Source organism: Balaenoptera physalus (assembly GCF_965194825.1).
Source record: "Balaenoptera physalus genome assembly, chromosome: 1".
Taxonomy (NCBI): domain Eukaryota; kingdom Metazoa; phylum Chordata; class Mammalia; order Artiodactyla; family Balaenopteridae; genus Balaenoptera; species Balaenoptera physalus.
This window is the reverse complement of record NC_138882.1, coordinates 33,814,285-33,885,638: the sequence shown is the minus strand read 5'-3', so window position 1 is coordinate 33,885,638 and position 71,354 is coordinate 33,814,285. Positions and strand designations below refer to the sequence as shown.

Genomic DNA, 71,354 nt, shown 5'->3' with positions numbered 1-71,354 from the left:
TATTCTGCACTCACTTCCTTCTCTCCAATCAGACCATCTGTTGGATCTCACAGAGTTGTTTTCTATTTCTCTTTTCCCCCCTGTTTTATTGAAGTAATTGACACACGTCACTGTATAAATTTAAAGTGTACAACATGATGGTTTGATTTTCCATTTCTCTTTAATCAACCCATAATATCTACCACTGGGTGTAGATATTTGCCCCCCTCCCAGGGGCTCAGGACCCCTGAACACAACAGGAGCCTCTGACACCTGCCGTGCTGCCAGAGGCCTCATGATACTGCCAGAGGCTGAGGGCAAAGGAATCAGGCACCAAGAACTCCCAGATATACGGGAGCAAGATGGGACTTGCCTCAGACAGGGAAAGGACTGACCGACACCAGCGTAGAACAAGAACCAGAAGGAAAATCAAAAGGAGACATTCTTTTTTTTTTTAATGTAATTTTTAAAAATATATTTATTTATTTATTTATTTTTGGCTGCGTCGGGTCTTAGTTGCGGCACGTGGGATCTTTCGTTGCAGTGCGAGGGGTTTCTCTAGTTGTGGTGTGCGGGCTCCAGAGGGCCTGGGCTCAGTAGTTGCAGCACACGGGCTTAGTTGCCTGTCAGCATGTGGAATCTTAGTTCCCTGACCAGGGATTGAACCCGCGTGCCCTGCATTGGAAGGCGGATTCTTAACCCGCGTTCCCTGCGTTGAAATGCGGATTCTTAACCACTGGACCACCAGGGAAGTCCCAAAAGGAGATGTTCTGACAGCAATATTGAGAAAGACTGACTAGGGTGTGATGGAGGGTAGGACAGGACAGGGGGCGCCTGGGCATTCACGTGAGTCACAGAGTTACCAGGAGAAAAGAGAGCCCTGGTCTTAGCAAGTGTGTCATCAGGACACCCCAAAAGAGCACGTAACTCTAACGAGTCTGGACAATCACCTCCAGGGTGTGTTGTATCAGCAGGTGTGATGGTCTCAGCCCAAGGTGGGGTAGAGAGGGCATGGCCTGCTCTACGACCATTTACTACGGGTCACCCCTTCCCAGCTTAGGCCACCAATGATGAGTCAGCTACCGCCTCCACCCCTTCCCCTCTACTCCCTGCCCCACCCTCTTAAAGAAGATGTTCTCAACAGTGGTTTAGTGATACCCGGGCAGGGTCTCTGCAGATGGTGGGAGCTGTGCCAGGCACAAGAGCGCCACATCTGAGGGAGCACTGTTCCCAGCATGGACATCTCTGCACATACGCTATATCAGTTTCCTGGAAGAAGGAAGCAAAGACTCTTGAGGTAGAGAGACTTTGAAAATTCCCATGTGCGTGGGCTGTGGGGGTCTGCTCACCAAGAGACACTCCAAATGATTTCCAAGGGTGTCGGAAAAATCCTTTATAAGCACATTCTTTGCTTTAAACCTTTTTAATTACAGAAAGTTTCAAACATATACAAAAGTAGACAGTAGTAAAATGAACCTCCACGTACCTGTCACATGCAACTTCTTTTTAATTCTCTTAAATGTAAAAATAGATATGTTAAGTAAAGCATTAGGATAGAAATCTGTTGCAAAATCAAATTATAGGATTTCACAGCTCTTAGGCAATCAGATACTCCCTCCCTCTCTTTCCTCCTGCCATAAGGAGGTATAGGTCTTTGATTTCCTTTTCTTCTATAATTTATTGCCCTTACTAACATTCCTAGAGTTCTCCTACAGTATGTAAAAGGTAGACATTTTGATTTTCAAAAAAAGAGTAATTATGGCCTATCAACATGACTCTGCAGCTATCAATAATAATAATAATTATAATGACTATATAATAGGGAAAAGGTTATCGATTAATGTTAAACACAGTAAACAGTATAAAATTGTATGTACACAGTGATGGCAACCGTGTAAATACATACTGCATATGCACATAAACAAAACCTAGAGAGAAAAAACTTAAATCAGAAAAAATTAAATCAGTTTTTGTGTCAGGTGGCATATTTGTAGCTGATTTATTTTTCATCTTTAAACAAGTCCTTTAATGTTGTTGTAATATGATTTTCACTATAAACACCATTTACAATGGAACTAAAAAATATTGGTGTTCATTAAAGCAGTGGCTTAGTGAGGGTAAATGGCACCCATGGGGAAATGGAATATTTCAGATCCTTTCTCCCCATGCTCAGAGCTAGATTCTGCAAACACAGCTGTTTTTGCAAAGCATTCACAGCAGAGAGCAAGGGAATGTGTGGCCTCCTTTGCTGCTCCACCCTCTTCAGGACATCCCTGGCATTCAAGTCAGAAAAGTAGGGCTTCCTTGGTGGTGCAGTGGTTAAGAATCCGCCTGCCAATGCAGGGGACACGGGTTCGAGCCCTGGTCCGGGAAGATCCCATATGCCGCAGAGAAACTAAGCCCGTGCGCCACAACTACTGAGCCTGCGCTCTAGAGCCCGCGAGCCACAAATACTGAAGCCCGTGTGGCACAACTACTGAAGCCCGTGTGCCACAACTACTGAAGTCAGCGTGCCTAGATCCCGTGCTCCACAACAAGAGAAGCCACCGCAATGAGAAGCCCATGCACCGCAACGGAGAGTAGCCCCCGCTTGCCGCAACTAGAGAAAGCCCGCGCCCAGCAAAGAAGACCCAACACAGCCAAAAATAAATAAATAAAATAAATAAATTTATTAAAAAAAAAAAAAGAAAAGTATACCCATCCACCTATTACTGATCAGCTGTAGTTATAAATGTGATAGTTCTAGGTATACCAGTACAATAAACCATGAGTGTCTCACTACAATACTAGCTAACACTTAAATAGCATTTCCTGGGTGTCAGGCCCCACTCTAAGCATTTTACATAAATAAACTCACTTAATCCTACCTCCCTATGAGGAAGATGCTTTTATAATGCCCATCTTACAGATGAGAAAACTGAGGCATGGAGAGTTTAAGTAGTGTGCCCATGGTCACACAGCTGGTGAGATGGTGGAGCCAGGAGTCAACCCAGGCTGTGCAGCCTCGGAGTCCCTCCCCCTCATACCACGACGTACTGCAGGATGATGGTGTTGCTTTACTAGAAGGGAGTTAGAAATACCATGCCTGAATGTTTAACATCTTGGGCATTGAACATGCCTCAATTCAGTTGATCTTTCTAACAACTCTAAGAGCTAATCATCACCATTTTATAGATGAGGAAAGAGAGACTTAACGGTGCTAAATTATTTGCCCCAGATTACACAATTAGTGAAAGGAATAGCTGCAATTTAAATCCAGATATTCTGGCTTCAACGTCTATGTTTTGAGGGTTTTGTTTTGGAATCTTTCTACTGGGGAAATTTATCATTACAAATATATCAAAACATATTTCTAAAAACTGTTTTTGTTCGTTGATAAATTATCTAATCATCAATTAATTTCTTGTAGAAGTAACACTTGCAGCCACATCTCTTCTTAAATATTTCGGAAATTGGCTTTTTAATAAGATTTTTCCAGGTAGGCTATTCTGTGCTAATTCTGGCCTACTTATGTATATCATATTGAATCTGAAAGTGGATTGTGTATGAACTATTATGTCATACTGTATTATGGTTAACTACAAAACATTGGGCTGATATCCAGAGCCAGAAAGAATAATAATCAGTTTGTATTCTCATTAAATCATTACTCATCCAAAAATATATTTGGTTTTTGAAAAATAATCTACCTTGACTAAAGCCATTCATATTTGCCCATAAAGAAATACAAATTTGTTTGCATATCCACGAGAAGTATATTTTACACTGTAGACCCAAACCTAGCCAGAAATGTCCTAGGCTGATACCTACAATTACAGGCAATCAAAGGGGGTGCTGCAGGGGTTTCCCACCCTTCCTGTCTCTTATTCTTCCAGGACTTCTTACTGTTGGATTCTGGGCAGTCAGGAGCAGTGAAGCTCCGGGGGGGTGGGAATGAAATTCTCTCCTAACTAAAATGTGTTACATTTTCCAATTACTTTATTTCACTACCAGATATTTTTACCGATGACTTGGCAAACTGGCAGTTGCAACCCTGATTACAGGCAGAAAACACCTTTTGATTTAGAACAGTTTAAAATTGAGTTAGCCCAAATCCCTTTATTGACTAAAATGATTAAGTTAATAAAAGATTTTACAATAATTTCAGACCCTTACTTCACTGTTTTTACCTCAACCTCGATTTAATAAAACTCTCATCTAAAACATTGTGTTCTTTTAACCTAAGTAATGATTTTGAATTAATTTAAAGCCTTTTAAAATAATCTGCATCACATTAACAAAAGAAAGGTTAAAAACCTTGTGATCATTTTCACTTCTGATTTTGAAAAAAATCCTCTAGCAAATCAGGAATAGAACGGGAACTTCCTTAACCTGACAAAAGGTGTCTTTAACACCTATACCAAATATCATACTCATATCATGCTCAAAGGGAAAATATTAAAAGCATTTTCTTTAGAATAAGAACCAAAGAAAGAATTCCTACTATTATCCCTCTGATTTAATACTGCAATAAAGAGATCTTAGCCAGCACAGTAAAACAAAAAGAAATTAAAGGTAATCAAACTGGACTAAAAAGAATCTACAGAAAAATTATTGTAATTGCAAAGAGTTCATTTTTAGAAGATCAATATACAAAATCAACTGCATTTCTATTTATTAGCAACAAACCATTTAAAACATAATTTTAAAAAGATACTATTCCCAATAGCAACAAAATTTAAAAGCCTACCTAACAAAGCTACCTAATAAAGCTAACAAAAGATGAACCTGACCTTCACTGAGAAAATAATAAAATCTTACTGACGGACATTAAAGAAAATTTCAATAAACGTAAAGAACATGAACAGGAAGACTCAACAGAATGAAAATCCAGCTCTTTCCAAATTAATTTATAAAGTCAATAAAATGTCAATCAAAATTCCAGTCTGAATTTTTTATGGAACTTGATAAACATTCTAAAATTTATATGGAAGAACAAAGGGACAAGTAAAATAAAGACACCATTTAAAAACAATGACAAGGTGGGGGAAGGGTTGCTATGGGAATTAAGACATTCTGCTCTCAGCACAGGCTAGATGAATTAATCAGAGTAGAGACCCCATTGTATTAATCATAGTTTTTATTTTCTGTATTTTATGATGCTTTGACATCTTGGGGCCTTGCTAATCCTTGAGAGACTGCCTCTCAAAGGGCTAGCTAATTCCTAGAGATAGTAAAGCAAGCCTTTCATATGCAAACCAACCAATCCAAAACGCATACCCCAAACACCTTCCTACCTAACTCTCACACACCAAGCCGTTATTTCTCCTAGTTGGCCAGATATTGGACAACTAGGGACCACACTTATAGCCCAGAGCCCACTAAAATTATTCAAACTAGCTAATCCTAAAATGTTTACCTGGCTTGACCCACTCCTTCCTGCAAACATCACACTAAAGGCATGAGCCCATGCTTTCTTTCACTCCTGCTTCCTGCCTGACCCTGATACTTCCCCATGTGGCCCTGCATGGCATGATCTGCCTGTTCCTCTTGGGAACTGTAGGTAATAAACTCTTCTTTCAAAGGCAGTTGTCTCCATGTCTATCACCTTACCATACCTGATTAAAATAAATCCTATGTACATTTTAAAACACCCATGTATGTATAGAAATTTGATATATGACAAGATTTAACACTGCAGCTAAGAAGAGAAAGGACAGACTGCTCAAAAATGGTTTTGGGAACAAGATGGGATAGATGTGCTTCTCCCAGTTTCTTCTGCTAAGTACAGCCAAAAACCTGGATGTTATATACAAAGCAGACATAAAAAGACTCTGAAAGATGGAGAGAAGCAGATGGGCTAGGGACCTTGGGACCCGAGGAATGACATGTGGTGAGTGCTCTGAGTTTTCTTTTTACCTCACAAACCCTGGACCGGGTGCTGGAGAAGCCGTAACCTGGAAACATCAATGGGTTCAGACAAAAAAGCCCCCCAAAAGCCAAAGGACAAAGAAAGGGAAAAGGAGCAGCCTAGCAAGACAGAAAACTTTTTGACAGTAACTGCTCTACTTCAGCCAAATGGCACACTCCACTCCCAACATAAAGGCACATGGGAAGCTTGGATTTCCACTTCCATGTGTCAGAAGGCCCCTCCCCAGCTGGGTGGTGTCAGTGCAGGCCACGTGGGAGCCCCTGCAGCATCCCAGCAATAATAAGGCACACATACACACACCAGGGCATCAGTGGAGGCCCAGTGGGGGAACTGGACTTCTACCCCCACATGAGAGCAAAGAGTTGGCACCCCTCTTCCCCACCAGTGTGGAGTATGAGGAGGTCAGCTAAAGCAAAAGATTTAGATAAGATCTGGAGTCTCATAACTCAAGTGAGAAAAACCAATAACAGATGCCAACACCAAGATGACAAAAATATTCAAATCATCTGACCAGGATTTTAGAGCAACCATCATAAAATGTTTCAAGGAACGATATGAGACATGTTTGAAACAAATGAAAAATATTAATTCTCTGCAGATAGTACAATATATACAGAAAAACCAAATGTAAATTTTAGAATTGAAAAAAATTCAACAACCAAAATAAAAAATTTATTTAGATGGGCTTGACAGCAGAATGTAGAAAACAGAGGAAAGAATCAATGTACTTGGAGATAGACGTATATAAATAATCCAAACCGAACAAGAGAGAGAAAATAGACTAAAAACAAAACAAAAACAGTCTCAGAGTCTTAAGGGATTAGAAGATCTGACACGTATGTAATCAGAGTCCCTAAAGCAGAGGAAGACGGTCAGGCTAAAAAAGGTATTTGGAGAAATAATGGCTCACAATGTTCCAAATTTGGCAAAAAGCAGTAATCTACAGATTCAAGAAGTTGAATGAATTCCAAACAGGATAAACCTAAAGAAATCTATGCCAAGACTTGTCATAGACAAACTTCTGAAAACTTTTGTGATCTCAAAGGACATCATCAAGAAAGGCAACATACAGAATGGGAAAAAAATATATTGGCAAATCATGTATCTGATAACAGTCTAGTATTCAGAATATATAAAGAACTCTTACAACTCAACAACAAAAAGACAAACTAACTTGTTAAAATATAGGCATATGGCTTGAATAGACGTTTCTCCAAAGAACATATACAAAAGGGGAATAAGCACATGAAAAGATGTTCAACATCATTAATCGTTAAGGAAATGCAAATCAAAACCACAATGAGATACTACTTTACACCCACCAGGCTGGCTTTTAAAAAGAAGTTGGAGTGGAATAAGAAGTGTTGGCAAGGATATGAGAAATTAGAATCCTCATATATAGGTAGTAGGAATGTAAAATGCTGCAGCCACTGTGGAAAACAACTAGCCACTACCAAAAAAGTTAACCATAGAACTACCATAAGACCTAGCAATTCCACTCCTAGGTATACATCCAAAAGAACTGAAAACACGTACTCAAATATTTGTATGTGAATGTTCAAGGTAGCACTATTCCCAATATCCAAGAGGTGGAAAGAATCCACATGTCCATCAATGAATGAATGAATAGCAAATTGTGGTATATCCATACAATGAACTGTTAGTCATAAAAAGATACAGATACATGCTGCAACATGGATGAACCTTGAAAACCTTCAGCTAAGTGAAAGAAGTCAGTCATAAAACATCACATACTGAATGATTCCATTCAAATGAAAAATCCAAAAGTAAACTCATTGAAATAGAAAGTAGATTAGTAGTTGCCAGAAGGGAATTGGGGAATAACTGCTTAATGGGCACTGAGTTTTATTTTGGGGTGATGAAAATGTTTTGAAAGTAGATAGAGGTAGCAGTTTCACAGCATTATGAATGTCCTAAATGCCACTAAAGTGTTCATTTTAAAACAGTAAATTTTATGTTATGTGAATTTAATCTCAATTAAAAATTTTTCTGATTCCTGTCATTGTACTGTGAATGTCCTTATGTCTTTAGTCTAAGGAAATACATACTAAAGTTTTGGGGAGGGAGTAAAAGGTCATGATGTCTACAATTCAGTTTGAGAAAAAAATAATAGATACAATTACAAAACAAATGTGGTAAAAAGTTAAGACTTGGTAAACCTAGGTTAAGGCCACACAGGAACTTTTTGTTGGAATCTTTCTGTAAGTTTGAAATCATTTTTAAAAATTACATTAAAAAAAAAAAAAAAGGGCTTCCCTGGTGGCGCAGTGGTTGAGAATCTGCCTGCCAATGCAGGGGACACGGGTTCGGGCCCTGGTCTGGGAAGATCCCACATGCCGCGGAGCAACTAGGCCTGTGAGCCACAACTACTGAGCCTGCGCGTCTGGAGCTTGTGCTCCGCAACAAGAGAGGCCGCGATAGTGAGAGGCCCGCGCACCGCGATGAAGAGTGGCCCCCACTTGCCGCAATTAGAGGAAGCCCTCGCACAGAAACGAAGACCCAACACAGCCACAAACAAATAAATAAAACTAAATTAAATTAAATTTAAAAATTAAAAAAAAAAAAAAAAAGACACCTAGGGGGAGTTCCCTGGTGGCCTAGTGGTTAGGATTCTGGGCTCTCAATGCAAAAAAAAAAGCCACCAAGAAAAGAGTGAAAAGATAAGCCCACTGGTGGGGGATGTTGTTAGTAATGGGAGAGGCTATGCATGTGTGGGGGGCAGGGGTTATATGGGAAATCTCTGTACCTTCCTCTCCATTTTGCTGTGAACCTAAGACTACTGCAAAAAAATCTTTTTCTCACACACACAAAAAATCCCAAGCTACTAGAAGATATGTTCTACACTTAATGACTAACAAAGGATTAGTATCCAAAATATATAGAGCTCTTATAAATTAACAAGAAAAGGGTAAACAATAGAAAAATGGGCAAGAGAAATGAACAGGCATTTCACGGATGAGAAAACACAAATGACCAACAAACACGTGAAAAGATGCTCAACTTATTAATAATAAGAAAAATACAAATTATAATCATAATGAACTACCATCTTCCATCCACTACATTGACAAAAATGAAATCTGGCAATACTAAATTTTGAAGAAGATTTAGAACAATGGAGGTCTTAATATATTGCTGGTAGGAACATAAAATGTTGCAGCTTCTTTGCAGAGCAATTTAGCATGCTGTCTTAAGTTGAAGAGAGATACATCCTTTGATTCTACTGCTAGTGGAGCAGTTCCACTCCTAGATCATTCATTCAATCAGAAAAAGATTTCTTGTACATTTACACAATGGATCATTTGTCACAATGTTTGTAGCAGCATCGCTTGTATTAGAAAAACTTGGAAATGATCCAGATGTCCAATAAATAAAGAATGGATAGATATATTTTCATAATAAGTATATAGCAGTAAAAATGAATGAACTAGAGCTACAACTATGGGATGAAGCTCACAGCATAATACTGAATGATAAAGGAAAGTTACAGAAGAATACTTACATTATGTTATAATTTAAATAAAATCCAAAATCATGAGAAATTAATGTCTGTGGATACTGTAAAGAAAAGGAAAAGAATGAAAAGTAGAAAACTGAGGTCAGTGGTTACCTTGGGGGAAAGGAAGGAAGGGAATATGATCAGGGAGGGATACATTGGGGTCTTCAACTGAATTAGCAATGATTTTTTTTTAAATCTCTGGAGTGGGACTCTTAACTACTCATTATGTGATTCTTTATAAATTTTTAGATGCGTAAGATATGTTATACTAAAATGTCAAAAAAAGTTTTTCAGGTTTGAGATTTTTTTTTGTCCACTTGGGAAAATTCCAGGTACCCATATGCAGATGTGTCAGCCCATTTTAACTCTCATGATTTCTGTAGCATGGTTTAATGTGTGAATGGAAGGGTCACCAACAAGTGCCTTGCAAGGACTTTCTTTGCAAAGCAATCATCAGAAAGAAAGCCTTTGCTTCCATGGGTGAACAGATGTTCTGGAGTCCTTCTGCGATATACAAAAAAGAGACACTAGGGGGAGCTGTTTCACTACTCAGGTGCCTGGTGTTTTTCTGCCCCTTTGGCAGCTTGATATACTGGAAAGGGCAATAGAATGGAAACTGGGAGACTGGAATTCTATTCCAATTTTTCTTCTAACTCTCTGTGCTTTGGGCAAGTCATATGCTGTCTCTGCTTGTTTCCTCATCTATAAGATGAACCATATAGCCTCCTCCAAGAAGCCTTTCCGATAGTAAATTGCATAATCAATAATTATCTATAGTAAATCATGCCTGGACTCATTAATTGCAAGGAATAGTGCCTGGTGCTCACAAAGCCCTAACAAGTCCCGAGAGATTAAAATAACTCAGGGGTCCTCATGTGAGAGGTACAACAGGAAGTTCCTCTCCCTAAAATGGATACATATATCTATACTCATAATGCAAATTATAAATTAGCTAAAGTCAGTATGGTTATATTCTTAGATGAAAGGGAAAGGAAAGCTGCGTTTCCTAAACAAATTCATATTTTTCCTACAGAAAAAGACCACCACTGCTCATAATTCGGTTTTATGAAAATAAATAAGTTTACCTTTATTATCATCTTAGAATCATTGTAATCACAGTTTGGTTTCACTATCTCTTCCTGCTGCTCTTGTATTTCAAAACTGGGTTCTACTACAGAGAAAGAATCAGCATGTAATCAATAAGATAAAGGTATATTGATCGGACTTCCCTGGTGGCGCAGTGGTTGAGAATCTGCCTGCCAATGCAGGGGACACGGGTTCGAGCCCTGGTGTGGGAAGATCCCACATGCCGCGGAGCAACTAGGCCCATGAGCCACAACTACTGAGCCTGCGCGTCTGGAGCCTGTGCTCCGCAACAAGAGAGGCTGCGATAGTGAGACCCGCGCACCGCGATGAAGAGTGGCCCCCGCTCGCCACAACTAGAGAAAGCCCTCGCGCAGAAACGAAGACCCAACACAGCCAAAAATAAATAAATTAATTAATTTAAAAAAAAAAAAAAAGGTATATTGATCCTTAGGCATATTTAAGCATATCTACCAGGAGGTCAGTATTTTTACAAGAAGAACGTTAAATTACATTCCTTGTAAGGGTGGCATTTAGCTCCCATTAGCACATGTCATAGGTAAGAACAAAGGGCTTATTAAGTAGTTATAGAATATGTAATTTACTCTTCACTTTGATCCAACTGTAATATACAACTACTATTGGGAATAAGAATGTTTTTCAATTAATTAAGAAACTATTGTAGAGATGTTTAACCTGATCAGGTCTCCTAAAATCTTTACATGCAACTCAAACCACACATTTAATGGTATTCTTAATGGTAGTATATTCCCTTGGTACATTGGGCCTTCTGATTGCAGCACGTGAGGTAGGCCCTGCACATGATAATTATAGGCCTACAAGGTATATTATCAGCAACAATAGCAACTGAGACACAGAGAGTAAAAATCCTATTAAAGTCCTGGCACAAAGACAATGAAACAGATCTCAGAACTGGAAATGAAAAAGAGACATGAAGCTTTCTTTCCCTTCCTTTTCCTTCCCTGGAATGTCAGTGTGTCCTGCACTGGAAGTGTGGCAGAGGGGACAGGGACTCAGGGTGTCAGCATGTCTGGAGGACAGTGAAATGGAGTAGGGAGCTATGGATATGGAGGGGACTTTGGGGTGCCTGGTGGTTGAAGAACAAGAGCAGTAGGGAAGGGGACAGCATGGAGGCTTTAGTGTGCCCTGTGTCCAAGGAGGACAGTAAGGGGAGGGCCACATAGAGGTGCTGGCATGTCCAGGGGTCAAGGAAGTGATGATGGGGTCTATGCAGAGAAGGAGCAGGCTATTATGATTGTGAGACTGGTTACACGGAGAAAATTAGAAAATTGAGCGAAAATGTAAACATACTGAGGATAATGGAAGGCAGGTTTCTCACTGTCAGAGAAGTGACTTACAAACACAGAAAGGGGAAAGGTTAGAAGGAACATTGCAATGCTGGATTGTAATTGGAGGGCAATATGGACTCATGGTTTAAAAATATATATAGAGGGCTTCCCTGGTGGCGCAGTGGTTGAGAGTCTGCCTGCTAATGCAGGGGACACGGGTTCGAGCCCTGGTTTGGGAAGATCCCACATGCCGCGGAGCAACTAGGCCCGTGAGCCACAACTACTGAGCCTGCGCGTCTGGAGCCTGTGCTCCGCAACAAGAGAGGCCGCGACAGTGAGAGGCCCGCGCACCGTGATGAAGAGTGGCCCCCACTTGCCTCAACTAGAGAAAGCCCATGCATAGCAACGAAGACCCAACACAGCCAAAAATAAATAAATTAATTAATTAATTAAATTTAAAAAAAAAGAAATTTGCAATAATGTCCTTCAGCTCATTAAAAAAAAATTTATATATATATATATATATAGCGAGAGAGATAAAAATAGTGATAGATGCATATGTGTATGTGTACATATACACAAACATTTATTTTCTAGCTCTGTCCACTGAGAGGACCTAGAAGCAATAACTCCCCAGCAACCAGGAGCTTACTGAAGGCCTAGATCTTGGTTGCTGAACTGATAACGTGCAGTAAAAGGAACCAGTGTTCCTGGGGCAGAAAAAGTACAAGATGAGTCTGAAACATCTTTTTGGGCCAGAAATTAAGGAAATGCTCAAGGAATGATGAAGACACGTCAAAAGGACACAGTATCCATCTTTTTTTTTTTTTTTTTTTTGCCTCATGGCATGTGGCATCTTAGTTCCCTGACCAGGGATTGAACCCACGCCCCCTGCAGTGGAAGCGTGGAGTCTTCACCCCTGGACTGCCAGGGCTCCCACTAGCCAAATCTGGGACAAATTGAGCATTAGGATAAATAATCATATCAACAGGTACAACCACTGAAATGAAGAGTCAATGAACTCATACTAGTATGAATGAATGAATGAATGAACGAACATATGAACAAACCAACCAACCAATCAACCAACAAATAAATAAATAAATGAGGGTGAAGGGAAAGTCTTCCTCACAACAGAATACCAACTAATAAATTTAGAAGAAATAATAGAAATAGAAACTTCCAATGGGCCATCATGATCATAGAAGTTGAATTAGGCAGTCACTTATGGGTACTGGGCTAATGGATAAAGTTTGATGAGGTGTCAATTCAGAATATTTCCCCACAAAATACTGTTCAGTTCCAAAGGGGAAAATGATGGCTTTACGGAGGAATCTGAGAGACACCAACTTTTCCAGGTGATTAAGGCTGGCATTACTAGCAGTGGAACAGAATGAGAAGAGCACAGCTTCATTTCTGAGGAATTCCTGCCTGGATGCATGGCCTCTATGAATAGTCAAAAGAAAAATCAGAAAAATCACCTGCAGAATGAAAGGCCTATGCTCTTTAAAACAGTCAAGGGCATTTGACAGGGAAAGACTGAGGCACTGTTGTTCCAGACTGAAAAGACCTGACAACTAAAGGCAACATATGTTCCTGGATTGGCCTTGGACCAGAAAGCAAAAGACATTATTGGAACAGTTGATGAAATCTGAATGGGGTCTGAATATTGGATGTTAGCATTGAATCAATGTAAATTTCATTATTTGGAGTGTTATACGGTGGTTATGTGGGAAAGTATCCTTTGGGGGTAGCAGAATACATGCTGGAAGGCTGAGGGGCTTCATGTCTACAGTTTGCTCTCAGTGGTTCAGAAAGACATAATGGTAGGGTACCTGCATGCACGCACACACACACAAACACACACACACTAGGACCTAGTGTATAGCACAGGGAACTATACTCAATATTTTGTAATAACCTATAAGGGAAAAGAAGCTGAAAAAGAATATATATATATGCATAACTGAATCACTGTGCTGTACACCTGAAACTAACACATTGTAGATCAACTATAGTTCAATAAAAAAAAAGTGTGGTAAAAGTTAACAGATTATCTGGGATATGGGAATTCTATGTACTATTCTTGCAACTTTCCCTAAGTTTGAACTTATCTCAAAATAAATTATTCAAAAAAATGTTTAAAGGGGCACGGGATGGCTTTAAACCTAAGATTGAGAAGAAGGAATCCTATATACTGGGAAGGCACATATGACTTTTTTTAAAAGCTTGGTCTGCCTCATTCAACACACGGTGCTCACAGAGAACAATCTTTAGTTATATCTGTATATTTAACTATATAAATATATCTGTAGGCACCTGTAAATCACATTCTATAGCACTTGGGAGTTCAATTCTAAAGATTCAGTTTCCATTATATTATTTTTCACTAAGTATATTGCTTTGTATTGCAGATAATTAAAGATCATGCTTTTTATATAATAATAATATTAATGATAGAATAGTACTTATTGCACTTATATAACTCCTATTATATGTCATCACTACTCTATTTTACATATTTCTACTTAATCCTCACAACACTCTATGAAGTTGAGACTATTATTATCTGTATTTATAGATGACGAAACTAAGACACAGAGAGGGCAAGTGTTTTGTCAAAGTTAGTGGCAGAACTGGGATTTGAACCCAGGCAGTCAGACTCTAGAGTCCATATTTTTGATACAAATATTCTTTGTTTCCAGAGCTCTATTTAAATCTCTTCAGGACAGAAACTACGGCTCCTTTTGCTCCTATTTTCTTCCTGAAGAAGGTCTAGCACAACGCCCTGTACACAATAAATAGTTGTTAACTCACAGGCTGAGATCCAGGGGTGGAAGCTCTGTTACAACCATTCCCTGGATGGTCATCAATTTGTGATGACCTAAGCATTGTCTCTCAAGAGAATACATCAAGGTATGTCCAGGAGATGCCACAGACTAGGAAGTGAGAAAGCGAGATCTTCAGGATCAGTGTAGGATAAAGTTTCCTTTCAGTTTGGTCAACAGGGACTGAGTAACTCCCTCTCCCCCCATATTCCTGGCGTTGAACTAAACATAGAGGATTCAGACATAGGTTTTTACCCTCAAAAGTTTACAGCCTAGAGCAAAAGCTCCTGGGCAGAGGGTGGAAGTAGGGGTTGATTGAAAAGGCAGATTCCTAGAACCAGACCCACAGAATCCATTCTGAGAAACTCCTAGTGGAATGTAGTATAGGACAGGTGGCAAGATAAAAAGAAGGCATTCCAGGATGGGAGAACAGAATGAACGGAGATTCTGGCAGGAAACAGCATGCTCTGTCTGGGAGAGAATAAGGAAACACACAGATGGGGCCAGGAGCACACACCTCCCAGGGTCAGCTGCCCTCTGGGTGTTGCTTGCATCAGTCCTCCGCAACCAGCATGCACATCCGAACACTTCACCCTTTGGAACCACTCCCAAACCCAGGGTGACAATATGCCCTGTTTCGCCAGGACAGTCCTGTTTTACTTCTGTTATTCCAGAGTCCCTTCTGGTTAGTCTCCCCTTTCATTCTCAGAAGCATCCTGTTTGGGATGATAAATTATATGGTCACCCTACTTAAACCCCACGTTATGCAACCTCGATGTTGTAGATTATTTTGCCTCCCTACTGCCCCCAAACCCTACATTTTTCCTCTTTGGGGGAAGGGGACTTAGAGCCTGAGTTATACACATTGGCTTAACTCCCTCCTCCATCAGTGGAAACATAAGCTGTGTCTAGAGTCTATCTGATGAAAAAAAAACCCAATTAAAAAAAAAAAATGACTTGGCTTTCTGGTGGTCTTAATCACCAAATCAAATGGGCCATATATGTGACTTGATAAAACACACAGAGTATGAAAATGTGTCCAGAAATCGACATAATCCAAATCTCAAAGTGGTTTGTATTCCACTAGAAACCTACTAAAATGAGAGGAAAATGTGTGTTCATTGGTGTTTCAGAGAAATGCAAATACTACCTTTGCAGGTACTTAGACGACTGTTAGGTACAGACCACTGCTTTTAAGTAATTAAAGTCTATGGTGTTCGACAAGTGTCTCAATAAACACATGTTCTACCACCTTTTAGGTGGAAATTTAAGTGCTTATTTACACTTACTTTCAGATTTAAAGTTGAACAGATGTCTTGGGGCCCTTCCGAGAATCAAAATGGCTTATATAAATCCTTCAGATCAAAACATTTTATGCCATCACAAACTTTCCATTAAATTCTATTGCCAATTCAAAATATTGATGTGGTTTTATTTCGGGTTTATGTAAAGCAAAGACTGAAGGGCGCTGGTCCCACCTGATGCATTTTTAAATACTCAGGCTGCCGTTTCTCCTGTAAATGTCTTCGCAGGAACTATACAAAAGGGTTTTCTGTGGAAACGAGGTTTGATGAATGGAAAGGATCCCTTTAATGAGCTATTTAGAAGATTTAAAAGATCCTTTTAGAAAATTCATAAGATATCAGAATTCCTTCATCTAATTTGAATTACGTTTAAATGGGAAGTTAAAGCTACAGCGTACTGCAGGAGTGTTTACTTGGAGGCTCCTTTTCATTTGGTATTTAAACTCAGCAAGTAGTTTAAATACTAGATCACATTTGTAAACTTAACCTATTTGTCACTAGAGTGTTTGATGAGGTGAGCTTTGCACTCCTACTACGTGCAAGAGCCTGTGACAGCCAATGAAGGGAATAAAAGGCAACTGCAAAGGGATGCACAGGATTGGCCTTTGAGACGTTCCTTAAACGATCACAGTATTTTAACAGGAAGAAAAATGGGGAGGGGGTGGGAAAATGAAAGGAATTCTAGGCATAAAGAACAGCTGAGGCAAAGGCACGTGGGAAGAAAGTGTGAGAGGTGCAGAAACAAGTAATTATGGTTTGGATCTGACGATGAGAGAGATAAAGTTACAGGAGACATTGGTGTCTCCTCATGGTGCATAGTAAGTTTCCCTCTTGCTCTAAAGTCTCCAGGCAAATTAATAATGTGATTCAATCTCTGCTGATAGATTTGAACCTGAATTGGGAAAAGTTGGAGGAAGAGGCCAGTTAGGAGGATTTTGAAATTGTTCAAAAAAAAAATTTTTTTTTTCAAGTAGCTGAATGCAAGCTAAGATAGCAGCAGTGGGAAGAGAAGGAGGGATAATTTTTTAAAAACTCATAATTCTAATCCATGGGACTTGGCGATTGTTTATACCTAAGGAGCTGAGGGGCGTGGCATCCCAAGACAACTCGGAGGCTTTGAGCCTGGACAGTGGGAAAGCAGTAAAGCCATCAGGATAAACAGAGGCCACACATGCAGGTTGGGGTGAGTGAAAATGAGCTTGATCCTGGATAGCCTGAGTGTGAGGTGCTGGAATATAACCACAGGGGGAAGTATAAATACATATATCTAATCTTCGAAATGTTCATGATGACAAACATTTGTTGGGTGAATGCGGGAAGGAGGGAAAGCAGGAGGGGAAGAGAAGGAGAAGGAAGGAGCTCTCCAGGACAGAAAGCAACTGGACATGCAGGCCTAAGCCTAGGAGGGGTGTCCTGTGTGGAGGTTCTATGTGGAGTCACGACATAGAGGCGGGAAGTGAGGAGACAGCAAGGGAAACGATGCAGAGCGGAAGGGAAGAGGGCTGAAGACAGACCTCAGGCGCAAGCTTCTTTAGGGGCCAAAAGACAAAGACTCAGCACAGAACAGGAAGAGGGTAGAACCAAGAACCGAGAGAGCACAGAGCTGCCAAAATCTAAGAAAGCAGGTGTCTCTAAATACGGAGGGACAGTGGTCAGAAGACTGAGAAAGGGTCCCTAGAGTTGATGACCTGGAGTTCATTATGTGAGCTAATGATGTGTCAGGTCCAAGGCTAAGTGCGTTACCAGCCTTTCCCTTCCCAGCCACCCTGTAAGCGGGCGCTGCTATTAAGCGCTGCACTAGGGGAGGCTTAGATCTGTCAAGGTCGCACCACTAGCAAGTGGAAGGGCAGGGTCTCTAAGCCAGCTGGGCTTACCCAAACCTTTTACTCTCACACACCTGGCCTTGCGCTTCAATGACCTCAGTGTCCGAGAGAGAGAGAGAGAGAGAGAGAGAGAGAGAGAGAGAGAGAGAAGGGAACAGGAACTCACAATTATTCCATGCTCACTGTGGATCTATATGAGACCACGGGTGGCAAAAGGAAAGAGAGGGGACACCAGCTGGAGGGGAGAGGGTGGCTATCTCAGAGTGAAGAGATGGCGCAGGAGGACACTGTGACTCTGGGTCCTGTGCTAGAACGTGGAAATAGTTTCACAAAACAGAAACCTGCATTAAAATGAGCTTTTTTAAACTAGGATTTTACCATTATAACAGAATGTAATGACTCTCTATTTCCCTTCTTAATACACATGAAAAGTGCTATTTTCTATATTTAATATATGTGTAAAAGTATTCATGCGTTAGAATTGTACATACTTTTTTGGGTCCCTTGTTTTTTTCTGATGAGAATATGATATTTCCTTTCAAAATGATAGTGACATTAAACTCTGGATCATGGGAAACAAAAGGAAAATAGGCCATGAGAACATATGAGCTAGCAAAGGGAATACACACCAATGGTAAGAGTGAATTCTCTCAATTGTAGGGCAAAAGATTTTTGTGAGGGGAAGAAAATTCACTTTGCCTTTCTGAGGGAAAGGAGCATTTCTGCAGTGGCCTTTGTGGAACACACAGGCCTTCCCCTGGGAGCACAGGGAGGGCTCCTACCAGGGAGGCTGTCACATTTGTACGCCTCTGAGAGAAATACATTGCAGAGCCTGAGCTGGCTGCTCATCTGGGCGCGTTTTTAGTCTAGTCATTGCCCCTTCAAAGCAGCTATAAGCCTCATGCATCCCTGATTGTCAAGATAGGGCAGGAGGATTTCTTCTGTATCCCAAGAAGCATCCAGGGAAGGGAAGGCCAAACCTGTGCAAAAAGGCTTTGAAACCAGGGGAACTGCCAGGAGCAGAAAAGGTTGTTAATCAACCCTCGGCTTCAGTCTGTGAAGAAGCATTTTGATAAACTTGGAGCAGTTGTGTGCTGTTGGACATTCAGCAGAGGTTTTAATGCAGGGGATTTTAAATGAGTTCTCCAAGTCACAAATATTTGGGAAGTTTGAAAAGAGGTGAGATCATTAACGCTATGTCCACCTAGTGACAAAACAAGGAGTGAAAATGAGAAAAATCGAACCCACCCATTGTTTGGATGACCTAATGATCAGCCTCAGGTCTGGAACTGCCCTGCCCCTCCACCACAACCCCACCCCAGGCCTGGATGTCTCTGTGAAATGCCCAAGGCTGAATGTCCACAAGATCCCATGAGTTCCAGGACAACCCCTCCATTCTAATGGCACTAGGGTCTTATTGAGGGTCCTCAACGAGCAAATTCAAACATCCAATTCAGACCTGACCTTGAGAAGCAGGTTTTCTGTTTGTACTAACCACCGGCCATTGACGTTGCAGAATAGCGTTACAAGAGTAGGACTGAACCAGAGCTTCCCCCTCTGACCTGATTGCCCGCAGTTGGCTAGCATCAGGTAGACAGTCTAAAGCAGTGGCAAAGCTTGCAAACTGAAGGACCAGCTTTCTCCTAGCCCTTGCATAAACGCACCTCTGTGGAGGGCTACATGCTGGGAACCAGGATGGCTTGAGACCACAACAGCTTGCTTGTGCAGGTCTGACCTGCAGTCCTGGGCAGTCGTGAGCAGTGAGTGTACAAGCCATCCTCTCTGGAATCTTCTAGTCTGACACTGCTTTTCATCAGAGGGCTGGTCTAGTCCCCTCAGCTCCTATCTTTGGCAGGGAACAGAGGCAGCCGCAGGTCTGGGTCAAGACTTTGAACGCATCCCACATCCAGAAAGGGTCTGGGGTCGCCACTTGCCTTGAGGTACCCCCATGCTAACTGTTCTGCTCAGGGGCCAGTGGGGTCTGTCCCCAAACTCTGCTGCCATTTCCAAATGAGGCCATGCCAGATTCTAGGGGAAAGCTCTCAGTGCCTGAGCCACCACCAACACCAGGCATTACAGGGGATTTTTCAGAGGGCCCCAGGCACTTACATTGTTTGTTGAGCTCTTAATTTGAACTATATGAAACTGCCGTTTTTTGTAGATCAGACATGGACAAAAATGTCATATGTTCATCCTCATAATAGAAATTATGAGAAAAGTGTAGAGTATGTGGTAGAAAGAGCACAATTATGACAGCCAGACCCAGGTTCAAATCTCAGTCCTGTCACTTTTCTGTCACAGTATATTCAACATATGCGAATTCCTGCTATGTGCCTAGTACTGTTCTAGGACCTGGACACGTAGTGGTAATGAAGACAGACGGGCCTTACTCTTCATGGCACATTCTAATGGAAGCTTATCTTTTGGGGCTTCTTCTTAGCTATATGATGTTGGGCCAGTCACCTGGCCTGTCTGAACTTCACCTAAGTATTGTGAAGGTTAAATGAGATAATGCCTGTTAGGCCAGAAATGCACTGATGGCCTTCAATAAGTGATAGTTTCTGTTATTTTACTGTGGCTCACATAGGACTCCTAATAAATATTTATTGGACAAAAGAGCCTCGGAATGCATTGCAGGAATCTTCAAGCCCACCCCTAAGAGCCCAAACTGGACACCCCTGCAGGAGATCGGCACACCTGGGGCAGGGGCCACTGAAAGGGAAACCCACGGATCCCAGAGTTCACTGCTCCCGCCCACCCTGGGACCTGCAAGAGACCAGCTGTGGTCAGCCCCCATTAAATCAGGAAGGCAGTAGGCACAGGAGGAGTTTGGGGAGGTGCAACCTAGTTCATATTTCTTTTCTTTTTTTTTTTAAATTTATTTATATTTTGTTTTTGGCTGCTTTGGGTCTTTGTTGCTGCACGCGGGCTTTCTCTAGTTGCAGCGAGCGGGGGCTGCTCTTCGTTGCAGTGCGCGGGCTACTCAGTGCGGTGGCTTCTCTTGTTGCGGAGCACGGGCTCTAGGCACGCAGGCTTCAGTAGTTATGGTACGTGGGCTCAGTAGTTGTGGCTCGCGGGCTCTAGAGCACAGGCTCAGTAGTTGTGGTGCACAGGCTTAGCTGCTCCGCGGCATGTGGGATCTTCCCAGACCAGGGCTCGAACCCGTGTCCCCTGCATTGGCAGGCGGATTCTTAACCACTGCGTCACCAGGGAAGTCCCTAGTTCATATTTCTTAATGGATGTGCAATCGTTTAATCTGAAGAAAATAATTGTCAAATTTATTGATTGAGGCAAAGCAGAGGTTGAGACCTCAAAAGAGACCTGGAAATTACCTGGAGGAACTTCCAGTTTTAGAAATCAAACACAGAGTTGGCTCTGGTTAGTAAGAGAACGTACAGAATGACCAGTCCTTCCCCTGACAGTCTACCCCACTGAGGCACTGGCATGAATGTAGACATGGAGTTAACAGATTCCTTTTGCAGCCCAAGGGCCTATTTTCCAGGGTCTGTGTGCAAAGAGCCCGTAGGGATATTTCACAGGCCACCCTGCATACCATTTAAAGCTGCATAATCATGCTGGACAAGGTATGAGTAAGCGCACAGCTGCCATCTACAGTACAGCTTCTGACGGTACCCTCACTGCCATCATAGTCCTGAGCTCTGTCCAGTTCTCTGGGTCTGTTCATCTCGGGTGAGGCACAGGGAGTTGAGACCAACAACTGCACTAACTTCTTTTCATACACTTTTCTGGTGGAAGCTGAGGAGGAACGTGGAGAGCAGTTAAGTTGCTCTGTCTGTGTATGTGATCTCACTGGATTCAAAATATTTCACAACTCAGGTCCTTATTGTTGTATCTTACATTATTGGCTAATTATGGCTTTTACAATAAGGTAGACCCCACAACTACTCAACTCACTCCTTTTCTTCCACCATCACTTAAGGTGGGGCCTCTGTGGATTGACCACGGAGTCAGGCATTGGGTACATCGGGGAACAAGACTGACGAAGTTGTACATCTTATCTACGGGAAATATGGACAATAAGTACATAAACAGTTAACACAGTGCACACACTAGAAATGCAAAAAGAGCCCAGGGTGATATAATCAAGAGTTACTGGTGTTTCACTATTGTAAAAAAACAATCCTTTCTCTTTGGCACCAAATTTACTAATCTGTGAGTAAGAGCTGTGTTTTAAATTTTTTTCCTATTTCTATTTTAATGGTTTTTATTGCATAGGTTCCTTCCACTGTAAATAATTTTCAATCTTTGGAGGTAGCTTATAGGTAATCATTGAGTAGTCTCTAATACTTGCTGCATACGTATGTAGTATTGGGCCAGGTGAAAATCCAAGCTTGTCAAGTTTGTTCTGTAATTCATCGTCACTCAGACACTTCACATCCACCATGGTGATAAAAGTTTGGTCTCTTTTCTGACAGTGGAATCCTTGAAACAGCAAAACATTACGTTCCTTAAGACAGACTTACAAATGAGAACTAAAACTTTACCAGTCCACAGAAGTGTTTACGACCCCAGCTCCCCAGTCTTGAAGGCACACAAGCAATAAAGCAAAAATCACCATTTTCTGCCGTTTTTCTGTCATAAATCTCTTCTGGATTTAGTGGCCTCAATGCAAATCTTTGGATGGGTGTCACTTTCCCCAGTGTCTTTGGGGTTCAATTATTTCTAACTTTTCTACTCAACTAATGGAAGAAAAATCTTCTGCACAAAATGAACAAATATTTCCATTACTGCTTAGGAACTCTACGTTAAGACCCAAGCTCTGAGAAGAAGTTAATTAAACATGAAAGAGCTGAGAGAGATTTTTCAGTGAGTTAAATAAAAGTTATTTATCCCTGCCCTCCTTTTGATGAGAGCACAGAGAGTACAGAGCATTCAGTTATAGCAAACAGTAGTCTTTTCACACTTGTAATTTAACTCTGAACATAATGAGATGGTAGTTTTTAATTAACCGCCAGCAGACTTTGTAATTGCTGAATTGGCATTTGAAAAAAGTCAGCTATTCATTCTCTGGCACACAAATTGATTTATATAGATTTAAGCAAGTCTTGATATGGCTTTCCAAATCTGCACAGCCTCAAGTTCAGTCAGTTTTATTCCATTGATCGCTTTATCCCCTAAAAGTGACCCCTCCACCTACTTAACAAGATCCTAAAAGGACAGACGCATTTGTCAAACCTTTTAACAAACCTTTTAATTCAGGAGTTTATTTATTGTACCTCTCTTCTATTATGTTTCCAGTCTTTTTAATATTGCAGTGAAAATGACTGCAAGACAATTACTCAGCATAGGAGGATCTGGACCAATTTTAAGTGATGACTTTGCCTTTATTAGTGGTCAATCAATGTCCGATTAGGAAGAACATTGTATACAAGCTAGAAAAAGCTGCGAATCGTCGTGTATAACAGGGTTGTTCAAGAACACCTAGCTTACCAGTTCTCCACCTTAAAGCTATACTTTGACCAGAGTCACATTCTGGCACACAGTAGGTTCTTAGTAAATGTAAGTTTCCTTCTTTCCTATGTGTTTGGGAAGCTGAATTGACACTTTCAGGCCACTAGTAAACAATCTAATGTTATGAAGGAAAAGGACAATGCACCTCAGACTTTTTTTTAACTGGAAGCTAGCTTAGGCAGATCCTATGACACTTGTTCCCAAGAACAGCTGTCTGTTGTTTCACCACCTTCCCAAAAATAACCTCCAAAAGAGCCCTCATCAGTTTCAAGTGACACTAGACGATTGCTTAAAGGGAACACACATATGGAAGAAAAATAGTTAAATGGAATCCAACTGAATGATTAATCCACTTACCCATTTACATGGTTGTCTAAAGTCTATGCAGTTGGGTTGGTTACTAAAACTGTGTGAGTTTCACCCAAGGGTTTCCACTAGCAACCAATCCCTTTTTGCCTGTTAGGTATTATGGTAATCATAATACTGACAGTGTGACATCAGAAGCCCCATGGCAACAGACTGATGTGAAAGTCAGATGATTAATTTAACCTGAGTTCAAACAGAAGGAGGCACTGGTCGACTTCACAGGCAGACTGCCATGGTAAAATGTCAGGAGACGCAGAGAAGTTATCATTATGCACAGGGAGTAAGAAGGAGCTGCTACCAAACCAAATGGTGCCAAGAAACTGGGAAGATAAAGGAGAAATCAAACAGACTCAAGTGACTAGGCCATTATCAAAAGACTTACAGTAGTAGTTGGGTAATTTGGCCATATTACTCTAGGGGACAAGAGAAAGTGGCAGAAACCCATATTAACTTGTTAAGGAACTGCTCATGTAGGAATAAGAATCAGTATAGACTATAGATAAATAATATGTCACAGAATTTTGATGGCTTTGACCTTTTCAAAGCACTCTCATATCATCTCATTTCATCCTCTGCACACTCCTGTAAGACCTCCAGCACAGATATTATTATCCATATTGCAGAGGCTAGTTTTTGTTATTGTTGCTTTATTTTGTTTAAGGAAAATCCCTCAGACAATTAGCTTGGGTATTTCAAAAAAAACTGCTAAGACTTTAAAAACAATTATGCAAGACACTATAACTTTGTGAAAACACAATGCTTTCATTAAATACCAGAGATAGGAGGAAATCACTGGAAGGGGTTAAGGGGACAGTGGAGCCAGCCTGGCTAGAGTCAAATCCCAGCTCTGTCTCTTACCGGCTGGGTGACATTGGGTGGGGTAAGTTACTAACCTCACTGTGTCTCCTTTACTTCGTCTGTAATGGGGATGAAAACTGTACCTATCTCACAGGGCTGTTATGTGGATTCACTGAGTTATAATACACATAAAGTGCTTGGCACATAGTAAGTACTATATAGATGTTTTCCATTGTTCTAATTTTTCATGAGCCCTACCCTCAGAAAAATTCTACATCCAGTCTCTTTCTTAGGAGGCTCCATCCCATTTACGCTTGCCCATGGGAGTCTATCATTTCAACACTTTCCAGATACTGGGAAAGGACTGACCATCTTCGCATGCATAGTCAGGGAGGCTCATTGGGTGATCCCAGGCTGTGGTTCCAAGGGCTATGGCTCTAGAGTTTCTGAATAGAGCATCAGTTTCCAAACAAACATGCAATGCAAACATTTGCCAACATCTGAACACTGGATTTACCAAACAAAGACTTTGAAAATTGACACATTTGTTTCAATCAAAGCAAACAAATGATAGGCTTGGGTTATTAGGATGCACAAGCGTTTTACCCACATTTCCCAGAATTGCTTTCAACAAAAAAGCAGCCAGCAGGTGGGACCGCTTCCATTTAAACAGACTATTGGGATGAAACTGGCATTTCTAAAATATTTTCTTGGTCAGGCCTGTGGGGTTTAAAACCAAGCTAGGTTGACAAAGGATTCAATCAGATGATCTGATTGGGTTGAGCCCCCTATTATTTGCAAACCATTCTATCTGAAGTTATTCTCTTGAGGATCCCACCAGCATATCCATGATTCTATTCTCAGTGTTATTCTGTTTAAGAATTCCTGTACTCTGCAGTATCCTGAAATATTTGGTTTTGATGTTTATAGCACCCGTTTCCCTTGGTTTTATCTGTGAAGTCCCGGTCATTAGCTTGTTTTTTGTTTTATCCTCTCCACGGCTGCAAAGATGTTTTATTCCATTTCTCCAGGGAAACAAGTTTTAATTGCCAATCGACTAGGTATTCAACATGATAAGGTATCTAAACCCTGAGAGCTTCCTCCTTTCATTAAAATGTAGATCCAATTTCTTTTCCCTTAATGCCACATGCTGTTATTAAACTGAAATAACGGAAATAGTAAAAGCCAGATGTCACTTCAGTCTCAGGTTTGACATGGGGCACAATTTCCTCTCCTCAAGTTTAATCTGCTGTTATTTACTAACCCCATCCTTTGGAAGAATGAACAATTTAAATGTAAATGCAATTTACATAGGGGAGCAGATAGTAGATTTGCAGTTTCAATTGCCACTAACCATTTGCAAAGGGGGAAATCAACTAAAGCAAAGATCAGCAGCTGTCAGGCTGAAGTCTGCATCACTTGCCAGCCTCCTGCAACTTTCCTCCCGAATCCACCTGCCTCTGAACCTCAGCTAGGCAGGTACAAGGAAATGGAGAACTGAGGCATTTCCCCAGGTATTTCAAGCTGTACTTACTATTGACTGGGGAAGAAAGAAGGAAGTTTGAGTTTCAGTGAGCTAATCCAGTTGGCATCATTGTTGAAATCATTAACTGACCAATTTATTTCAACAAATATTTATTGATCATCTCCTATGGGACAGACTTTATGCTTGGCCTAATTTAGGGGAGAAAGAAGAGAATACAAAGATACAAAAGCTACAGTCCTTCTTTTAAGGAGCTCCTTCCCTTAAAGAGAAAAGAAAGCAAATAACTACAAGAAAATAAGATAAGCTGTTAACAGAGTGCTCCAGGAGCCCAGAACTGGAAGGTTCTAAGGGTTGAAAGTTTCATTTGGGCTTAGACTTCTAAAATGAACAGTAGTTTGCCCTGTAACAAGCGGGCTGGGGACAGTCATTCTAAAATGTGGTGAGCGAGAGGGAAATCAACCAGGTGGACAGGTCTGGTCACTTTATGAAGAGTTCTGTGGGCCAGGCTAAGGACTTAATCACCTCTAGGCACATTTGGAAGTTTGTAAGTGGCACATGGCATGACCAAATTTATGTTTGACACGAGGTAGAGGACGATGTTTTTATGCCTGTGATACAATTTCAGTTTGATTCTGAGCGGAGAATGAGTTGGTAGGGCAGAGGCTGGAGGCTACTTGGGGGAGTTATTGCAATAGTCCAGAAAAGAGCTGACTCAGACCTGGACCAGGCCAGTCTGTGGGAGGACGAGAGAGGAAGACACATGATTCGTGAATGATTTAGGAGCTGGAACAGCCCAGACAGGTTGTCTGATTGGAGGTTTCCTCTTTGCCTCACTTGCACAGGCACCACCTCAGTCGAAATCTTTTGTCTCAGCCATGAGCCCGCTTCACAAGGAACTATCTGGAGTTTAGTCTACACAGCACTGACACTTAAAAAATTATTCTGCGCTCATCTAGTCAGCCCTTGATTCTCCACACTACTTTAAGGCAGCAGCAATGCAGATAATCCACAGCTCTCTTCTATTTGGCTTTGGAATTAATTACATTTTTAAGAGCAAATTTGCCTTCCTAATTAATCTTTCTTAGGCTAATATTAAAATTAACTAATATTCTCAGAGCCCGTGACAGTCGGGCATGGGAAGAGGGGAGCAGGGGAGGGGAGGGCAGTGTGGCTCAGCTCAGTCTCAGGCTGAGCGGCAGGAGAAAGCCACGCCACACTAAGATCCCGCGTGGATCACCCACAGAGGCCACAAGCTGGGCCTGGCTCATTGAGAGGCGTCTGCGTAACTAGAGAGTCAGATCCCTTGGGAGTTCAGTTACTGAGCACCTACTACGCACCCGGCACCCTGCTAAGACTGAAGATGAGCAGTTGGATAAAGCAGAGTGTCTGCTTTCAAGGAGCCGCCTGTTTAATGGGGACAACAGAGGAGTGAACGGATTGTTTCATCAAATGCAGTGAGGGCTCTGGCAGAAGCATCTTCTCAAGAGAATAAGGCACGAACAAGGTTAATGGAAAAAAACAAAACCAAATTTGTGTGAAACAAAGAGAAGAAAGTCACTTAATTGGCATTTTATAAACACAACAGCAAATATGCTTTCAATAAGATTGAGTGCATACAGTTTCTTCTTTCAGCACCCAAATTAGTAAATGCTGCTTATGTGAAGTACAATAAGACATGATCTTCCCTAGTGGTTTTCAAGCTATGATACTCCAGCCTCAAGATTTCCTCTAACCTGCCATGGAGGGGTGGGGGGCACAGGACAGCCCCACTCCAGGGCAGCCAGAACTACTCCACCCCTGTCAGCTTTACATATTGGGCTCCTATGAGGATTGCCTTTAAAGGCAGAATTTCACTGCTACTCAAAGTTAGGAAGCTACCCATCTACCCTGTTCTCTGTGCTGCTTCTTAAAACCAAAATGGATCTATCTTCTAGTCCTGTTGTGAAGACAAACCAACCCTTAGATGCTGACAAATTATTATCTTGAGGGCTCCCTTTCTGGTATCCTATAGGTCCTGTATAGGGAGATTTATTGTGCACAACCCAAGTGCAAGAAACTTTGGATAATCTGTGGACAATAGAAAGACATCTAAAATGTGGTTTTTGTTCTCAAAGGGATTACGTTCTAAATGGAGAAACAGACAAAAAACACATTAAGATAAAAGGTAAGAAGTCAAAGTTCATAATCAGATACCAACACAGTACCCATAAACGCTGTAGAAGTTCAGAAGCAGAGAAAAAAAATCACCCCTGGTTAGGGGTGGGAGGTGTTCAGGGAGAGCTTCCTGGAGGAGGTGGAACTCGGAGTGGGACATACCGAACAAGTAAAGTCTGAATACGCAGAAGTAGGAGGATGGGCATTACAGGCAAGGACAGACACATCATGAACAAAGACCTGGAGTAGTGATGCGGATGAGAGCAGTCTAGCTTCAGCAAAGGATTCGCTTTACATAAGTGGATGGACACGCTTGGACCAGATGAGGCCTAGGATTTCCTACAAGGGTGTAGGGCCTCATGTCCCTTATGCCTCCAGGATCCTCCCATTCTGGGGCCCTCTGATGCCGATGATGGGTTGCCCCTAGAGGCCTCTGACAGGGTGCTCAGTGATGACAGCAGGGCCATCAGGAAGACTAATCTGACAGTGCAGGGCAAGATGCACTGCAGGGGAAGAGAGGCCAGTAGGGAGGGAGACGCGGAGGTCCTTCACCCTACTCTCCCCATGGAATGATAATAGACAGTAGCAGAGGGAATTCAGGGAGGCTGTGGACTGCCAGAGTCTCGACCAGGAGCTCAGGACCCTCCAGAGGACCTCAGAGGCAAATGCAGAGTGGTTAGGAGCAGACTCTGGGGTCAGACTGCCTCTGTCTCTATCCTGGACCTGCCACTTACTATAAGCTCTGTTACCCTGGGCCCTGGCTTTCACATCTGTGAAATGGAAATATAATAATAGTATATTTTTCATAGAATGACTGAGGACTGAGTTAATGCACCTCAAGTGCTTAATACACTATTTTCAGTAGTGCCCATAGTAAGGACTCAAAAGTGTGGGCTGTGAGTAAAACCCCATTATTCTGCTGGGGCACCAGTGTCCTATCCCAGGGCTCTTGGTGGGGAGGGGACACAGGTGTGATAGGGCATCTCTCAACCTCATTTAGTATCATAGCCTACCTTTCCCTGTGAACTAGGGGAAGCTGGAAGTATATAGCTTGTCCTCCTATAAAGACCAGTCAGGGATCTGCTTTTCCTCTAAGGGACATTTGAGAGAGAGAGAATGCACTGGAGGGAATGGGCTCACACCACAGGAAGAGAACAACCCACAAAAGAATAGCCAAATTTAATAAAAGACAAGACAAACCAAGATGGAGAGGGCATGGCGGGACATCCATTCCTGCCCTTAAAATCCAGGAGAAGTGAATTCCCATAGCTTAAAGGAGAGTCTGTGCCAGCAAGCGTTTGAAGACAGGCACAGAAAGATAATCAAGGTAGAAGCAAAGAAGGAAGAACAAGCAGGAGCATAAAATGGAGCCAAGAACGAGGCTAAGAGAGATGGAAACCCCAATGGCCTAAATGTACATTTACTGTCCTTGAAGGAGGAGCTCCAAGCTGACCCAGCTTTCCAGCAGCCACATGCACACAAATCTACAATTCTATACTCATAAAATGAAAACAAAACTACTGTTCCGGAGAATTCTAACTGTTCCTGGTCCTAAGAAGTGTGGATGGGGACTTCCTTGGTGGTCCAGTGGTTAAGACTCCGTGCTTCCACCGCAGGGGGCGCGGGTTCGATCCCTGGTCGGGGAACAAGGATCCCACATGCCGTGGGGCACGGCCAAAAAAAAAAAGAAGTGTGGATGTTTCACGGGGATCTTCTCAGTGTGCAAAGCAATGGGGTGACTGGTAAAGGGTGAGGCTGGAAGACTCAGGGGCTGGTGAGTGAAGGGCATGAGAAGGAGCTCCAAGGCTTTACCCTGAGGACAGTGGAAGCCACTGAAGGTTTTATGATGGTTTTTTGCTTCCACAGTTTTCAAATTCAATTTATTTTAAACGGTTTCCAGCAGAAATAAATTACAAGCAAGCAGAGTGAAAGTATAATGAAATCCACACATACCCTTCACTCTGCTTCAACAGTTGCCAACATTTTGCCTGTCACCGAAGGGCTTTGAGCCGGGGAGTGGCACGAAGACATCCGTGTTTGAGGAAGATGCCTCTAGATGTGATGGAGAGAATGATAGGAGTGGCGCAGGGACAGGGTACCATTAGGTTGTGGCAACCCATTCATTCATTTACTCATTCATTCCTTCAACGAATATTTCCTGAGTCCCACCACGTGCCTGGCACAGTTCTTGGTGCTGTGGATTTAAGGGTAAATAAAACAGAAGGGGTTCCTGCCCTGCTAGAGCTTATGCCTCTGAAGGGGAAAGCACACAAACAAGCAAATGAAGTGAACAAGAGAATTTCAGAGTGTGATAATGAGACTGACATGGGACAGAGAAGGACTTGGGAGGGAGGGGTCTAATTTTTAGAACAGGTGGTCAGGGAGGGTCATCTGTACCTGGAACAGCAAGAAAGTCAGGGTGGCTGGAGCAGCATCAGTGAGAGGGTGGTAGAGATGAGACCGGAGGGCAAGGTGAGAAGGGATGACGGCTTGGACTAAGGTGGTAGCCCTGGAGATGGAAGTAAGTAGATGTGAGGGAGATTTAGGAGGGAGAGCCAACAGGATATAGTGATGGATCAAATGTGGGGTGGAGAGTGGGGGGTGTCAAGATGGCTCTCTGGCTTGAATTGAAGGATGATTTCTGACTTGAATATCTAGGTGGTCAAGGGTGCTGTTCACTGAGTCAGGGAAGAGGAGTAATGGGAAGAGCCCAGAACCCCAGGTGGCCCCCTCACAGCCTTTCAAAATGAGGGCCTGGCAAAGTGAAGCCACTTCTACCCCCAGCCCCAGTCAAGAAACCAACTAGCTGTGTAACTTTTGGATGAGACTGTTCCTCAGGCAATTCTGAATGATCATCACCTCCACTCCTAACCCTCCAAAGCAGGACCAACCCACCTTCACCTCCAACACACAGACAAGTACAGAAGGACACTTGTGAGTCCGGCTTAACTTGCTTGGCCAGTAAAGGAGACGAAGGAGATGCCACAGCGATGATACAACACAGCCGCAGGGGAAGGGGGAGCACTGAGCCCACCCAGTGAAATACGGTATCCGTGGTGACGTTTTTATCACGATAGCAGGGGTCCACTGAAGCCATGTCAGTGTCTCATGCCATTTTGAGGCTTGGCTCATTTCAGTGTCCCCTGTCTCAGGAGGATATTAGGGCTGAGGTTTAAAGGGAGCAGGATTTTGCTGGGAGGCAATATACAGGTCTGCCTAGTGGGAAGTCTGGAATTAGAACAGTGTTACACCCTCACCCTGTGACTTTGCATGGTGTATGGATTTACTAGAAGGGACATAAAAAGCGGCCTGTGAAGACAGCTGGGTGGGGGAGGGGAAGACCCTAAAATGCAATATGGACAGGAGACCACAGGGGCTAGGGCAGGTGTTTGTTTCTGGAAATGACTCCTCCACTCTCTTTTGCCTTATTTTTAGCTATTATCTATCCTTGCCGCACCTTGCCCTAGAAGGGCATTTTTCCCAGCTGTCTCTTGCGGGAGGGGGCCGGCAGGGACGGGCATTCGGGGTCATTGTCTGGGAACGAATCCTGGACAGGAGGCCGCTGTTCTCACTCCTCATCCCGTCATCTGTCACCCAGCGAGGGCAGCCGGCCGCCAGGCTGCGGATTGCCTAATGAAGACAGAGAGGTGGCTCCGGCTGTGTGCAGGTGCCGCTTCCCCATTAACAGAGGTGACATTCCGAAACAGTACTCATTACAGAGCAGACATTGGACAGGGCTGGGACACATACTGATGGCAGCAGAGCCAGCCAGCGTCTGTCTCAAATCCCACTGCCCCTGAGAGAGTGAGCGAGAGCCAGAAAGAAGCGTCGCAAGCGTCAAACCCGCAGGCCCTTCACTTTGCAGAGAAAAATGAATTCTTGCCATCCCTGACATTTAAGGCTAAGTCATTCTCTCCACTGCTTGCAGACCCAGGGGGCCTTAGCTTCAGGCCCACCCAAACGCTGACCAGCTCCTGATGAATGCCCCAGCCCCTTCCTTCCTGGGAAGGGCTCTGGTATGGATGGCTGTGTGTGGGTGGGGGAACTGGTCCTCAAAATGAGACCTAGATCCGGAGCTCACGAGGTCTTGCTTTAGAGTTGGAATGGGCCCAAGGTGTAGCTAGGAGAGCTGATGGTAGGCTAGGGAGAGGAACTTCCAGGCTGAGGTTATCAGGGACTGGGGTGGGGGTGGGGGTGGACAACCAAAGCCGTGGAATCTCCTTCCCACTGAACCGTAAGAACGGGACAGATCTCCATCTTGGCTACGATAGGACGCGCGGTTTCCCTTGAGACTGGGGGAGCCTTCCCATCAGCTCCGGAGAAGCAGGAATGGCAGATTTGGGTTTCCGCGCCTACCAAAGCTCGGTGCAAAGTGGCGAAAGGAAAAGGCTGCACCCACGCACGCACCGCCTCATGTGCAAGCATCGCCAGGGAGCCCCAGCACCCCGAGCCGCTCTGCGCGCGCGCGCTAGGCCCGCCGCGCCCGTCGCCCCCCTCCCCAGCAGGGCGCCCCCGCCCCCGCCCTGCTTGATTTTAAACCCGCAGCAGACGGAACTCGACTTAAAATAACTATTTTGACAGTTCAGATGTAAATATGTGAGCGATGCGTGGGGCTGTTTTTCCTTCACACTTCCCCTCACCCCTCGCTCCCTACCGCAGCCCCAACTCTGCTGACGCGGAAATGATGGGAGAGCGCCGCCTGCAGGGTGTTCCCCAAAATGTGGCCAGGGAAGTGACTCGTCCTAGACCGCTCAGCCCTGGGGGGGACAGGGAGAATAAGAAGTTAGAGGAACCCCAGCTGACTTTCACCACACCACACTACTGTGCTAGAGTCAGTACGATATGTGAGATATGCAGAATCTCCTGCCACCTTTAATTCTTTTAACTAACCCCCTCAGTTGACTCATTGAACTCCTGCTTTGTGCCAGGCACTAAGTAAGCATTTTAGCACATGCTGTCTTTTTTTTTTTTTTTTTAAGGAATTCCTTTATTTTTATTTATTTCTTTATTTTTGGCTGTGTTGAGTCTTCGTTTCTGTGCGAGGGCTTTCTCTAGTTGCGGCAAGTGGGGGCCACTCTTCATCGCGGTGCGCGGGCCTCTCACTATCGCGGCCTCTCTTGTTGTGGAGCACAAGCTCCAGACAGGCAGGCTCAGTAGTTGTGGCTCTCGGGCCTAGTTGCTCCGCGGCATGTGGGATCTTCCCAGACCAGGGCTCGAACCCGTGTCCCCTGCATTGGCAGGCAGATTCTCAACCACTGAGCCACCAGGGAAGCCCTAGCACATGCTGTCTTATTTGATCCTCAAAAAAAATGGGGCGAGCATTATTATCTGTATTTTACATATGGAAAACAGAGGTTTGGGGAGATTGAGTTCTCTAGGCTGCCATAGCTAGCGAAGAGAATTGAGATCAGAACCCACGTCTTGTGCTCTTCCCCACCATAGCCAGTTGAGAGGAAGGAAGGTGGAGGCAGAGATCCACCCATTCTATAAGGAGGGAAACCAGAGTTTAGACAGATGAAGTCACACGTCTTTCTGGCCACTAACAAGCATCTTAGCTGGGGCAGATCCAGGACAAAAACACAGCATCTTTAGGACAGCCAGCCCATGCCTCTCTCCCTAGTCTGGACCCAGGCAGTGTGCTGGGACATGATGAGACATCCTTTGGAAGGAGGGTAGGAGAAAAGTTACTTGGAGAAAGAAAAGAGGAGGAAGGGAATAGGAGGGAGGAGGTCTAGAGAGTGGAGGAGCTTAAGTAGGCATAGACTGCATAGCCTGGCCAGGCAGAGCTGTGAAGTAGGGGAAGTTCATTGTCAGAGCTCCCAGCTACCCCTTTCTTTGCCCCCTTTTCCCCACCAGGTGCCCTCTCCCCCCACCAACCCATGCCGCCCTGGGGCCAGATGCCCACTGATACACTCATGCTTTTCTCCCATCCTAATGAAACCTGCTCCGAGAGGGAATCCAATGTATTCTTTGATGCTGTGGGGCAAATGCCTGATAACTGCCCAGTGTTCACCATCCTCCTGGATGACAAGCCCCAGGGAATCAAAGGCTGAAGTAAAAGAAAGGAAGCACTACTGAAATGTCAGACTCCTGGAGAGGAAAGGAATTTGGGAGCAATAGGGCCCACCTGTGACAGGAGAGGCTACGTATAGCACCTGTTTGCAAGGTGACTGCTGGCTTTGCATGTGCATACAGCTATGGGCAAATGTCGTAGACGTTAGCAAAGTGGAGAGAGGGGTCCTGAGGTCTGTGCTTTGAACATGCCTTCTGCTCCATCCTTCAAGTCTCAGCTCAAACTCCACCTCCACTGTGAAACCTTCCCTGATCCCTCCCCACTCTCCAAACACTTTGCTTGTACTCTACATCTTGCATGTCGCATCCTTCAAGCCTTTGCATGTTGCTTTTTATTAAATCGTGAGTTCCTCAAGGGGTAGGGCAATGTCTGATTTCCCTGTGTTTCTCCTACAGCTCTTCCCAGAGGGCTTTGTACAGTCAGGACTCAATATTGATGGGACGGATTGAATTGACAGGAGTGCACAGCACGCATTTCCCCACACAAGGGGTAAGGACTGGGATACTGACAGCAGAAGGGCCAGGGGCAGGCACCCCAGCTGACTCCTGGAGACTGAAAGGTGTGGGGCACTTATTTGTCCCAGACCATCAGCGACCACTATTGAGTGCTTATGTACTAGCACTGTGGTGGCTGCACCGGGAGAAGGGGCAGCCCCTCCCAAGAGCAGTCAATCCACCCTCTAAACTATGGAGCAGCAGGTGACACTTCAGCCTCATCCTGCCCCAGCTACTCCATGCCTTACAGGATGCTGGCTTTGGGGTTAAACCTGATGGCTCTAGCTCTCTGGCCCCCTCAGAGCCTCTTGCTTCAGTGATAATTTGGAATTGCTGGCCCTCCAGTCAAAGTGGAGTTATGATATAATAATCCTTTTAAAAGATAGTTTTATTGATATATAATTCACATACTATATGATATAATCATTCTTGTTCCTAATATTATGCCATCTTACAGCATCTGTCTCTTCTTGTTAAGTCTGAAAATTCCCATTTGTTACATCACTAGTCTTGAGAAGTACAACTAAAGGTCTTTATTCTCCTGTAAAAAATAAAAGCACCTTTATATCTGTGTGATCATATTGTAGTCCTAAACCACCTTCCCTGTTCTCCACCTCATCTCCTCCAGCCAGCTTTATCCCACTATTTCTCTGAGATGCTAGGAGGCAGGAGGCCGGCCTTCCCCCAATTTCTAGATAGCACAAGTGAGGCTCACAGCCCCAGGGGCTCAGTGTATCTCCTGAAGCCACGTCCTAGGCCCCATCACCTCACTTTCTGTTCATGCTCTTCTTCCTCCCAGTCTCCCTTCTCCGCAACAGAGTCGGTGGAAATAAATGTTTAGCTTCTGCTGCTGCCGTGTATCACAGTGCGAAATAAACACGAGGGTAGATGCCCCATCTACTCTGACAACATAATTCATTTACTGCAAAGGGATATAATAAAGTCTGTTTATTACAGCAATTAACAGAGCAGCATTTGCCGGCATGCTTTTTAGAGGCAACCAGAAAAGCGCTTACTCCAGGTGCATAGATTTCGGAAACCATGCATCTTGAGCCAAAATGAAACCAATTAGAGGCTTGGTGAATGGGTCCCAGCCCCCCTAGAAAAATTAGCCATCCAGGAGTCAGTTCACCTCAGTGCAGGAGCCCGACACAATATGATTGTACTTTACTGGGTTAAGACCTGGACCTGTCTCCAGGGTCATGGTCTTAAGGACATGCATGAAATGCTCCATCCGAACCCAACCACCCCAGCTATTGGGCTCAAATCTCACTGACCATCAAAGCATATAGGTGGGGAAGGTTAGCACCATTGGCTCTCAGGGGTACCTTGCCACTGAGGTGGGTGGTGCATAGGGAGAGGACCAGAGGCTGGGCCAGGGAGAGAGGCTAAGAAATCCTTTCATTAAACCCTGCCTTCAAGAGCGTCATCAAAGTTTAAGACCTCAAGCCTCTGGAGAGAAACGGCTGTTGGGTGGTGGGGGCAGGAAAGGAGAGAAACCCATGAGTCTGCTCTCCGGCCTGGAGAATATATGCTAACTGGCTTTGGGCATAAAAACTGGACAAAGGCATGAAGGAAGCCCAGTTGCCCCAGTTCTTTGGTAGAGGGGCAAAGGAAAGGGAGGTACCAGTTTAGGTTCCCTAGTGATGTTAAGTATATCTGATTACTAATAAAACAAACTTAGCTCTCCAGCCCCCTTCAAGGGGCCAGGGGTTGGCTTGTACCAACAGGACATTCTTCAGAACCAGCTCTGGTTTTCCCAAGAAGGGCAGCAGCCCCAGTGCCATAGCTTTGTGGGAAAAACTCATTGCAAGCAGCAGCTCTTCCTTTTTTCTCTGGAGCAGACTGTCAGGAAGACGATGGGGAGTTTTGATCTCCTTAAAAACATAAAAGTGAGCACCTAAGCCACTAGAAAACCAAAGGCTCAAAAGTGCAGAGGCAAACCGCTGTCAGACAGTTCCCCTGGTTGAGGGGTGACCCAGTGGGTTCCTGTTTCCTCCATTACTCTTTTCCCCTCTCAGGCCTCTGGGAGAAGGTACTGCATTGAAGGATGAGGGCAGAAGCCAGCCTGGCCTCTCTGGAACAGAGAAAGTCAGACCTTTGAGCATCATGAACAATGGGATAAAAATAGCAGTGTTGCCATGGCAACGAAGGCTGGGAGAGTCCTGAGGATCTCTGGGTCCTGCCATCTTCCCCTTCAGCCTTCCTCCCGCCTCTCGGATGGAACACAGGAATGAGCTGAGGGAGAAGGGAAGGCTGCCCAAGGGGAGGGAGACAGACCAGTAACCCACTAGGAAACGAACTCCAAAGCCTGAGGCTTCTGCCAGAGCCTGGGCTGCCAAGTCTTGGGGCTCCTGGGTTTTAGAATTTCTTCCTCAGTATAACAAGTTCATCCAGGGATGTCCAGGGTACCCCCCACACTTCACCCTCCTGGTGGATGGTCCTGACATCCTGGGCTCCCCTGTGAACAGCCAAGGTCACTGTTTAGTCTTCATGGTCTGTGGTTCTGATCCCAGATAGGACTGGCCACAACAGCCCAGCACAGTGCGCACTGACTTGGGAGTATAGCCTGAGAGACAGAGGATTAACTCCCGTGTTCCTCCATTGTTCACAACTTGGCCTTAGGGAGCTGTTTGTATTGGGAACAGGGTTACGGTGGGGACAGCTATCTCTTGCTCTTGCTTTTGTGTCCGAGGGATGGAGCATTCACTCTTTGGGAACAGCTTCTGGTTCTTGGTTCTCGTGGTGTCAGCCCCATCACCTGCTGGACACAGCAGCCACCTTCAGGGTGAACACCACGCTTTCTGGGCCAGCATGCAAGGAGCCCACCAAACACAGCAGCCTGAGATTTTCTTCTCCGGTGCAAGCGCATCTTCATGGTTGTGGAAGACACTTGTGTCTGTTTCCAAAAGTTCAAGCCACACCAGGGCACATCTGATCCAATATACCCTTGCAATGTATGCCTTCCTGTGAGGTAGGGAGGAAATGGGTCTTGTCGCCACCTTTTATAGAGGCTGGGAGAGAGGAAGCAAGTTGCCAAGGTCAGGAGTCAGCCATGGCAGAGCTCTGGGAGACTGGGGGCTGCAGCTCTCTATCCAAAGACTGTCATCAGCCCATCCCACCGCCGGCACATCCCAGACCACTGGGCTAAATGCACATTCAGTCTGTAGACAGCAGATTGCAGCCTGAGGCACTTCCCCTTGCAGAAGGCAAGGTAATAAGGTGGGGTGGGTCAGTCAGCTTGGAGATGGGCTCACCAGCAGCTGTGCAAAAGGGTTACATAAACTGGGGCAGGGAGCGGGTCCTTGAGTTCCATCTGCAAGGTGTGTGTGTGTGTGTGTGTGTGTGTGTGTGTGTGTGTGTGTGTGTGTGTATAAGAGAGACCATGCACAAAAGTGGCACTTGGCTTGGCCCCAACAGGGCCTGGAATTGGAGTCCTGGCTACAAGAAGGAGAGACAGAACTTCAGGGCATCCTGGTTCCCTGAGCAGGGAGTGCTGGGTAGGATTCTAGCAGGAGAAGCTCTGGGTGCCTTGGTTTTCCTTCTCACTCCTCCCACCCTTTCTTGGATCTACCATGTCACTCCCATCCACCCTCCCCGCACATTTGCTGCATGCACAAAGCACACCAGCTGGGGCACAGGAAACCTGCAACCCCTCTGGTTCCATAGCTTTGAGCCCCACTGAGGTTCAACTTCCCAGACCCACAGAGCCCTGGACTCTGGAGGGGACTCAGAGGACATTAGTGCAGTCCCTTCTTTATAGTTGAGGAAACTGAATCCCAGAAACAGGATATAATTAGCCTAAGGTTATGCCATCGTCAGTGAGAAGCAGGGCTAGAACCCAGGAGAGCTGGTTCCCAGCTCAATGCTCTTGCCACTGTGCTACCTCGTGCATATTTCAGTTAGTTAAATTATTGCTTTTTTTTTTTTTTTCCAAAAATAACAATCTCCCTATATATTCCCATTGACCCATATGCTACATGCAAAAAGCCCTTCTCTGGGAATGGAGAAGGAAATGACATTCTAATAAAAAAAGACCTGAGACAAGAAGCTCCTCGGGATCCCTCCAGCCAGGGTCCCAGACAACACTCAAGTCATAAGAGCCTCAAGCACCCTTCACATCTCTTTATCCCGCTACATAACAGCCCACATAAGTAGAGGGGAAACAAGCCGGGGGAGTTCTCCCTTTTATAGATGGGGAAACGAAGCCGTCTCACCTGTCTGCGAGGAGGACTCAGTGCCACGCAGCAAGACCGGGAGGCCCGACCCCTCCTCAGAATCATCTACTCATGTTGCCACCTGCCTCACCCCTGGAGCTCCTGGTCCCCACCTCAAGGCAGGGTCTGGGAGAGAACATTGGAGTGGAGGGAATTAGAAACAGGGAGGACAAAACAGTCCAACCTGACCTCTGGGAAGGAGTGAGACTCAGGGCAGGAAACAAGGCAGCCAGACCCCACCCCCAGCCCCTAAAAGGAACGGGAGGAAGAAAAGCCTGGGCTACAAGTCAGGTGCTTGGGGCACATGGTCTGTGGATGTGGGGGCTGCTTCTGTCTTTTTGGGTTAAACTTCTCCCCTGGGCTCCCGTTTGAGACGCTGAGAGGAACCAAGTCCCCATTTCCCTGAAAAGAAAACTGAGGGACGATAGATTGTCGGGTGAGTTGGCTAGAAGCTGCTGCCGCCTCCTACTCAGCTGCAGTGTTGGCCTCAACCTTAGCCCTGGATGAAAAAGGGGCCACAGCTTGGAGGCCAAGGGCAGCTGTCTGCAGGTACAGCTGGGCCTTGACCTTGGGACCTCTCCATGTTCCCATAGCAGGGGCTCAAGATATCCAGTATCCCTCCAGAGCCAATGGAGTTCCCCTGGGGGAAGCAGCTCTCTGAACTGGCTCACTGCCAAACCCCTGCAGCTGAAATCCCTGCCAAGCCTGAGAGCACAGGGGAAAGCTCTCGTTCGCCACCCCTCCCGCATATGTTTCCCACTCTCCTGACCTTTCCTCCAGGTGAGCCCATGTGGTCAGGACAGAATACCCAACACCTCTGTCTCCAGGGATACAATTTCATCCTCCACCACAGGAGTGACTTCGCTGGGGCTGCAGCCTCGCAGGCAACTGCTAGAGATGTACCTGGCCTCCAGGTGGGCTCTCCCACCTATCAAGGGACCCATGAAAGCGTTTCTGCCCATCTCTTTGCCTCACCGAGGCCTCTACTGTCCAAGAGGCTGAAGAACCAGGGGGTTTTTCTTCTGTCCCTTGTGACCCCACTGGCCTTTATTGCTCCTTCCTCGAGGGAAGGACTTCTGTTTATAATTCTTTGGATATAAAAGGAAATAACAGATTGCAGAAGGCAGGGGCTGGGCAGTAAGGGCAAAAAAGGGGGTTGGAGGATGGGAGGAGAGAAATCTTAAGCTGTGCTCTAGCTTTGCAAAGAGGACCTGGATACCACCAAATCTGCCAAAAGCCCAGGAAATGCCCCTGAGTGTGGGGCTTGAGGGAGACAGGCAAAGGCTGCCAGGATAGAATGTGCCCTTGCTTCTGGATGAAACAGTGGAGGAGGTGTCCTGTCCTCCCTAACTACCCAGAGAGGTCCACATTCCAAGGAGAGGGGTACACAGCCCCTCCTGTCCTGGGGCCCTGACCTCCTCTACCCAGGTCACTTGTTATGTTTCAGAAAGGTTATTCTGTCCCTGGATGCCAGAGGGGATGTGACTTTGCTCCTGGGCTGAATTGTTCCTGTGATGAAGTAGAGGGCAGACTTGCTAAAGCTACAGAATCTGCCTAAAGTGTCTCTGCCACTGGCATTGCTGTGTGACCCTCGAGCACCTGAGAGGTCCAGGCACAGTGACAGAAGGCCGAGTTTCATCAAAATGGGAGGCAAGGAAGGATGCGAAGGAAGGACATGGTTTTTTGTTTGCTTCCTACCTCCTGGAAATAGGCTGGGAGTGGGGACAGATTCTGACCCTGAAGTTTGCTGGAGGTAAGGACAAGTCAAGGAAAGGGGACAAGTCAAGGAAAGTCTTAGAGGGCCCCCTCCTCCCAGAGTGTCCCCTAAAGGCACCACATGTCAGCATTTCCCCCTCTATGGCTTCTGAGAAGAGAAGGAAGGGGCAGGTGAGTGAGGCAAGGAGATGGGAGAACAAAGGGAGGGCTCAGTTTAGTCCCGGAAAGGGATCCCCGGGTCTGGCCCCGGAAGGCAGTCCCTGAGGAGGGGAGTCAGGGCCTGGGAAAGAGGCTGCCCACATCTGAGCTGCTGCCGAGGAGACACAGTGGAGATGAGTGGGCAGAGAGGCCAGGCTGGAGGGAAGGCTGCTATCTGGAGTGTGGGAGAGAGCAGTGCCGAGGGAGACACAGAGCCTGCTGTGAGCTGGGGCAAGGCGAGGACAGGCGTCTGCCCGGCCTCTCACTGTCCCTGCACGGCCACGCTACTCACAGCCAGGTGGCCTCCCTCAGGCCTGGCCCAAAGGGACGCCGGGAGGGGACAGACGGTAAAGGACTCATCTCCCGGCCACATTCCTGTGGACCTGGCTCTGGGCTCTGGGGAGGCTCCCGCCTCAGGTTCTGGCATCCTGGGAGAGACTCCATCCCGGGCTTGGAGCGGGTCTGTCTCACACGTCTACCTGCTTGAGGCCTCTGCCACGGTCAAGGCTGCTGGGAGTTTCTCTGGCAGAGCAGCCAGTTTCCCATTTAGCAACAGCTCCCCTGGCCCAAGGCAGCGTGTCCCTCATGGGAGCGGTTACCCTGAGCAGAGTCCCAGAGCCCTCGGGACCTCAGGACAGGAAGAAGCTCCGTTCCTGGGGCCTCCCTGGGGCTTCTCAGTCTCTGGAAGGCACATGGCAGGTCCTGGGCTTCCCCTGGTGTGACTGGGGCCTCTCTCCAGGGAGGTCTCAGGATTGGAAACCCAGGGGCAGGAGGAGGCCAGGGCACACAGGAGGCTGAAGCTCGCAGGTTAGACGGGGTCAGGTGGTCGGGTCGCCTGAGAAGAGCCCTGGCCAGATGGAAACTTCCTGCTCCAAGCCTCAGACAGGAGCGGGCGCCTCAGGCCTAGGACCTGCTGGGGGCTGAAGAAGGGGCCCTGGTTCCGCTCACACCGCCGTTTCCCGCTCTCTGTGAACTTCTTCCTTCTTCCTCTTCATCTTGCAGAAACCGTGGAGGCCACAGAAGCAAGCGAAAGTGAACTGGGGCATGCCCTGGGCCAGGCTGGGGGCTGCTCACCAGAGAAGATCTGCAGGGAAAGGCAGAGGAGGAAGCGGGGGCAGGAGAAAGGCAGGAGAGAGAAGCAAGCTGGGGTTAACATCCTGGAGCCCTCCTGAGGCTGCCCAGGCCCCGCCAGACCTCTCACACAGCTGGCGGACAGGGCGCGCCACCAAACAAAGGCCTCTTTGAAACCTTAGTGTTTCCCGGTCTCGGTGGAGTTGATGTCATTCCTCAGATTGGAGCCTGGGTGAGTCCAGGGTAGGGAAGAGAAGGCCCCGGCTGCGGCCACCTTTGTCCCCCTCCCGCCCCTCTGCCTCCCCTCGTCACCACACACCTATGCTTGGGATCAGGAAGCAAGCCAGCTCAAAATAAGCTTTGTCTTGTGCCACCTTGCACAGGTTAGACGTGGGGGGTTCCCACTGGATCTTTTAGATCACACAGTCCGATAATCCAAGTGTGGGACTTTGGGGACCTTGAAGGAAGTCCCTCATCCAGCACAGCCTCTACCCTGACACCTGGAACTGAGTCTCAGATTCCTCCCTTCCCTAACAGCCCCAATTTGTCTGAAATCCTTAGGGAAATCTATAGGGAACATAAGGCACTTCCTTTGACCACTCCGGGCAATACAAATCCCCATCCTCCTCAGTAGAGAACAGACAGCACAGAGTTCTTTTAGCCAACAGGCTATTTTATTGAGCACCTATGCTGGGCAAAGGGGTTGGGAGGTAAGAATATAAGGGTAAGGGTATGCTTTCTTCCCTAGCACAAAAGTCAGTCTGAGGTAGGGGCTGAGGCTGGCTTTACCCCAGCTGGGCATGTTGTCCCCCACCTCTGGCTGACACGACCCTCATCACAGGGAGCAGGGGCCCCTCTGGTATCTGCGGCATGGGAGGGGGCTTCAGAAGACCAGCTCTCAGTCTGTGAACGTATCCCTTTCTCCAAACACTCACTGAGGTCTCCTTGGCCTCAGCCATCCGCAGATGCCTCCAGCTCACTTCTCTGCCCTTCCTCTGCCCCTGGGCCTGCCCTGGAGGGAGCAGAAATACATTCAAGTCAGCTCCAGCAGGGCAGCCGGGACAAAAGAAAGCACACTGCATTGAGGTCACGCCTGCATCCTGGGCCTGTTTTGATCACTTGTCTCTCTGGGAAGAACACCAGGGACAGCCCAGATGCTGACAGGAAGGGGTTTGGAATAAGGAAGCATGAGCCATGTCCCTGGCCCAGCCCCTCCTACAATAGAGATTGCATAGAATGTCCAATGCCCCAGATGCTAGGCACACCTGCAAAGCGTTTCCATTGTCTCTGAGGAACTTGGCAGGGCCCGGCTGGTGGCTCTCTGGATAGTTCCACAGGCCTGGCCAACCTGGCTCCTTTGGACAAACTTCCTTCATGTTTCTCCAGGCAGAGCAGAGGGCCCAGCTGGTAGGCCCTCACCAAGCACAGTGCCCACAGTGGAGTGGGTCCTGTCAGGATTCTCCCCTCCCTCCCCCTCTCAGTGTCCTGGTAATCCAGCTAATGACTGTAATTAATAGGTGCAATGCATTTCCGATGGCCAGCTGGGTGGGCAGGAAGCCCAGCTTGAGTCAGCATGGGTAGGTAGACTGGTTATTTAAATACCCGCTTTCTAGCACCATCCACACACCCACTCTCCTAGAGTATATATAGAGAGCAGAGAGCAATCTCCAGGATATATATAGACAGAGCCAAGACACAACTACTATATTTCTAGATCTATCCACTGCAGCTATCTCTGGATCCCTCCCGTGACAAACCTAGAGAAAGACCGGGATCTTAATGGGGGCTTAGATGGCCTGGGTTCTATTCTTGGCTCTGACGCCGGCATGCTGTGTCACCCTAGGCAAGTGACTGCACCTCTCTGGGCCTTCATTTCCTCATTTCAGTGTTCCAGGAGATTAATCAAGGTTTAACACTTAGACCCCAAAGCTAAGGGGCTGAAAGGGCACTAGGAGTCCCAGCCTGATTAGGAAGAAGGGAGGGAGGGCCGTGGGTTTCCTTGTGATCAGTAATTGCTAATGCATACACTTTCTTTGCTGCAGGAGGTGGGGTATATCAAGGGTACTATCGACAAAGCATTCCCACAAGTACAGGAAAAGTATTTGGGGAGGAATCAGTAGGCACAACACGTTTGATCTGGGGAAGGAATTCACAAATAAAGCAAGTCCAGCAGGTAGCTGTGACCATCACTCCCCCATCACCACCCTCACAGTCTCTGGTCCCAGGGTTCAGAGATCCTCTTCCGTCCCCACCCTACTTCCCATCCAATGCCTGCTTTCTTAAAAACAGCAAAATGTACACAAAAACACCCCCTACATTCCCCTTCCCCCTTGCCAGGCCAGTGACTGTGCCTCCCAGGGATGCTTTGGGAAAGATGAGAACGTGCCGAGTCTTCTGCTCACTGTGATGACAGTGAGGGCTGGGGGAAGGAACCAGGACCTACACATCAGAGGAAAGGAGGGTCAAGTGAAGCCGCTCAAAGCTGGGCTAGGGGCTGCAACCTGGCTCCTGAGGTGTATCTGAGAGGTGTATCTGAAAGCCAACTGCCTCACTGGCAGTGCTGGGTCCTTGTTTCTAAGGGCAGAGAGTATACCCAGGGGAGCTCAGGTCTTTGATCTGAAGGGCCTGGCTATCCTCCCACTCTCTACCAGGGAGTGACGGGAGTGACAGGGTCTTCACTGCAAGGTGCACGACTCCAAGCCCTGGTGACACACAGGTCCCTGGGCCAGCCCCTGCACTGGACAGACCTGGGGCAGAGAGCCCCATCCCACTTTCAGGCCTGCTGTGAGCCCCCTTCCTTCTCCCTCAGAATCCCTCTGCCCTACCAGCAGGAACCTGGGGACCTCCTTTGTCTGGGCTGTGGTCTCTGCTCCTCTCTCTGCTCTGTGCCCCCTGCCTTACTCTCTTCACACTAGCTGGGGGCTCCCTGGAGAAGTCAGATCCTGAAGAACCTCCTCTAACTGTTTCTACTTGAGGGGAAAGGGGTATGAATGTTTGAAATGAAGAGTCTGGGAGTCTCAGTGAAGCCAGTGGACTGACTGGGGGCACTCCTCACTCGCCCCCCAGCTCATCCATGGTCCATGCTCGCTATGGAAACTTCCCCTCCCACTCTGCAGCTTTCCCCTCTAACCTTAATTTCCATGCCCAGGAGGGGCTAAGGATTTGAAAAACAGCCCCCCAAAACCCAGAATAGGAAGGAAAGGGAGGTGAACACTGGACAGACGGCTGCTATCCCACGGTTGGCTGCATCTGACTGCAAGCTGTTGGCCCAGGTTTCTTTCGCATCCTCCTCTCTGGCCTGGCCCCAGCTCAGGTCCGAGATGGTGTGGGGTACGGGGGCATTGAAGCTCCTCTGCCGGTCAGCTTTGTGGGGGCCAAGCAGGAGCGCTGCCAAGCCACAGAGCATCACCCCCAGCCACCAGGAGTTTCCCCAGCCTCCCTGCTGCCCCCTCCCCAAACCTCTCACCCCCACTTCTCCTCTCTTAGAGGACCCTGCAGACACCCTCCAGCGTCCTCGGATTCTAGCCCCTTCAGCAAAAATGGGGCAGTGGGTCAGAGACTGCTTGAATGGTGGAAGAACCAAGAGGAAGAAGGGAGTCAGGGCTGGCTAGAAACTAAGGTAAGGAAGAAGCCAGGGCTCCAGGCTTGCAGACCACAAACTCCCAGGTGTCTCAGATTTTGGCAACGTCCTTCATCAAAGTGGGCGGCAGTAGGGGTTGGAAGGATAGGGAGATATTTACAAGTGTTGGGACAAGTCTGGAACTCTCTGACAGACAAAAAAGGGACATATTCCTTCCCCTGCCCCCCACCCCAATCCCCTCACCTCCCGAAGCAGAGTAGCTTCCAGCAAGGCCCTCCCATCTTCACTCTGCCCCACCGCCACCTCAGGTAAAGGGCAAAAGAGAAGTGACCCAGAGAGGAGGGGTGCCCTCAGCCTCTAGGACAATGCTGAGCCCCCACCCCCTCCCCAGCTCCCCTCAGCACCGCGCCTCAGTAATTAAAATATGAATTCACCTTCCCTCCCCGAGCCATTCATCACTGCGAAGGGAAGCAGCTGCGGCTTAGGAGACCGGATTTGGGGGATTAGCTCGGGCGGTGGAGCAGACACACCAGGAGAAAGAATTAAAAAGGGAGTGAATTGGGTCTTCTCTCCCCACCTCCTCCCCTCTCCCTCTCCCTTGGGCCTCCTCGGAGCCTCACACCCCACCCCTTTCCCCAAAGCCTGGCCTCGGTAGGTTTCTGGGAACTGTAGTCTCCAACACTGTGTTGATAAACAGGCAGGCCAGGGGTGGGTGGTGGCACAAACTACAGATCCCAGGCCTTCTTCCCAGGGTTGGCAGCAGCAAAACTGGGCACAGGCCTCCAGTCTGGGAGAAGCCCAGTTCTCCTTGGAGATTAACTCCTTCTTGGTCTGCTTGAGACTGAGTTCCAGCCTCTGGCTTACTGAGTGCCGGGAATCTGGAGCCAAGGTCCCCTCTGCCTTTGATGGCTTGCCTAAGCCAATCCTCCCCCCTTTTCTTGCTTGCCCACTTATGGAGAAAGAGGGAAACTCCCCCAACCTTTCAAAACTACAAAGGCAGCCTCGCATTTACCAGTGGTTCTGCGGGACTTGGGGGCCTTGGGAGCTCAAGGGGTCAAAACACTAAAAGTCTTGAAATGTCTTTACCCTGGCTTCCAGGGTCTTCCAGGCCTGCTTGTCTGAGGCTGGCCCACCACAAGGGTCATCACAAGCATGACTGGGGTCATCAGCTTGACATGGTGACGTGGTGGTCCAGACCATCAGTGCTATAAGGGCCCCAGAAGTCAAACGTTAATGCCATCCCCTTCTAAAGATGGGAGAGAGATTTTTTTCCATAGTCTTTGCATTTAGAAAGCAGAGTTTTAGCAGTCCAACTCCATTTCCATGGGACGAATACAACCAGAGAGATTCACTTGAATCACAGCAGTGTTAAACACGGGCCCACTCTCCCAAGGGAGGCCTTATGCTGGGTATCTCTGAAGACTGTGAAAAAGACTTAGATGGCTCAGAATATTTTAGGTTTCAGCTGTCTGCAGGCAGGTGACAGGATATACGCAGCCCTCTGATCTGTGAATCCTCCGGGAGGGGGCATGAGGCCAGCTTGCCTATTCAATTCAGTTCAACAATTATATGAAATATATAACTGCACATCTCCTCCAGGCCTGCCCCAGTGGCAGTGGCCAAGAGTCAAAGAAGAGAAAGGAGCTGCAACTTTTTAACCCCAGAAGCACCCCAGGCCCAGGCGCAGCAAGGTGGGACTGTCTCAGGTGAGCTGTGGGCTTGGTCTTGTGCCCCTGCTTGCGGCAGCTGACTGCTTTTACCCCACCCACCTGTTCTCCCAGTTCACAATTTATTCAACAAACATTTACCCAGCAACCCCCACTGAGAGCCTTGCCTTGCTGGAGCTTCACAGAGGCATAATCATCCTTGAAGGGGTCATCTGTCCCCTTCTTCCCAGGCCCAGCCCAGTGCCGGGGCCTTCCTGGCAAATTGTGCAACAGGATTCCTGGGAGGGACTCAGCTGTAGCAGGAAGGGGGCACTGCTTCAACCTGACTTGTCAATTAGGACATGGGGAGCTAGGGGGAGCAAATCAGGTGCCTGGATGTCCTCGTAGGAATAGGATAGGCTCATTCTGAGCAGGGGTGGGCAGCGGGACAAGGAGGGAGGTGGGGGAAGGTACCAGCCACCTCTGATCTCTGGCCAAGAGAACCCAGAGGGAAAGTGGGAAACCCTGGCAAATTCTCCTCCCTGTTCTTGCACCATCTAAGCTGGGGCAAGAGGGGAAGTGGCTTGGATGAGCCCCAGCAAAAACCCAGCTGGCTCAGGCTTTCTCTTTGCTTCTCCTATTGTTTTCATTTTCCCCCCTCTGCTCCTGCTGGAAAAGGAAAACCTGTGATGGACAAAGGGTGATTAGAGTTGGACCACAGGGCCATTTGTGGACGTACATCCAATAGAGACCTGGTGAGAAGAGGCCCTGGTGTGAGAACAGCACTTTCCCATGCATCTGCCTGTTGGCTCTCCCAACACCCAGCATGATGTGGCAAGAGCACAGATTCGAATTCCAGCCCCGCCTCTTTCTAACCATATGAACTTGGGCCAGTTTCTTAGCTCCCTTGTGCTTCAGATTTCCCATAAGTAAAATGGGATAATGATAGTATCCTTTTCATAGGGCTGTTTCCAGGATTAGATGAGTTAGTACAGGTGAGATAGATAGAATCATGCCTGGTAAATGTTGGCAGGGGAAATTAAGAGCTCTGAGACATTCTAAGTAACTTGCCTTCTGATTCTCAATACCAAGTATAGTACCCTCTGATTCTTCAGTGGTCTTAGGCAGACCAGGGGCTGGAAGGAAAGGGGAGGCGAGGGTTGCTCCTCTGCTGCTCTAGCCAGACTGCCTTATTTGCATCTGCTAGAGTCTTCCAGGATGGCTGGGATGGAGTTAGGCAGATTTAAATGTGAGAGCAGAAATAGGCATGGGGAGCTCGGCCAGATGAGTGGCAGGCAGGAAGGAATAGGGAGAGCAGGTACCATTCACAGACCCAGAAGGAGGGAGGCAAATGCCTGGACTGGACAGCAGACCAGAGGCTGGGGACCCTGGGCTCCAACTTGCAGCCCATGGGGAGCAGCTGCCTTCCTAGTTTCACTCTGTTGCCTGAGCGCTCTCATTTCAGCCACTGAGAAGTCCCGAGGTCTCTCTCACACAGAAAAAAGTTGAGGATTCCGAGCTGACCACAGAGACGTGAGCAAGGCCGAGAAGCAGAGGCTGTACTGGAGGCACTGAGCAAAGGCCTGAGTGCTGTGCTGTGTGTTCCAATGCCCCTGACTCCAGCCACCAAAGCTCTGACTCAAGACACGCCTCAGTAACTTGGCAAGGGGAAAGGAACCAACTCAGAAATCCCAGCACCCCCTGACTGTTTCCCTCCATCCTAAGGGAATTTCCTTCTGGAATCACGCATCCAGCCTCTTCATCTCAGAGTGAGAGACCAAGTCCAGAGAGGGGAAGTGACTTGGTCAAGGTCACACAGCCTAGCCTCGATCCCAGGTTACCAGATCCCCTGCATGCACAGCCCCCAAGCGGAACCCCCTTTGGTGCCCCCTTTGTGGCTGCCTCCTAGCCTGGTCCTGGGGGGAGATGCAGGTGCTGCAGGAGTAGGAGCGCGCCCCTCACTGTAGCCCATGGCTTTTAGCCCTACATGAGTTTGGAACAGTAATCACATAGGAATGAAAAGCCATAGGCCACAGCAGAGCTGAGGGGGTCCAGCGGCAGGAATCTCAAAAGGACGCAGGGAGCTGGCGGTACGTGGGGAGGCCTCACTCACCTTTCCACCAACCCCACCCACACACCCACACTGCCTCCCTGGAAGTACCCGGCCCCACAGGTCACATTCTCTTACCCTCCCCCACCACCTGCCTGGGCCCCTGAAGCATTAAAGCCATCGCAGTAATGAGTTTCCAGTTCTTGCCCTACAAAAGCCCCGCACAATGGGCCTCACTCCGGGGTATGAGGAGGGGTGGCTTCCTGGCCATAAAGGACCTCCTCAAATTTCCTTAATTAGCCTCCATCCCCCCACCCAGGGTCCTTAACTACCTCCTCCTCTAGAGAATAAGGCCGGATCTTTTCAAAGCTACTGCTGCCGGTGCCCAAGACCAGCCCCATATTAGGCTCTCTCCTTACAAAGCTTAACCCTTTCTAGTCCAGCCACAGGAAGCAAAGAGGGCCGAGGAAGGCCTGGGCTTAGAGGGGTGAACGAGTTTCCTGCGCACCCCCAAGGCTGGGGGCTGGCCTGCACTTCCTAGACTAGTCCAGGTGGCTACCAACCGCACCCATTCTTGCATGACACAAGGGCGGGAGTGGTCGGAAGGATCTCTGTCTTCAGACCTAAGTGGAGGCAGGAAAAGGGCCTGACCTTGAAATCCCCACCAGCTGAGGGCAGCCAGCTTTGGCGCCATCCCTGGGCGATGCGGTGGCGGGGGGCTCTGGGCGCTCCGCCTCCCTCATCGGCAGGATATGGTGGTTGGTACGGCACCTCTAGGACTAGGGTGAGGAGCTGAGTCGAGGTGAACCAAGGTCTCAGGACCCTGGAAAAGATGTGCTCTAAGCACAAGTACTGTCTCTTCACTCCCTCTCCCGTGATGCGTCAGTTGTGGGCATGCATCAGCCTCGGAGAAAAGGAGTTCAGGGAAGCCCCAAGGGATTCAGATCCCTGAGCCTGGCCTTGACCTCTCTCAGGGACCCCCAACAGAACGGTAAGAGGCCTTAGGACCAGATCAGGCCCCAGCTCTGCCACGGAGCAGCTGCAATCCCCACCTGAGCCCTCCCCCCACGCTCAGAGGCCCTGGATCTCTGCAGGACCCTGGCCGGAGCAACCTCCTTCAACTGGGCCATGCACACTCCCCAGCAACACCACACAGCACACCCCAGTCTTGCCCAAACTTAGGGCCAAACTTCCCACCTGAACTTTGGGTCATTGGCCCCCAACCCCAGAAGCCTTTGGTTTTCCTTCCCTTCCTCTCCCATGGGTCCCCAAACCTCAGACCCAGGACTTGTAAAAAACCGTGGGCTCCAAGCAGAATGACCACAGTCCCCTCCCAAGGGACACTGGGCTCTGGGCGGGGGTCCAAGGGGCTGCTCACCTGGTGGGCCCAGCGAGGGCCCCTCTCCCTCGCGGTCTCCCTCACATTCCCGCAGAGCTACTTCCTGACTTCCAGGCAGCCACTCACTCCTCCACTTACCCCCAGAAGCTCCAGGCCCAGCCCCGAGAGGGCAGGCCTCCTCCCTCTTCCCGCCCACCACTGGCCTGGTCTGAGCTGTGCCCAACTCAACTTGACTCACTAGTGAAGACCTGGCCGCCCCTCCCCCAGCCGGTAGCCGGTGGGAGAGGGCAGGCCGGGCAGGCAGGGGAGGTCAGGTATTCCTTCAACCCTGACTTGGGCCTGGGTAACAAAGGTCTCATTGAGCCTCTGGCTGTCTGGTTGGTGAAGCACAAACCTCTTGTATCTACTCGCTTTTGATCTCACTCCCTCTGAACCCGCCGTGTATTACTCACGTCCCCCTGCTGGGCTATTGGTGTGGAGGGGCTGTTTTGTCTCCTCCCTCCCTCCCCATCTCTTTTCTCTCCTTCCTTCCCCTGCTGCTCCCCTCCAGCGTTTTTATGGTTTAATTTTTGGCAGGAGACCTGAGGCGGCTCCCTGGAGGCCCCCTCTTCTGCCTAGCTGCCCCTCCCCATCTCTGCAGGCCTAGCTCCTCTCCACGCTCCCCCCGCCCCCCACTCTGTGTCCCTCCACATTCTCTGCTCCCGCGCTCGGCCCGCCTTCTATTTCGAAGATCCTCAGACCGGTCTGGTCCTTCCCTCGGATTCCTGGCCGCAGCTGGGATCCAATCCTGGCTTCCCGGCCCTGAGCACAGGAAAGGCTCAGCCTGCCTGCCGGCCCCAGCCCACCTGACAAGCCCAAGGAAGCTCCAGAGCGGGGCAGCCTCTCTCCCCGTTGTTTCTGGGGCCAGAAGGACTGGGGGGTGAGGGGCAAGAACAGCTATCAAGTCTCAGGTATTAGCCTGTCCAAGACCTCCGTGGAATGTGGAGTAAGGGAAAGAGGTCACTAGGCCTCGCCTCCTTTTCTGCTTCCTCCAGTCTTGAGAATCTGCTTTCTAGTGAAAGGCCACCACTTGGTGAGAACCCCAAGGATTCACCCTCTCAAGCTAGGACCAACCCCCCCCCCAACCCCCCAGTTCCTGTCTCCTCTGTGGCTGCCTCTGAGCCTTCTGCAGCTCTGCTGAGGGTGAGGACTGGGTGGGGCTCAGGCAGCTCAAGGAGCAGTGCATATAGGCCACCCCACAGGGTCACTGGTAATGACCTCTCTCTGGCTTCCCTGGTCCTGTTCCCCAGGACAGGCCACTCCAGGGAAAGAGACAGTCACCTTTGAGGTCTGAGCTCTCCCTGGAAAAGCCAACAGATGCTAAGAATTCCCATGCTAGTGACCCCAGAGAGCCCTGCCAGGTCCCCCATGCCTACCACCTGTGGCCACCTCTCCACCTCTGGGAGTTTCCACCCCTCCCTGGCCCCCAGGTACTCCCATTCAGCTGAGCTGAGGATTTGGGAAACTTCTGCCCTGACAGAGGCCCCATTCTTCCTGCTGCTGGCTCCCATTGTCCCTCATGACTCCACACATTCTTGGGCCTCTAATGAGAAGCCGAGACAGCCCTTCCAGCCCTGCTGTTGTTGTCAGCACAGCCTGGGCCCGGCCACCAGCCTGTGGCAGGAATTGGGGGGTGGGGGTGGAAATAAGAGGGAGTAAATGGAGGTTGGAGACAGAACAGAGGAGGGGAGGAGACAACTGGGAGAGACAGAACAGAGACGCTGAGAGAAACTGTGAAAGAGGAAAGGAAGTGATATAGGAGAAAAAGGAAAAGGAACTAATATTTTATTGAGTGAAAACTATGGGTCATGCACATGCTAGGCCCCTGTTATTTATAATCACTCGGTTAATGCAAACACTATCATTATTATTCCCATTTGGTAGATGAGAAAACTGAGGCTTGCAGAGGCTCGGTGGGCATTTTGCTCTTAGAGAAGAGGGCAGGAGAAGGCTGAGAGAGAGAAAGGAGAGAGCTGGCAAAGGAAGAATGCTGACCACGAGGAAAGTGGAGGATTGCAGTGGAAAACAGGCAGAACAGGAGGAAGCAGAGAGGGATGGGGGAGCCGGCTGGTGGCTGATGGCTCGTGAGAGCAGACCTGAGGTATTCCTGACCTCCTGCCCTCCCCTCAGGGTTGTCTGCCTGACTGGAGAGCAGACACCCTGAGGCCCTGCAGGCGTGCCATCCCCTCTCCACTAAGATCCTTGATGCCCACACATGCCGGAGAACAGAAGTCCAGCCTGGAAACTGAAGCATGTTTCACTGGGGAATAGGCTGCAGCAGCTCCCGTTCTGGAAGCCCCCGGTCCCACCATTCCCTTCGAGGGCACACAGTCACCCTGGATCTCAGCCTACGTCAGGGCACTGGGGCTGGAGATGGTTCCAAGCTGAAGGTAAGCCAGCTGGGGGACGCACTCTTTTGCAAGGAGAGGAGTGGGGACGGGGCTGGTGAGCCACTCACTCTCCAGAGAGAAAGCCACAGAGGAAGGGGCGAGGGGTGCAGACTGGGCTCAGCCCGAGAAAGGACTGGAAAACTAGAACTGCTCCAGTGCGGGCCAGTGTGCTCCCTGCCACTGAAGGATGTCAAACACAGGGTGTACAACCACTTCTCAGACCAAGGCCAGGCACACAGCAGGTGCTCAGAAATAGAACACTAGTGTGGAAGGGATTTTTGCACCTGGAAGTAAGTTAGAGCAAAACTTACGTCCCATCAACTCCAAGACAATGAATCTACACTGGAGCTGACTTCTCCTCTCAGAGCTTTTCATAGACTTTTGTACTTTTGGGGGGCAGCGTGGAGCCCAGCAGCCCTGCCTCTTTGTCCATAGTGGCAACAAATCAGGACATTAGGAAGGTACTGGAAAGGAGGCACTCACTCTCACCTGGAAGAGAGTAAAGCGGAAGCATATCCACGATTATAAGGATGTTGGCTGAATGATATGGTTATGGATTTGTTGAATGAATGAATGATGAAGCTTGGAAACAAGGGCAAGAGATATCTAGGTTGCCCCATATTTCAGGCTTTGTGTGTGCCTGGAGTGCCCTCATGCCTGGACTCTCTGGGAGGAGGGTCCTTGTACTGGAGCAGGTTGTGGGTAGGAAACACACCCTGGCATCTGACTCCACCCACAGAGGATGGGGGGCGAAGTACTGTTGAAACTTCAGAGGAGCCTTAGGGGGTTTGATTCTGCTGCCTCTGTCCTAAACAGGCCTCCAGATTTGGAGTTGCAATTGGACTGTTGCAGTCCCTGGCGCAGAACTGACCCAGGAAAAGACTAGTTCCAGATGGACCTGGAAGTCTCCCATATATTGTCCTCTAGACCTGAGCCAGACCAGTGGTGTGCTTGCCACCAAGAGCAGGATGACCATCCTATTTCTGGACCCCTAGGTAGTAGCCTTCCCCATGGCTCAAATTTCCTGTTTCCCAGCTCCATCTCTACTTCAAAGCATGATCAGCTCAGTCACTGACTTAGGAGCCCCAGCCCCACACCCGGAGGGGGGCGGGGCACAGGGGGAGCTGCTCCACTGAGCAAGAAAGCAGAGAGGTCAGGCAGGAATTTTCTTTTTCCCCAAAGGCTTTCTCTAGTTGTCTCAGGAGCCTCAGTTCTGAGCCTTCTCAGGCAAACAGAGAGAGCTCCTTGCCTGGCGGCAGGGTCCCTGGGCTCTTAAGGAAGGAGAAGGGAGACCTGGTGATAGCCTCAGGCAATGAAGGCAGGGCGAGACTAGGGAAGGAGAGAGCCTGGACAGAAGCTGGGGGCAGGAGGTGGTCCCTACAGGCTTAACACCTCCAGCGCCTGCATCTGATCTCTACTAAGCTCCAGTGCTGGGCTGTGAGAGGGAGAACACAGGGAAGCGCTTGTGTCACCAGAATCCAGCCTCCCCAAGCACAGGACCCCGGCCACAGTTTTGCCTCTCAGAGCAGTCAAGCTGTTAAAGAAAAATACAATAACACGGGTCATTGGCAAACTCTCATTCATTTCAACCTGAGCAGTTTGTTAATGTCAAAAGGTTCCAGTGCCTTGCCCAGGCCCTATTCCTCCCTTGACCCCTTTTCTCCTATGCCCTCCTCAACTCACATAGGGCAACAGTGGTCCAGTCTAAAGAATTACACAGCTGGGCTCTTCCAAGCCCCAGTGGAGTACTTCTCAAAGGAGGAGGCAAGCAGAGATAAAGGGTGGGGAGAAGGTCTTCGGGCAGCCCCTCATTTAGCAAACATGCACTGAGCACATACAATGGGACAGGCACTGTGCTGGTCACTGGGAGACAGCACTCACTAAGGCACGGCCACCAAGCAGGCAGGCCAGTGGCAAGACAGGCCTAGATATGGATGTATATGATTGCATTCAGAGCAGTCCTACCGCCCCGCCCCTGGTCTTCCCCACCAACCAGAACCTTCACAATGCCTTTTGGGGGTTAAACTGAACTGGACCCTCCCCCCTATTTGATGGTCAGTCCTTCCTCTTCATGCCTTTAGGAGAGTGGCCTCAGCTGGATATTCTGTGTGTGTGTGTAGGGGCAGGGGGAGATGTTCTGAGTCTCAAAGGGTGCCCAACACCACTTGGAGGAAGTGCTGCCTGGTGAGTGTGTGTGTGTGTTTGTGTGTAAGGGAGATCTTCCTCTTTCTCCTGACTGTATCAGGCCCCATGGGGCGATCGGGAGTTGGAACTGAGTGACAGAGACAGAAGCGGTTCCCAGCCCCAAGCCCCAGCTGTGTCCTCCTGGAGGATGTAAGCAGGGTTTGCAGGCCACCAAAACTGTTCCCCAAGGGGGCTTCTTAGAGGACAATCAATTCAGAGCTCTCTGATCCTGGGGCTCCCATCTCGGCCTCAGAAGAGCCGAATTTCTCTCCAAAGTCAGCTTCTTAAGGCTTACTTAAGTTGGGCTAGGTTGTTCACTGGCAGATGAAGGTACATTGAAAAACCACCAGGAAAAAGTAAATTCAAACCTGAAGAAGAATTTGTCAATGAGGGTTGAGAGAAGAGCAGGATACTAGTGCTTCCAAAAGAAGGCTGTGGAATGTCGGTCAGGAAGGGAGGGCTCTCCCTCCAGCCCCCAGGCGCCCTCTCCTGACCAGTTTGGTAGAGGCAGGGGCTGGTGGCCAGCCAGGTTCCCTAGGGGCACCCTGTCATGGACCCTTTCTCAGGAAAGGGAGCAGCCATCCTCTCCATAGCTGCCTCCCCCACGCCCACCCAGGCCAGCGTTCCTGCTCCCTGGCTCGCCTCCAGCTCCAGCCCCTCTAAGGATGCCAGGGCCCTAGGTTGAGGAAGGAGGTGGGAGAAGGACCTAGGGCCAAGAGTTGTTGGTTTTGCCCAAGGAAATGGCTTCTCCAGCCTCTCAGCTGGCTCCTGAGGACTTCTGCCCCAGGGGTACCGGACACCTCTGCTTTTCCCGTCTTAGTGCCAAACAAATGCACAGGTGTCACAAAGTCCTGATCCCCGCCTCGTTTATAGCCCCTTCTCCATCCTACCCCATACCACGGGGTAAAGGAAAGCGGGGAGGCACCCAAAGCGGGTTTCTCCCAGCCGGGAGAGGGAGACTCGGCTCCCTCCTGAACCAGGGCTCTAGCTCCCTCTCACACTCCCCCCCTCTGAATCCCACCAGCAGCAAAAACCTTTAAAGGGAACAAAGACAATGGGGTCGGAGTGGGGGGCTTCCCTTCGGCGGACCTGGGGCGGCAGGTTGACGCAGCCTGCGGCTTGTCAGAGCTGGCTTTCAGGTGAGTGCCTGAACCCGCATCCTGGGGTCCGCCCAAGGCTCAAGGACACCTCATCGCCCAGCCAAACCACCCCCGGCGAAGAGGAGGGTCCTCAGCCGCTCGGCCCTCAACCCTGCCCAGGGGTTTGCAGCACTTTCGGCCTATTTGTTTTCGCTCAGTACTCACAGTTCGGATGCTAAGCCGTCTCCTCTCTCACACTCACTTCCTTTGTCTCTTTCTCTCTCTCTCTCTCCCTCTCCAATCTCTTTCTCTCTCTCTTCACTCCTTGTCTGATTCTCTGCTGTAGCTTCCAGTGGAGAAAAATAATTATTCTTCTCAATGGGTTCGCACGGGGCGCACGCACACACACGCGCGCGCACACACACACACACATACACACACCGCCGTGGTACCCAATCAATGCACAAATCTTCGGGGTCCCTTTAACCTCTGCGGATGCTCCAGGAGTTAATTATGAAGCCTATTTCGGCGCAGCATAAATATGCATTAAGGTATGAAATGACAACCGATGCGCTGAACTTCAGGGAATTGGCATTTAGACAGACTTCGTCTCGCCGCCTCCCATTCCCTCCATAGCCCCACGAGCCACCTGCGCAGCCTCGCCCCTTCCCTGGGCTCGCAGTGGCCATCGCGAGCGCCCACCCCAGGGCCAGGGGGCAACGTAGCGGCGTCGGCGCCGCGCTCGGTGCCCGGAGACCCCCTGGTGCGCCCCCTGCGGTCGGGGCAGATCCTTTGCGGAAGGTTCCACTCCCCCAACATCCGCAGGCCCGGCCCAAGCCAGCGCGCCCCCCCGCACAGTGCCTGTCTAAGAACAAACTCCGAGCTCAGTCCTTTGAGAAGCTGGCGAGAGCGGGACGGCTACCTGCTCGCTCGCCCGAGTCCCTGGCAGAGCGAGAAAGACCCGGGACGCGATTCAACTCGCCTTCGGGCAAAGCAGCCTGGCGCCCTCGGGTCCCGCCGCCCCCGGCCGGTCCCGACCCGCACACGCAGGCATGCATTTGCACACGCGCGCGCACACAGGCACGCACACACAGATGCACACACTCGCGCACAGACACTCCCGCGCGCGCTCACGCCCGCACACACTCAGGGTTATAACAAAGGAAGAGGGGGCAGCGCTGCCTTACTTTTTTCTTTCTCTTCTCTCTTTGGCAGCCCCCCAGCCCCGGGGTCGGCGTGCCCGATCCCCCCACCCCGCCCTCCGCGCCCCCACGACGGCAGCGGGCGGCCGGCATTCCGGAGCAGCGCGTCCGCAACTTCGCGCCCAGGCGCCCGCGCCTCGCAGCCCGGCGGGCGGGAGACAAAAGCTGCGGCGCCGCCAGAGGCCGCGCGGCCAAGGTGTGCTCGCTAATTGTCAGGAAATGTGTGTGTGCGCGCAGGGAGCCGGCAGGGGCGAGGAGGGGGCGGCCGGCGGGAGGGGAAGAGAAGAAGAGGAGACTCCCCCCCTCCCCAGCCCCCGCCACTCGCCAGCGCCCGGCACCCGAACCGGGATTAGAGAATAAATTATCTGCTCTCTTCTCATTGGGCTGTGGCTGAGGACGCCGTCGGCGGCGCGGGGCTGGGAGCTCACCCGGCTCTTTGCATTCACCGCACAGCTCCGGCTCGCCTCGCTTCGCGGGCGCCGAGAGCCCCAGGCCTCGGCTCCAGACGCCAGAGGACACCAGCCGGCTGGCCGCGCCGCCCCTCCCCCGCCGCCCGGCTCGGCCCGACCCCTCTCTCATCCCGGTTCTGGCTGGTGTCTTGAGGACGGGGAGACTGGGGAAAAGAAGCCCAGAGGGTGGCGATCACCGAGTACCCTACCCCTTCGCTCGTTTCACCTCCTCCCCAAGGAGAAAGGGGAGGGCAGCTGGGGTCAGTCACCTGAGCCAAGCCCACCTCAATGAGAGAGGACTTTGAGAGCCCTTGGAGAAGATCCCTTCGATGACTAAGTCCCCTCCCTTGGGGCCATCTCCTGCCCTTCACACCGCAACAATAACACGGAGGAGATGGCACTCAGGCTGTTTGCTTTCTTCTCTCTCCAGCCCCATCAGCTCCTGCCTAATCCTGCTCCCCATTTCCTGGGCCTTCTGTTGGCCAACCTGGGAAGACAGCTCATTGACTGCAAAGGAAATGCCCTCTGGTTCAAAGCAGCTCCCTGCCAAGAATTCATTCATTCATTCCTTCAGCAAGCAAGCAATGTGCAGGACCACCCCTGTGCCACAATGTGGGCTAGGCACCAGGAATATAAAGGGAAAAGATTCAGATGAGACAGTCATGTAAAAAAATAGAACCACAACTGTGTGAGAGGTGCTATACCAAGACAGAGGCAAGTTTTGAACCCAAAGGTAGGAGTGACTAACTTCGGACATTTATTCAACAAATACTTTAGCATGTCGTAAGTGCTAGGCTCTGTGCTGGGCATTGGGGATACACAGGCGAACTGATGGGCTTGGTGCCCACTTCTCCGGAGCTGACAAGCTGGTGGACAAGATGGGTACTGACTGGTGTGATATGAGTTAATCAGGAGACACTGGGGGTAGGGTGGGGATGGTGAATAGCAGGGGCTCTTAATCTACTCTGAGGAGTCCAGAAAGGCTTCTCTGAGGAAATGAGATCTAAGTGGAGGCCTGAAGGATGAAAAAGAGATAGCTAGGTTAAGATGGGCTGGGAGGGGCACCGGAAGAATTCTGGGCAGAAGGAACTTGTAGAAAAGCCCTTGATCTGCTGCTAACAGGCCCTTTAGAAGGCAGGTAAACGTATACCGTGCAGAGAGGGCGGTGGGTCTGAAGACTCAGACCCTGCAGGCTAATGTTCTGGAAAAGGCTCACTTGGGGGTTGTTTCTCATTCTAGGCCAATCCCACACCCTACCCCCATTTTACTTCCAGTCACTGTCTGCTGCAACTGGACTAACTCTATGCCTGCTAAAGACAACCCCGAAATAAAGAACATAGACGATGGTAACTCTGCTTCAGTTTATCGCATCCCACCACGTGTATTGGGTTGGCTAAAAAGTTCATTTGGGTTTTTCCGCACTATCTTATGGAAAACCCGAATGAACTTTTTGGTCAACCCAATTCCACGCTGGCCATAGGAGCCCCCTAAACTCCTTCCCATATGCTGGGATTGTATGCTTTCTAAGAACTTCTGCATTTATTATCCCTAGATTCTCACAACAGCCCTTTGAGTTAAGTTTATTGGACGGTTAAGCTTACCCCCATCAGACAGATAGGGAAACTGAGAGTCAGAAAGGGAGAATGGCCTGCTTAAGTGCCGTATACAAATTCCGTGGCCAAGCAGCATTTGTGAAATTTCGACTAGACTTCAGGTTATTTGTCGGCCTCCTCAAGCTCCTCCATGAGCCTGGTGAGGGTAGGGGCTAAAGTGATCCCCTGCCTCTACAGGAGCCTTCAGCACCTAGGACAGGGCCCTGCACACCCAGGCTCTTGAGCCAACCCTGCTGAGACAATGGCTGTGGAAGGGAAGCGAAGGGAAGGGAAGGGTGAAACGGCAGACTGGGAACATGTTAGAGCAGAAACTGTGTGGGCTTTGGACTCACACATACCTTGAGTGGAATTGCCACTGTTACTAACACAACTCTGTGCACTTTACTTAGCCTTTCTGAGCCACAATGCCCTCATCTTCCAAAGTGGATTCGCAGTACCCACCTGAGAAGGCTGTTGCGAAGATTAAGTGAAATTAGATATATGTGGACTATCTATGGAAAAATACACAAGACATTGGTAACAGTAGTCACTTCTGGGAAGTGGATCTGAGTGGATGGGGCACAGGAATAAGTAGAGAAACTCACATTTCATGGTTTACCCTCCAGTAGTTCTGATATTGCACGCTGTGTGTGTATTACCTGTCCAAAATGATTAATGAAATATCTCAATGAGATAATATGTGAAGCAACATAACAACAACAATAAAATAGGCACTCCATACACATTTGTTGAACTGAATTGAGTTTTACGGTGTGAAACACCAGGATGTGTTATCAAGGAAAACCACAGAGTCAAAAAGTGACTTTCAAAAAGTGACTCTGGCCTGAAGGTTTGCACGCTGTTCTGTCTACAGGCAAAGGCGAAGATGTCTAACTGGGTGAGATATTTTCCAGCCCAGAAATTCTGTAGTTCAAACTCTCAGTCACAGAAGGAAACAGCATCCCAGCAGGCTCAATGTTCTACTGAGAGACCAAATCCCTGCAAGAAACAGGAGATGGATGGGGATGGAGCAGGGGTGATGAGGGGGAAAGGCCATGGAGTCTGGGCAGCCTCTCAGCAGGCCCCATTCTGTCCAGAGAGGATAGGGCAGGAAGGACTCCTGGACCTGCTTCCTAGTGTGGCTCTTCTAAGGCTTAGCAAGCAAGCGAGCTACCTGCCCGGGCACCCTGTGGCCCCCGAGGAAAGCTGAGAGCAGCAGGTGCAGAGCCTAAGGAGGGGAGTGGGCTTTCTCCTGTTACCTTCCAGGTATTGAGGTCCCGGACAGGACAGGGCAGCCATTCATCAACCAACACAAAGAGACACTCTCTCAGCCACGCAGAGACCAGGCCAGGTCACCTCAAACACTGGGGCATAACATCAGTGGGAACTTTAGAGGCCTCTTAGAAAAAGCTTTGGACTCATATCTAGTGGTATTGGGGGAGGGGGTGGGACAGGAGAGAAGCATTTTGTGGGATATTCTGGGGAAGAAAAGGCAGAGATAGTGGCCCCAGACTCAATGAAACAAAGAGGAGGCAAATGAGATCAGAGAGGCTAGAAAAATAGGAGTAAAAAAATAGAAATCATTTATTCTGGAGGAAAAGCACCTAGAGGGAAAAGGAAGGAATGCCAAAAGCCCAGGGCTGGTATGGCCATCTTCAGTCTAACGGAAGGATGTGGCTACTCTTTTTTCTGTGCTGAGTTTCCAGAGAAGGACCTGCAGTGATGGTGCTGGATTTTAGTCTGGGGCAGGGGCTAGGGGACAGGGATGTCCTGAATCTCCAACTTGGAACAGGTCACCATCCTATCCCCACCACTGCCTCCTGTCCACACCTTGCTAATTAAGGCAGAACACAACTACACTCCAGCCCCTGGTCAGTCTAAATACAGGAATGACTTTCATCAGAAGGGACAAAATGCAAACTATTTCCATATTAAGCAATCAAAGGTACTTAGAGATTATCATCACCCACAGGATTCAGAGCACCTACTGTATGCAGTGCTCTGGATTATGACTTGCTCCTATTACAGTCACCAGAGCATCAAATATATGCAGTTTTAATCAATGAATATGCCATGTGCCTGGCACAGCACTGGACATCTCAAGGGTACAAGAGTTCATTTCATTCATCTTTTTCTTCTTATTCTTGCCAGCTAAATACTCTGGACTGTATGTAGCTTTAACTGACTGCCCATATTTCCTCAATGACAGTGTCAGAACATGCCCCATCACGCCTCATATCACAAGTCCTAGCTTCCCATATCATCCGTAATTCCATAGACCAGAATCCCCAAACCACTCTGCATAGCTACTAATTTAATCCTGTCTCCCACCTCTCTCCACCCTCCTAAACCTTTCCCCTGTATCCTCTGGCAGTCAGTCTCAGTCTGCCACCAGTCAATGCCCCCCTATCCTGAAACCCTTGCCTGAGCATTCCCTTCACTGTCTCGCTCTACTGACATCTGGCTGTCCCCTGAAGATACTGCCTCCTCGACAGCCCTACCTACAGGCAAGGATGAAGGGAAAAGAAAACAGGGACGGGTGTTTTTTTCTCTTGCACCCCACATATCTCAGGGTCTATGGAGGTGCTTCCAAACTACTTCTCCTTCCTCCTGCAAAAACTCCAGCATCTTTGATATGAAAGGGGTTAGGCCCCATCCCTTGCTACCTTTTTGCTATCTTCTCCACTGACTTACATGATCATACCCCAAATGTTGCCCTCACCAATACCTGCACCTCCAATAATCTCATTTCAGGCATCTCAGTCACTGATGCCTCCTACCCTTCCAGTTAACTTTCTGTGGGACCCTCCTTCCAAATATTCTTTGACCTCATAGGGACCTTATCCACCAGATAAGTTTTTATTGTATTCCATGCTCTACATGTGACCACTTCTTCCTTATCGAGCCTAATCTCCATGGTTCATTACTATGATCTGTCTCTTACAAACACCCTCAAATTCCTTGCCTCTCTCCATTTGGAAACTCCCTTGTATTTATCTGGTAAAACACCAATCCTACTTGAATCCTGCTAGCCACCTACCCTTCACCTGTACCCAAGCAGCTGAACATTACTGAAGAAAATAGCACAACCACGCCTACTGACTGGTCTCACTCGAAACTTAGGACTTTAAATCTCAAAAAAGCACTCAACTCTACACAGCAGTCTTCTACATTTCCAAGGTGTGTTCATCTTCCCTTCCTCTCAAAGGACTGTTTCATACCTCCTCTTTCTCCTCTCTCTCTTCAAACCTCCAACACTATCCCTCCATATGACTCTGCCCCGTACTTCACTGATGTAATAAATACAAAGAAATGCAGACAAATGAGAAGTACTTCATCTTCTCACCACCAAATCTGCCAACCCACCTGCACGATCTCTACTCATGTTCTCTGCCGTCCCTGCAGTTATAACAGATGAAGAGGCTCTGTTCTTATCTAAGGCCAGTTCCCCCATGATTGCACTGGACTCCATCCACTCTTGCCATGACTTTGCTCCTAGCAATTATCCCGTCTCTATTCTAAACCATTTGTCTTCCCTTAGATCATATCCACCAACATAAAAATATGCCTTAACATTGCCTGCCTTAAAAAAAAAAACCTTCCCTTGACCCCTACACCTTTTTTCAAGTAAGGCCCCATTTCTTTGTTATTTCATAGCAAAATTCAAAACAGTTCTCTGTAATTACTCTGGACTTATTTACTTACATCCTCTGCTCAGTTCTCTCCAGCTTGGCTTTTGTTTCCACCACCTGCTGACTTCTCTCTTGTCAAGGTCAGCAGTAGCCTCACTCTTTTTTTATTATTATTATTATTATTATTATTATTATTATTATTTTTCAACCTCTCTCTTACCAAATCCAAAGGCCAAACAAAGCCAGTCTGACTTGACTTATCATCAGTCTTTGACACAATTGACCCCACTCTCCTCCTTGAAACACTCTCTTCCCTTGAAACACCTCCACACCCTCCACCCCAGTGGCCACTCCCTCAGCTCTCCAAAGCTTCCCTTCTCTCAACTCTCTCTAATTCACACTCAAGGACAACTCATCTAGTCCTATGGCTTTAAAAACCCTGAGCTCCAGGTCTGCATATCCAAATCCCCACTTGACCTTTCCACTTAGATGCTGTATTAGTTTCCTAGGACTGCTATAAGGAAGTACCACAAACTGGGTGGCTTAAAATAAGAGAAATTTATTTTCTCACAGTTCTGAAGTCTAGAAGTCCAAAATCAAGGTGTCAGCAGGGCCATGCTCCCTTGGAATCCTCTAGGGGAGGATCCTTCCTTGCCACTTCCGGTTTCTGGTAGTCCCAAATGTTCCTTGGCACTCCAAATCTCTGCTTCCATCTTCACATGGCCATGTTCCCTCTGAATCTGTGTCTTCACGTGGTGTTTTCCTCTGAGCGTGTTTGTCCCCAAATTTTCTCTTCTTATAAGGACACTAGTTATATTGGAGTAGGGTCACCCTAATGACTTCATCTTAACTTATATCTGCAAAGACCCTACTTCCAAATAAGATCATGGGTATTGGGGATTAGGATTTCAATATATTTTGGGGAGGAAACACAAGTCAACCCATAACAGATATTTACCAGATATTTCAAACTTAACAGGTCCACAATGGAATTCTTGATTTCTATACCTCTTGCCTCCTAACTGTTCCTCCTCCGTTTTTCCCACATCAGTTAACAGTGCCATCAGCTCTGTCCAAACACCTAAAGAACATCCTTGATTCCTCTCTTTTCCTCACACTGTATACCTAATCCATCAGCAAGACCCATTGCCCAAACCCAACCCTCTCTCCCTGTCTCCCCGTCCTGTCACTCGTGTCTAGTGATCACCCTTTCTCCTGGACCACTGCACCAGCCTCCTGCCTGCTTCCACTCCTCCTTCCCACCTTGGTCTACTTTCCCTCTCAACACCAGAGTGATTATTTTAAAGCATAAATCAGATCACATCCCTCCCATTTCTTAAAACCTTCCAAAGACTTCTTACTGGAATTATAATAAAATCCAAGCTTCTTAACTTGGCTTATGAGGTTTTATATGATCTGACCCCTCTTCTCTATTTCTTACAACTCTCCGCCACACTTGCCTCCTCTCTACCGCTCAAGCCTCCTTCTGCCTCCCTCAAACATTCTGAGCTTGTTCTTGCCGCAGGGCTTTGCACTTGCCGTTCCTTTTGCCTGGAACACCTTTCCCCCATCTTGGCCCGAAGAGCTTTTTGTCTCATTCCAGTCACATCACAAATGTCACCTCCTGAGAGAAATCCCCACTGCAACAGACACTCTCTCTCCCTTTACTCTGCTTTTTAAAATTCAGAACTTTATTACCCTCTGAGATTATTTTATTTGCTGGTTTTTGTGTTTACTATCTGATTCTCCTGTTGGACTGCAAATGTCATAAGGGCAGGGGTCTAATCTGCCTTTGTCACTGCTGAATCCCCAGCACCTACAGCAGAGCCAGTGCAGAGTAGGTGCTCCATATTTATTAAATAAATAAATGTACTACCATATGCCAGGCACTGTACTAGGGTCTAGGTATTCAGTGATGACTGAAAAACAAAATCTGTTCCTTTTCCATGTATTGGACAGTGACCATCCCTCCGAGAAGCATATCACAGAGACAACCAGCTCCTGACCAACCTCTTAGCAACACAATCTATAAGGATGGGTATGCACCCTCTCCCCAGCCAAAGAAGCTTCTACAAACCTACACCACTCCTGAGATTCACTGCCTCCTCATTGCAGTGGATGACTTTGTTTTCTATTTCACAGAGAAAATTGAGGCCTAGACCAGGAACTCCTGCCTTTACCTTCCCTTTCCTGCCTACCCTTCTAGAAAGAGTGTGGCTTTGCGTTTAAGCAGGATGTGGGTGCCAGCCCTGGGTCTGTGAGAACTGGGGACAGATCACGTAACCCACGAGTCTCAGTTTCCTCATCCGTAAAATGGTCATAATGACACCAGCCTCATTAGCTTATCCTGAGAACTAAACGACATCCTATGTCACATGCCTGTCTATTCATAGATGCTCATTAAATGTTTCATTTCCTTCCCGGCCCCTCTCCCCGACACCCTATGAGGTAAGTGTTATCGTTCCTGTTTGACGGATGGAGGAACTGAAGGCAAGTCTACTGATGTTCAAGCATGCTGTTTAATTTACCCACAGTCACACCCTGCTAAGTGGCAGACCCCAAGTGAAATCCCAGATCTCCGAATCTGGGCCCAGGGCTTCTTGCTCTGCTGCAAGAAGCAAACATAAAGACAATCTTGTGACTTTTTAATAAAGCCAAATTAATTCAATCTAAAGGATCGTCCTTCAGTCTGACATTTTGTCCTCTCTCTTCTTCTCTCCTTTAGTGTTAGAATGTCCTTCATCTTAAGAAATTATTGTTGTATTTTTTTTTCCCTCACTTGAAAAGAAGCCAGCTACACACCACCCAATGCCACTAATTGCAAAACTGCCTCAAATATGCCACGTAGGCGGCCCCTCACTCCCCTCTGGCAGAGGCGTTCAATGGGGCTGAAGGGGATAGTTTGGTTGGAGGGAGGGGGTTTAGGAATGGAGTCGAAGCTCGTTGCTATTACCTTTGGTTTGGAAAGATTAACGGAGATTTCAAGAAGTTAGAGTCCCACCCCAGCCACCCCCTGTGACTGCGGTGTCGCGCTTACACAGGCACAGACCCTTCTGAGGAGGAGCGCCAAGCTGCTTGGACATGCTGCACCCTCCCTGCACTCCTCCTTCCCTGGCTGGTCCTGGAATGGTCTCTTCCTTTTTCCTCTGAATACTTTCCAGCCTGCCCCATGGGGAAAATTTTGGATTTGGATGAGGAGCATAAAAATGTAGTCAGCATATTGGCCCTGGTATTTTATTTTCTTTATTCCAAGCAACCGACCCCCGGAGGTGACTGACAAGTTGGGCAAAGTGCACAGAAAGCCCGGTCTCTGTGAGCCCATAACTCCTGAGCCGCACAGACCCCTGAGGACCCCACAAGAGGGCAGAGAGCCATAAATCCAGCAAGCTGGAGGCTGGGAGCTCACTGATTGCACTGGGGAAAAAGCAGCCCTATCTGATTGCTACGTGAGCTGGAGAGAGAAAAGGTGGTAACTGGAGTGCTGGAAATACAACCCCTTTGGAACAAAATGAAGCAACAGAGGGATGGCAGGGGGGACTGTGGTTTTTTCATCTGCACAACAAAGGGGTTGCATTAGACTGCATCTAAGGCACTTTCATCACAGAAATTCTGGGTTCCACTTTGTAACCAAGGTCAAGTGTGATCAAGCAGATGTAGGAGAGGTCAGGGCAGGAAAGCAGGATTGGGGGACCCAGAGAGGCCAGAAGGAGGCAAGGAGGAAGAGGAGACATTGTTAACCAATTACTATCACTTTTAATCCCCCAGATAACAAGGAAGTTAGATACAGTTATCCCCACTTTACAGGGAAGAACCCTGAGGCACAGAGGCTAAATTAATTTCCCAGGGTCACATTGCCAAGTGCTCTGGCTGGGATTATAGCCCAGCCAGTCTGACCCAGAGCCTCCCCTCCTGCGCATGGAGCTGTCTTGCCCGAGTATGTGGTGTGACCAGGAGAACACTGGAAGAAGCATGTTATAACCCCTGCTTCTCCACTCTGCAAAAGAGGAATGGAAAACAGACAGCCACCAAGGAGTGGGCTGTCCAAAATGTGTGCTTGTCTTCTAGAGGACAGGAGTGTGAGCGTGTGTGTGTCTGTCTGTCTGTCTATGAGGGATACGGCAGATAGAACCCAAATGATACAGGTGAAAATATTCAATAGGGATGAATGTAAACTTCTGTCCCTGGGCACAGCATCCCTATTCTATAAGAATAGGATGGGGACGTTAGGACCAAAAAACATCAAGTTAGGGGTTTCACCCGACAGTGATCTCAAACTGAGTCACCAGTGTGGTAAGGCTTCCAGAAAACCCACCATAGGGCTGCATCAACAGAAGGACAGTGTCTTGAACCAGAGAGGTGAGAGCCCCCGGGAGCACCTGTGCTGGGTTGAGTCCCAGACCCCTTGCTGTAAGAAGGGCGGGGATGGGCTGTGGAGGATGCAGAAAAGAACTGGGACCAAGATGGATGCCTAAGGAAGTGGTAAAACACCCACCAGTTGAAAGAACTAAGTGACCTTGTGCAAGTTATGCAATATATGACAGTCCCAGTTTTCTTTTTTTTTTAATTTATTTATTTTATTTATATTTATTTTTGGCTGCGTTGGGTCTTCGTTGCTGCGCGCGGGCTTTCTCTAGTTACGGGGAGTGGGGCCCACTCTTTGTTGCAGTGCGCGGGCTTCTCATTGCGGTGGCTTCTCTTGTTGTGGAGCATGGGCTCTAGGTGCGCAGTCTTCAGTAGTTATGGCACACGGGCTTAGTTGCTCCGTGGCATGTGGGATCTTCCCGGACCAGGGCTTGAACCCGTGTCCCCTGCATTGGCAGGTGGATTCTTAACCACTGCACCACCAGGGAAGCCCAGTCCCAGTTTTCTTATCTGTAAAGGGGTTTAACAGTAGGAGTGGCATAAAGAATAAGTGAGGTAATACATGTAAAGTGCTTAGCTCAGGGCCTGACACAATAAATGTTAGCTGCAGGAGCTGTTATTAAACACTGGGCATGCTCATCTCAGACAAGGGGAACCATCAGAGACAGGCTGGAGGGTCAAGGACAGGGGTCTCCATGTCATCAGTGTGTTCAGAGACACTAGCTTTGTGGAGTAGATGAGGCTATCCAAAGGCCTGGGGTCTTGTTTCTCATCCTCTGACATTAGTCCTGTTAAACCTCAACAGCCCATTCTTCTTTGTGGCCTGGCGAGCCCTCGTGGTGATTAAAGCAGAGAGGTGTCTAGGTAGCAGTGTTCCCTCTTTCCAGGCAGGCTGTTTGGGTGGGCAGGGCAGTGGGAGGGCATGGGACCAGCAGGCAGCCAGTTACTTCCAGGGTCTGAGTGCACCTCCTGTTTGCCCACTCAGCCCTTCCCACCCTGGTCTCTCCCCATCCCCAGCCCACTGCCCCATCTCACCCTCACCCCCACCCTCCCCACTTTCCTGCTGGGAGCAAGGACAATGTTGCTAGTCTACTCTTTGGCTAGTCCCCTGAGCCCTGGCTGAGCTTCAGTCTCCTACACTGGCAAGAGCGAGGCACACAGTAGGCTCATAATGACTAGGAAGATGGAGACTGAATGCTTAGGAGATGGAGATGTATGTTACAAGCTGTCACATTGGAAACACCTATGGGATCACCTAGTTTCATCCTTAGTCTGGATGGTTTTCTAACTTTACAGAGCATAGGATTATTTGAAAATATTGTTAAAATGCAGATGCATGGCCCCCACCTGCCTCCTCTATTGAAATACAATCTCTTGGATGGCTACCTGGGAAGGTCATTTGTAACCAGCTCCAGCAGGAGGTAGTCCATGCAGCTGGTCTGGGTGGATACTATGAGAATCACTGCTCTGATTCATGACTCCTCTCTGTATTTCTACTACATACCTGGACCCATGGGGAAATCATAGCAGCTACAAAAGGCACCATCCCCAAATGGTTCACAATCCAGTTGGATAAAGAAGACAGCCACAGGAGCAAGAGCAGCGCTAAGGTCCTGACTGATGGCAACTGCTGTGAGAGTTTAGGGGAGGCAGAGTTTGAGTGGGGCAAGGACAACCAGGTACAGTTTCCTTCCCCGAGCAGCTAAGATGTGTTCCACTGTGGAGGTGCTCAGCTAGCCACACTCATGAATTCCGTATATCTAGCCTGACTTCCATCGGCTCCCCCTCCTCCCTTCAGACGGGGCCCTCTGCTCCTTGGGACATAATTACAATATCCGGCCTGTTTTCTTCAGGTCTTTTGTTTTTTTTAGGCCGCACCTCAGGGCATGTGGGATCTTAGTTCCCCCTGACCAGGGATGGAACCCGAGGCCCCTGCCTTGGAAGCGCAGAGTCTTAACCACTGGACTGCCAGGGAATTCCCTATCTGGCCTGTTTTAATGAAAGCAAACATATTCAGTATCTGTATGTGGCTTCTCCTGTGTTGGAGAGGGTTGGAGGGGGCGGGGCAGGCAGTTCTTTGGGAGAACGAGAGACTGATAACCCCACCTGACCCTTCCATCAAGCATCTCAGTTCACGAGCCCCATTCACATATATCTTCTTTTTTTTTTTTTTTAACTTTTCATTTTGAAATAATCATGGATTAAAGAAAAGTTGTAAAAATAGTACAGAGAGTTCCTGCATAATCTTCACTCAGCTTCCCCTACTGCTAACAAATTACATCACTACAGTATAATTATCAAAACCCAGACGGGCTTCCCTGGTGGCGCAGTGGTTGAGAATCTGCCTGCCAATGCAGGGGACACGGGTTCGAGCCCTGGTCTGGGAAGATCCCACATGCCGCGGAGCAACTAGGCCCGCGAGCCACAACTACTGAGCCTGCGCGTCTGGAGCCTGTGCTCCGCAACAAGAGAGGCCGCGATACTGAGAGGCCCGCACCGCGATGAAGAGTGGCCCCCACTCGCCGCAACTAGAGAAAGCCCTCGCACTGAAACGAAGACCCAACACAGCGAAAAATAAATAAATAAATAAATAAAAAATAAAAATAAAAGAATTCCTTTAAAAAAAAAAAAACCCCAGAATTTAACATTGGTTCAATAACTAAAAAACTATAGACTTATGGAGAATTTTACTAGTTTTTCCACAAATGTCTTCCCGTCTTGGGATTCAATCTAGCATCCCACATTGCATTTAGTAACCGTATCTCCTTAGTCTCCTCCATCTGTGACATTTCCTCAATCTTTTCTTGTTTTTCATGATCTTGATACTTTTGAAAAATAACAGCAAGTTATTTTGTGAAATGTCCCACTGTTTTCTTTCTTTTTTTTTTTTTTTTAAACAACCCCTAATGTCTTTTTATTTATTTATTTATTTATTTATGGCTGTGTTGGGTCTTCGTTTCTGCGCGAGGGCTTTCTCTAGTTGCGGCAAGCGGGGTCCACTCTTCATCGCGGTGCGCGGGCCTCTCATTATCGCAGCCTCTCTTGTTGCGGAGCACAGGCTCCAGACGCGCAGGCTCAGTAATTGTGGCTCACGGGCCTAGTTGCTCCGCGGCATGTGGGATCTTCCCAGACCAGGGCTAGAAGCCGTGTCCCCTGCATTGGCAGGCAGATTCTTAACCACTGCGCCACCAGGAAAGCCCTCTTTTTTTTTTTTTTTAACATCTTTATTGGAGTATAATTGCTTTACAATGTTGTGTTAGTTTCTGCTGTATGACAAAGTGAATCAGTTATGGATATATGTGAATCAGCTATGTATACATACAGCTGATTCACATATATCTTCTCATCCACTCCCCCACCCTATCACTGTGGCCAAGCATTTTAGAGCCATTTGTGCCAGCAACATGTGCCCACATGGTTTTTACAATGATGTTGAAGTTACGTCATTTGAAGTAAATCAGTATTTCCATCTCAATTAACTTTTTTAGCTGGGAGTTCACATACCAGGACATGGGTTAACTCACATGACCCCATCATCAAAAATAAATCATTAAGGGGGCTTCCCTGGTGGTGCCGTGGTTTAGAATCCGCCTGCCAATGCAGGGGACACGGGTTCGAGCCCTGGTCTGGGAAGATCACACATGCCATGGAGCAACTAAGCCCGTGAGCCACAACTACTGAGTCTGTGCTCTAGAGCCCACGAGCCACAACTACTGAAGCCTGCACGCCTAGAGCCCGTGCTTCGCAACAAGAGAAGCCACTGCAGTGAGAGGCCTGTGCACCACAACAGAGAGTAGCCCCCGCTCACCGCAACTAGAGAAAGACCACATGCAGCAACGAAGATCCAACTCAGCCAAAAATAAATAAACAAATAAAATAAATTAAAAATAAAATAAGTCATTAGGAAGTCTGTTTTTACTTCTCTTATTGTTTATAGTGATATTCACCAACCTCTGCCTAGCATACTATGAAAACCTTGGACCATTGATTGTAATGAACACAATTAT

At 47.9% G+C, this 71,354-nt stretch overlaps 2 protein-coding genes across 3 annotated transcripts; both read right to left on the bottom strand.

The window, feature by feature from the left end:
- Positions 1-18,357: 18,357 nt before the first annotated feature.
- LEMD1 (LEM domain containing 1) lies at positions 18,358-26,819 on the bottom strand. The gene is made up of 2 exons (XM_082414723.1): positions 22,067-26,819; positions 18,358-21,514 (listed from the first exon to the last, which is right to left on the bottom strand). Exons 1-2 carry the CDS (start codon positions 22,161-22,163, stop codon positions 21,315-21,317), a joined length of 297 nt encoding a protein of 98 aa, XP_082270849.1. The 5' UTR covers positions 22,164-26,819; the 3' UTR covers positions 18,358-21,314.
- Positions 26,820-32,564: 5,745 nt separating this feature from the next.
- BLACAT1 (BLACAT1 overlapping LEMD1 locus) lies at positions 32,565-50,886 on the bottom strand. Of its 2 annotated transcripts, none has more exons than XM_082412289.1 (2): positions 50,458-50,886; positions 32,565-41,816 (listed from the first exon to the last, which is right to left on the bottom strand). In XM_082412289.1, exon 2 carries the CDS (start codon positions 41,776-41,778, stop codon positions 41,677-41,679), a length of 102 nt encoding a protein of 33 aa, XP_082268415.1. In that variant the 5' UTR covers positions 41,779-41,816; positions 50,458-50,886; the 3' UTR covers positions 32,565-41,676. The 2 variants fall into 2 exon arrangements, with proteins under 2 accessions (XP_082268415.1, XP_082268414.1); XM_082412288.1 differs by lacking the exon at positions 50,458-50,886 and adding an exon at positions 45,818-49,071 and having other exon boundaries at positions 32,565-42,815.
- Between the last annotated feature and the right edge of the window lie 20,468 nt (positions 50,887-71,354).

Bases quoted from the DNA above. Each gene is read 5' to 3' on its own strand.
- LEMD1 (XM_082414723.1), bottom strand. From the start codon at position 22,163: ATGGTGGATGTGAAGTGTCTGAGTGACGATGAATTACAGAACAAACTT. The intron at 21,515-22,066 runs GTATTAGAGACT...GTTCCTCCTCAG, and splicing joins ACTACATACGTATGCAGCAA to CTTCCACCAGAAAAGTGTAT.
- BLACAT1 (XM_082412289.1), bottom strand. From the start codon at position 41,778: ATGCCCCAGTTCACTTTCGCTTGCTTCTGTGGCCTCCACGGTTTCTGC.